Source organism: Prunus dulcis, chromosome 8 (genome assembly GCF_902201215.1).
Source record: "Prunus dulcis chromosome 8, ALMONDv2, whole genome shotgun sequence".
NCBI classification, from domain to species: domain Eukaryota; kingdom Viridiplantae; phylum Streptophyta; class Magnoliopsida; order Rosales; family Rosaceae; genus Prunus; species Prunus dulcis.
The window spans coordinates 18,493,478-18,544,854 of NC_047657.1; the positions used below are offsets into that span (position 1 = coordinate 18,493,478).

General features: G+C 36.9%; 9 protein-coding genes across 10 annotated transcripts; 5 read left to right on the forward strand and 4 right to left on the reverse strand.

The window, feature by feature from the left end:
• Nucleotides 1-2,593: 2,593 nt before the first annotated feature.
• LOC117637520 (F-box/LRR-repeat protein 17) lies at nt 2,594-6,491 on the forward strand. The gene is made up of 11 exons (XM_034372426.1): nt 2,594-3,310; nt 3,696-3,797; nt 4,033-4,177; nt 4,290-4,474; nt 4,590-4,694; nt 4,977-5,074; nt 5,156-5,376; nt 5,459-5,525; nt 5,631-5,716; nt 5,893-5,991; nt 6,084-6,491. Exons 1-11 carry the CDS (start codon nt 2,676-2,678, stop codon nt 6,147-6,149), a joined length of 1,809 nt encoding a protein of 602 aa, XP_034228317.1. The 5' UTR covers nt 2,594-2,675; the 3' UTR covers nt 6,150-6,491.
• A 190-nt stretch (nt 6,492-6,681) lies between these two features.
• Nucleotides 6,682-10,553, forward strand: LOC117637269 (putative uridine kinase C227.14). The gene is made up of 12 exons (XM_034372118.1): nt 6,682-6,978; nt 7,320-7,453; nt 7,546-7,592; nt 7,802-7,879; nt 8,176-8,368; nt 8,984-9,014; nt 9,095-9,153; nt 9,236-9,309; nt 9,631-9,717; nt 9,951-10,012; nt 10,110-10,138; nt 10,233-10,553. Exons 1-12 carry the CDS (start codon nt 6,921-6,923, stop codon nt 10,317-10,319), a joined length of 939 nt encoding a protein of 312 aa, XP_034228009.1. The 5' UTR covers nt 6,682-6,920; the 3' UTR covers nt 10,320-10,553.
• Nucleotides 10,554-11,318: 765 nt separating this feature from the next.
• On the reverse strand, nt 11,319-18,526 carry LOC117636603 (auxin-induced protein AUX28-like). The gene is made up of 5 exons (XM_034371181.1): nt 17,865-18,526; nt 12,295-12,533; nt 12,036-12,171; nt 11,861-11,922; nt 11,319-11,754 (listed from the first exon to the last, which is right to left on the reverse strand). The coding sequence occupies exons 1-5, from the start codon at nt 18,149-18,151 to the stop codon at nt 11,717-11,719; spliced, it is 762 nt and encodes a 253-aa protein (XP_034227072.1). The 5' UTR covers nt 18,152-18,526; the 3' UTR covers nt 11,319-11,716.
• Nucleotides 18,527-25,472: 6,946 nt separating this feature from the next.
• Nucleotides 25,473-26,860, forward strand: LOC117636420 (auxin-induced protein 22D-like). The gene is made up of 3 exons (XM_034370905.1): nt 25,473-25,877; nt 26,027-26,320; nt 26,422-26,860. Exons 1-3 carry the CDS (start codon nt 25,669-25,671, stop codon nt 26,495-26,497), a joined length of 579 nt encoding a protein of 192 aa, XP_034226796.1. The 5' UTR covers nt 25,473-25,668; the 3' UTR covers nt 26,498-26,860.
• Nucleotides 26,861-26,902: 42 nt separating this feature from the next.
• LOC117636418 (protein OSB2, chloroplastic-like) lies at nt 26,903-29,455 on the reverse strand. Its single transcript, XM_034370902.1, has 5 exons — nt 28,538-29,455; nt 28,157-28,295; nt 27,961-28,045; nt 27,767-27,876; nt 26,903-27,254 (listed from the first exon to the last, which is right to left on the reverse strand). The coding sequence occupies exons 1-5, from the start codon at nt 28,918-28,920 to the stop codon at nt 27,066-27,068; spliced, it is 906 nt and encodes a 301-aa protein (XP_034226793.1). The 5' UTR covers nt 28,921-29,455; the 3' UTR covers nt 26,903-27,065.
• Nucleotides 29,456-29,618: 163 nt separating this feature from the next.
• LOC117636419 (transcription factor UNE12) lies at nt 29,619-33,649 on the reverse strand. Its single transcript, XM_034370903.1, has 6 exons — nt 33,109-33,649; nt 31,956-32,075; nt 31,691-31,756; nt 31,010-31,075; nt 30,470-30,547; nt 29,619-30,383 (listed from the first exon to the last, which is right to left on the reverse strand). Exons 1-6 carry the CDS (start codon nt 33,442-33,444, stop codon nt 30,153-30,155), a joined length of 897 nt encoding a protein of 298 aa, XP_034226794.1. The 5' UTR covers nt 33,445-33,649; the 3' UTR covers nt 29,619-30,152.
• Nucleotides 33,650-35,113: 1,464 nt separating this feature from the next.
• Nucleotides 35,114-38,829, forward strand: LOC117612143 (tryptophan synthase alpha chain). The gene is made up of 9 exons (XM_034340889.1): nt 35,114-35,529; nt 36,144-36,290; nt 36,398-36,463; nt 36,736-36,844; nt 37,107-37,183; nt 37,302-37,379; nt 37,779-37,856; nt 38,240-38,299; nt 38,495-38,829. The coding sequence occupies exons 1-9, from the start codon at nt 35,338-35,340 to the stop codon at nt 38,627-38,629; spliced, it is 942 nt and encodes a 313-aa protein (XP_034196780.1). The 5' UTR covers nt 35,114-35,337; the 3' UTR covers nt 38,630-38,829.
• A 716-nt stretch (nt 38,830-39,545) lies between these two features.
• On the forward strand, nt 39,546-42,253 carry LOC117636583 (light-inducible protein CPRF2). 2 transcript variants are annotated; one of them, XM_034371152.1, is made up of 6 exons: nt 39,546-40,057; nt 40,146-40,248; nt 40,444-40,654; nt 41,180-41,255; nt 41,380-41,505; nt 41,627-42,253. In XM_034371152.1, exons 1-6 carry the CDS (start codon nt 39,638-39,640, stop codon nt 42,086-42,088), a joined length of 1,398 nt encoding a protein of 465 aa, XP_034227043.1. In that variant the 5' UTR covers nt 39,546-39,637; the 3' UTR covers nt 42,089-42,253. The 2 variants fall into 2 exon arrangements, with proteins under 2 accessions (XP_034227043.1, XP_034227044.1); XM_034371153.1 differs by having other exon boundaries at nt 39,589-40,057; nt 40,161-40,248.
• Nucleotides 42,254-42,463: 210 nt separating this feature from the next.
• Nucleotides 42,464-47,301, reverse strand: LOC117636582 (histone acetyltransferase GCN5). Its single transcript, XM_034371151.1, has 13 exons — nt 46,476-47,301; nt 46,256-46,320; nt 46,003-46,083; nt 45,764-45,835; nt 45,456-45,624; nt 45,179-45,222; nt 44,744-44,843; nt 44,527-44,595; nt 44,303-44,357; nt 44,043-44,155; nt 43,389-43,482; nt 42,824-42,965; nt 42,464-42,744 (listed from the first exon to the last, which is right to left on the reverse strand). The coding sequence occupies exons 1-13, from the start codon at nt 47,055-47,057 to the stop codon at nt 42,678-42,680; spliced, it is 1,653 nt and encodes a 550-aa protein (XP_034227042.1). The 5' UTR covers nt 47,058-47,301; the 3' UTR covers nt 42,464-42,677.
• Between the last annotated feature and the right edge of the window lie 4,076 nt (nt 47,302-51,377).

The following is a 51,377-nucleotide window of genomic DNA, read 5'->3' on the forward strand; positions in this document are numbered from 1 at the left end:
CCTAATGCCAACTCCTTCTATCTCCTCCCTTCCCCACCCCCATAGACCCCTGCCCTCACCTTTACCCCTCCCCCTTGGGTTTTCTTCATCTACACCTGCAAAGAGAGAGAGAGAGTATTATTTGGATTTTATAGTTTTTACTTTATTTTTTATTTATTTGTAATGTACAAAATGACCATTTTGCCTTCATATTTAACTGCAAATTGGATGAAATGTTGTAAATTTAGGGGGGAAATTGGCGAAAAAAAATAAGTTCATATTCTTTTTTTTTTTTTTTTTTTAAATGAATAGGGAGTCAATTGAAAATTATGTACAAATTCATGAAGCAAATCACTAGTATACCCTATTATTTATTTTGATTTTGTAATTAGAGGGTTGTTGAAGTATGTTTCCAAGAAGTTTAGCAATGGAATTGAAATTCAACTTTTGCTGTCTGTGATCATAGTGCTTGTTGACGTGTGAATTAGTGACGCGCGGCATGTGATGTTCTTAGAGAGGATATTTATGTGATATATTAATGGAAATTGCGCCTATATATCCAGCTAATGGCAATAGTAATTAGAGAAAAATAAGTAACAACAGCTGGCCAATATAATTAAACGTCGTTTTCAAACCAGGACTTGTCTACTTTTTGTTTACGAAATTATTCGTTTTGGGTAAAGATCTTTTAATAAGTTGTCTGCAAATCATAAACGTGGACCATTTCTGTTCATCGAGGCTGGAATATGGTGGATGGGGGTTGATGAGGACCGAATCCAAGTGTGGTTTTTCTTGAGAGTGTACGCACTTCTTTCGCATCGTCTTGAGAATAATGGCTTCCTCTCCTCAAAGTGAAAACGACTTTAGGAGCATAGACATTACTAAGCACCAAAGAAAAACAGTGAACCAAAATATCTTCAATCACATTGCAAGCACCAACCGAGACTGATCATCTCAGTGATTATCAAATTTACCTTTACAACTCAATTATGCATCCAACCACAACCTCGTTTTGATGATAGAAAGTTTATCTATGAAATATCGTTTAGTTTATGATATAAGAGCGAGTTAGTAATAATATGATCATAAATTCAGGACTTGCGGACATACACGTATATAAATATGACTCGTGATATGTGAAAAAATAACTCGTTTTTAAAATATATGATAATAACATAAACAAAGTAGTACAAAATATGGTCCGTACGTAATGAATATAATATGTAATGTTGGTTGGACTATGCTTAGGCTTACACTATATTACTTGCTTACCAGATTATTCCGTATGACCTACCTAACTCATATTTGACATTGCGAATACTTTATATTTTTTTTGTATTATCAATAAAATTACTATCGCCTTTCAATAAAAATAAAAACAAAAAAAACAAAACATGTATTGGATGCCGCTTTCTAATTTTGTTAAATTTAGAATTTAATATGTTGGTGGTGACTTTTTTATATTTCTGGTGACAAGACAAACTATGGCCCAATAGGCCCATGTTGGTTTTGACTCAATTTTTTATGAATTCTTTTTGGGGTATTCATTGGTTTGAATTTAAATACGTCAATATGTAGCCAATATGTCGACCTGATCTGATATGATTGATACTGGATTAGAATGGTGATGAAATTGAATCTTATATATTGAAACCGACTTATCGTCAAAATTAAATAAAAATGTACATGAAAAAAAGTGTTTCAGTTTTATATGTTATTAGCTTCTTCACACGTACTTCTGCATATGTAAGAGATTTTTTTTTTTTAAATTTAAATTTATTTTAGAATTAAAAGTAGTTGTGTTCGGAGTTTGTTCTTGAGATATTCACGTTACCGTTTATCAATTATCTCAGTGTTTTTACGAAATATGAATTTTCATATAATTTTGATTTTTTGTATAATTTCAGCGTATTCAAATATATAGTATCTTGAATTAGAAAAACACATTTTAGGCAGTTTAACATATGAAATTATAGAAAACTTGAATTAGAAAAACACATGTAAAAACAAAAAATGTTTGACTCTGTCCGTGAAAATGATAGTACATCATGCCTCCATCCATTGCATATAAATCTATGTACTTAAATTCCTTGAACATGAATCAACGGTCCACCAAACGGCATCTTCCATTTCTAACATATTTTTCTTTCCAAAATCATTTTCAGTCTCCGATTTCTTATTCATTTGTTCAAATTCATCAAAACGTGTTGGAAAAAGAAAAAGAAAAAGAAATCAAAACGTGACACTATCATTTTGAGTCGTAATCAAATGAGATTGTCCCAAATCATGCATGCTGCCGTAATAAGTAAATAATCTCCCGGTAACAAAAATTAAATTCTCAAATCGAACGCGGGAAAACCTTCCTTTTCGGCGATGAGGTGAATCTGATTCTCAATCAAAATTAATTAATTATCAAGAAAATTCCAAAATTCACAACAAGATTAATCGCGCCCTTCACCCAACCCCAGGGGCAATTTCGTCATAAAATACGTTCATGTCAGAGCAGCCCTCCGCTCTTCCCCATTAGTTTATGTTTCAAAATCAGCGCGCGAAACCCCGCTTTTATCTCCCGCGCCTTTCCGGGCCCACACGCGCCTCGTCCTCTCTCTCCCTATATTTCTTCCCTCACTGTCTCTCACTCATACCCCTTTTTCTCTCTTTCTATCACGCCAATTTGATATCCAAAACTCCAAACAATGCAGCAACAGCGCCACCACCACCAGTCGCATTTCTCCGCCGCAGGCCCCACCACCCCGTTCGGGTCCACCGCCGTGGCACCCACCGCCAGCTCCGAGGCCAAGCGCGGCAAGAGGCGAGGTAGTTACAACTGCGGCCGGTGTGGCCAGCCCAAGAAGGGCCACTCCTGCCACCTACCCGCCGCCGATGAAGCCTTCGTCGCCGATGTTCAATCTCCGTCCGATCTCTCAGTTCCCCCTCTGCCTCCACGTAAGCCCTACTCCCACCTCCGCCGGGCGCTGTCGTTCGACGACGATGTTGATAGCTCTGGATGGGGCGGAGGAGGTGGCGGCGATTTTGACTCACCGGATCCCGACCCCGATGAGATCGATGACCTTGTGGTGGATTCGGAGTCGGGTACGGGTTTATGCGGTCTGCCTGCGAGCTGTCTTTGGGATATTTTGAAGAGGCTGCCGCCGCCGGAGCTGTTGTCGGCGGCAATGGTGTGCAAGGGGTGGAGGGAGACGACGAGGAGGCTGTGGAAGGCTGCAGAAATGCTTAGGATTAGGGTTCCGGCGAGGGCTCAGGTCGGGCTTGTTGGATCGGTGTTGCAAAAGTGCCCGGCCCTCGTTAACCTATCTCTTAGAATGGAAAGGTATTATTGCCTTTTGTCGAGAGGCTACTCTTCTCTCTCTCTCGCTCTCGCTCTCTCTGTTTCAGATCTAGGGGTTTATCGAACAGATCTGGTTACAGCAATGGAGTTTACAGAATAAAATCTAAAATGAAGAAATGGAACACGATCTGAACTCTGAGTTTAATAATATTCAAATGAAATTGAAGAAAGAACAAACAGCTAAAACGAAATGGGGTTAAATGCAATGAATAGAGCATTATACCGTAAGCATTTGATCTATTATGATTTGATCCACGCAGCATTGATTTCAAAACCGGCAAGTTACACTGTGAATGCTAGAATCAAATAATGTTGAAAATGGTGCATTGCATTTGGGATATAATCTTGGAATAATTTGCTGTTGCAGTGATGTGGATGCAACATTGCTGGCCTGGATCACATTTTCGTGCCCAAATCTTGAATTCCTGGAGATCACTACTTCTGAAACGGCTATCAATCGAATCACTGGGTACGATTATCTTCTTCTATAGCTCTAGTGCAATCAATTGTTTCTTTGCTGTATTAAACTTTGCACTGCTGTTTCTGTTGGGCATTTAGATTGGTATTGTTGGCTATTTTCTGTTTCCTACTCATTGTTGTGTAGTGTGGATTAGATAGTAGTGATAGTTAAATGGTGCAAGGTGCCAAACCAATGCTTGTGATGGCTGATTAGTTCAATCCATTCTGTGACTTTAAAAATACAGTGATGAGCTGGGTCGTTTTGTTGGTGATAGAAGATTACTGAAAAGCCTTAAGATGGAAGGTTGTTCTAATTTAGGCGGATTCGCTCTTTCTTCATCAAGTCTTTCTACAATTTGGTTTTCTGGTCTTCACTCCCTTTCTAAGATGGTGATTCTTTTTCTCTTTCCTTTTTGTCTCTCATACATTGTTGTTTTCTTTCTGCCTTTCATTTGTTGTTAAAGTGACTTCTCTCTTACTTATGCACATTCCTTTTTCACAGGTTTTTAATTGCCCCAATCTAAAAGAGATTTCTGTAGACTTTTCTAGCCATGAAAATGATAATACCGATCTTGTCACCATGGTTGATGCTCTGGGAAGGAACTGCCCAAGGTTACAAAACATACACATTGCATCAATCCAGCTTTCCAATGCTGTTGTTCTTGCCCTTACAGCTGCACAATTAAGGTTTGCTGCTGAATTTGTTTTGAGGCCGATGGACTACTGCATTTCTTGGTTACATTTTTTTTAATCACTGCACAATTAGTCTCATGAAGATTTCTCTGTTCATTTCATTATCCAGGGGGTTGAGAATGCTTTCTCTTGTTCTTGGATCTGATATCACTGATGCTTCTGTTGCTGCCATTGCTTCAAGTTACCCAAACTTAGAATTGCTTGACCTGAGTGGGTATGTTTTCAGTCCTATGGTTTAATTGCATTTGATTGTTTTTACTTAAGCTATGATTGCCTGATATGTGCAATATTTAAGTACAGTGTTTCCTTTTAAATAGATTTCTGTTAAGACTTTTGTGAATTAAGTTTAATGCTCTGTAAAAGAAAGCGCCATCTGTAGACTTTTGTGAACTGGACTCGAATAATATAGTGACGCCCCTTATGATCCCAGGCCTTGAAGAGTGGCCATTCATTTAATTCTCAAGATGTAATGTTTGACTCTGCATTTTGATTACAGATCTAGCATCACTGATAGTGGCATTGGAATGATTTGCAATGTATTCCCTGATACTCTTTCAAGACTACTGGTTGCTCTTTGTCCTAACATCAGTGCAAGTAATCACCTAGTCCAGAGACTCAAAGATTTTTTGGTTTCACATAAACTTTTGTTCACTAACTGCTGTCTGTAAATTTCAGGTTTTATTCAATTCGCCACAGCTCAACTGCCTCTTCTTGAACTCCTGGACTGTGGCATGACCATATGTGATCCCAACTCTCTGGATTCAACATCCGAGGAAACCACTGGCCTTGAATTGGCACAAACATCCAATGCTAAAGTACACCTTAGTTACCAGAAGCTGATCATTAAACATGGCCGGCTGAAAAAACTCAGCTTGTGGGGCTGTTCTGGCTTAGATGTGAGGCTCTTAAACTAAAAAAAGTTAGTTGTGTTTTTGTATCGCTTCTCTGATGGATCTTATTTATTCAATCTGAATGCAGGCTCTATATTTAAACTGCCCTGAAGTTAAAGATCTGAATTTGAATTCTTGCAAAAATTTGTACCCAGGTGCATAATTTGATCTCCCGACTTGTCGCCTATGACATGTTTTTCTATCAAGTTTTCTGTCAATTTATTTGCCCAGTTAAGTGATTGTTGTTTGTATTTATCCAGAGAGATTGGTGCTTCAGTGCCCCAATTTAGAAAATGTGCATGCATCAGGTTGTCAAGAATTGTTGGTTGGGGCCATCCAAAGCCAGGTAGTTTTAAATTCCCTACTTCTGTTTGGCATCTGAGAAAACTAACCTAGGAAATGTAGATATTTCTCTAAAATTTGAATACGCTAGATCAGTTTATGTCTCTGTTGACGGTCGAGGCTCAAAGAAAGTGATTTGGAAAGTTGCTAATCTTGCATTTTTGTTGTCTTTGTTTGTAGGTCAATAATAACTTTGCTGGTGTGGATAGCTTATTACCATGTAAACGTCTAGCCGATGGCTCAAAGAGGGTTCGGGTGCCACATTTTCTTAGTGCACAGGTAACAATCTACAGCTTCTCTTTAAACTGGCTGCAAAAGGATCTCATGCTATACATATCTGTAAACATTGTGGTTCATGTTTCTTTTCGCAGTCATCCGAGGACGATAAGAAGCGAAGAAGGGTTGAGAGGCTGAAATGCAATGTGCATGTGTTCTGAATCTGATCACATGTCCTGGGACATTCCCGTTGCTCTTGTTTGTTGCCATATTGGTTTCCCAAAGCTGCTGTATTTTTGTAACCAATAACTTTTATATTTGATCCTAATCATTGTAGGGGGGCTGGTGCCTTGTAGAATTGCCTTTCCTTGAAGGAAACTGGATGTAGCCTCAAACTGATGATAGTCCAAGACTCCAAATTGGAGGGACACATTAAATTAATTAGCCCAACTAGGATTTACAAACCTCATTTCAAATAAATTGTTTATGTTTCAACCATGAACCATTTGTTGGGTTAAGGTTCTATCTTTACTTCTATCTGTCTAAGAAAATATATTCAATCAGTTTTATTTGTACTTTATATTTTTTTATTTTTCTCAAAGTATCCCTTAAAAATTCATAAATTGCAGAAGCATACGTTTATGTGGTAGACAATGTTAATTCTTGAAACTGTTGGGGCGGGGCACAAAAGCATCAAAACGTTAATTCCCGGGAAAACAAGAAAAAACTAAAAAAAAAAAATGCTGTGGTTCGTAACTAAAGACTAATAAAAATGAGAAGGCGTGCGGTGTACGTGGGTTTTCAATAAACCTTCTCCAACACCAAGATGGAGAAGTGAAGTATGTTAATGTCACTGAACATCCTTATTTTGTCCTTATATTGTTTGGGCGACGACAAGTTTCTCCTCTCTACTTCGTATTTTCTCAAAAACTCTCTCCTTTTACCGTTTTAAGTTTTTCTCTATCTCTCTCTGGTTCTTTTGTGATTCGGCCATGGAGGTCTCTCTGTCTTCGGCAACCTCGAGAGGTTACACATATCACCCATCACCAGGTCTCTCTTTCCTATCTTCTGATTTTTCTTCCCATGGTTTTCATACAACTTTATGATTTATCTTTTGTGATGGCATGAATCTAATTATATGGAAATATCAACCTGTTTAATTCCAGACTGATACTCTCTTTTTTTTTCAGATGATTTCTTTTATAAAATCAGGAATTTGTTGTAATTAAACTCAAAATTTTATCATTCTGAATCAGCTATTGTTAATTAATATGACACAGAAGAAACTGCAACATAATTTCATAGAGTATTGTAAAATCAAATTGCTGTAGAAAAAACAAAGGATCTTCAGAAACCCAATTGAGTGGAGTTTGTGATTTGCTTATCTGCAGAGCCGTTTCTGCTTAAAAGAGTGAATCTTCCTATTTGGGATCGTCATTTATTGTACCTCTCTTCAACCAGAGTAAGACCACAAACTTTATTTGTTCAAAAAGGACCCCACTCTGCCAAGGATAACTCGGTGAAGGTTTGCAAATGCTCTTTCTGTTTGGGTGATTTTTAAGTCTAATTTTCTCTCTACGGGTTTCGTTTGGTTGATACTCTGTGTTTCCTCTACAGGTTGTATGTTGTCTAAAGAGGGAAGCTACCGTAGTCGTCGAGGGCAGGTATGCCATCTTCGGTGTTGCAACCTGTAACTCGCATATGTGTTTGCTTTCTGTCTCATGGTTGGTATTTTTGTACAGAAAATGGCCATTGCATTTGATGTTTAAACTAAAACTAAATAAAACTTTTCTGTTTATTTTGTGATGTGTATATGCATATTTGTTGAAGCATTCTACTGCTTTTGATATATGTTGTTTCTGTTACCTTTAAGGTGTATAGATGAAGTATATGATGCTTTGGCCGAACGCCTTGTTCCTACAGCAGCAGCAATGTCAAATCCAAATTTGAAGTAAGTTCTAGCTTCTGATTGGCAAATATAAATGTGAATGCATCTGAATTTACACACTTTCCAGTAATTTTTGCTCAATTTTTATTTGCTCCTTTCTTATTGTATGCTATAATCTTTAGAGAGCAGGGACCATGAACTGTTTGAATATAGCTGGTAACTGTTTATACCTGTTTTTAATTGTCTGACTTTTTTTGGTATGGCTTTTACCTTTTTTAATTGTATTTGATTATCAATTAGTTTTTCCTTGTTACTCGTCAAAGTTATCTATCTGCCTGAACTACTATGCTGCTATGCAGGTATATTGTTGGTTTGGCTGGGTCTCCTGGATCTGGAAAGAGCACTATTGCATCTGAAGTAGCGCGACGTGTAAACAGATTATGGCCCCAGAAAGCTTGTGCATTGGATTCTCAAGTTAGTCCTCCAGACATGGCTGCAGTTATTCCCATGGATGGGTTCCATCTTTATTGTTCCCAGCTGGATGCAATGGAGGTTAGTCTTCTGATATTTTAATTTTGTTTTTCATCGTTCGATGCTCTAGTTGTGGATGGTAGTCTAGTATAGATTCTAAAAACTGTTTAAGCATAAAATTATTGAAAATTTAGTAAGCTTAAGATATAATTGGGGGAATATGATGATTTGTTAGAAACTAGTTTTACTAACATCAAGAACTAACTTGCAGTGATTATCGGAAAAGAATCTTTTCAGATACACGAATCATGATTTGATTACATATATGTGGATCATAAAGTAAGCCAAAGTTATAAAATTTGATTAACCTGTCTTCTTAAAATGCATCTAGCTGTAAATGATACAACTATTGTTGTAGCAGTTATCCAGAATTGAGTAACAACTTACTACTGATTTGCTCAACCATATAATGTTGGTTGATTTATAAACTCTGCAGTGATGCACTATGCTGTATCACTTACCAAGCTATGGGCCAAATTTTTGGTTGAAACAACATTTATTTGGCTTCCAGATTGCATAATTAGATATTTAAAAGTCGATTTGTCCTTGTATGTCAACACATGAATATATTACAAAACATTATAGGTGATAAAAATATTTTCAGTCCTAATTTTCTGTAATGTGCTAACATTTTAGAATCCTGAGGAGGCTCATGCAAGAAGGGGAGGTGAGGTTTCTATATTCCGTGATTGATTGATTAACACCTTGAAAGCATTAAAGCTTTGATCTTACAAATTGGTGATTCAGCTCCATGGACCTTTAACCCTGAGCTACTACTCAAGTCTCTCAAGACTCTGAGAAGTCAGGTAATTAGTTGATACTCTTAACTTATGTGATCGCCTCAAGTTTAGCGATATGTGGTGCATTCTAAAAGGAAGATTGTTTCAGGGATCAGTTTATGCACCGTCATTTGACCATGGTGTTGGAGATCCAGTAGAAGATGATATCTTTGTGAGCCTTCAGTGAGTAATCTGTTCCTTTCACATAAGTTGTCTTCTTAATACCAGCTAAAGAATTAGGTGGGTTGCGAACAATTATAGACGTGGCTGATGTAAAAGCTGAAGAAACCTGGGAGCCTAAACAATTTATAATAACAATATTTGTTTGGAAATAATGGATTGAAAGTAGTAAATCCGATTGGCTTTTCCAGGAGGCTATATTAAAAACCAGTGAGCTGACATGAACAATTTGGGATGCCAAGAACTTTAAGCCTTATAGATGATCTTACAATTATGTTATTTTGATTCTTACATGTTTGATGAATCCTTTGTGTGTCTTTGCAGACATAAAGTGGTCATAGTAGAAGGAAATTATTTATTGGTAGATGATGGGATTTGGAAGGAAATATCAGCCGTGTTCGATGAGAAGTGGTAAGCCGCAGGTTCTCAAAGGCTATTTTTTTTGTGCAAAATTGTATGTTAAAGAGATCAGATGGTATGGTTTGGCCTTACCTCTCAAATTGTGATTTTTGATCATTATGATATTTGACTGGCCTTTGTTTGAGTCTTTGATATGCATACTTTATCCGATCATTTATGTTTTGGAAGACTGAAACTTAAGTGTTGGTCACTTACGGCTATTGTTTGTTGCTTTTCCCTGCAAGGTTTGTTGAGATTGACATTGATAAAGCTATGGAACGAGTTCGAATGAGACACATCTTAACGGGTATGTAATCCTTAGTTTTTAGCCACCTAGTTCTTGGAAATGAATCTGGGGGAGAAATGACGTGATTTGATTGCTTTATTTGTTTTCTGCATTGCAGGAAAGCCCCCAGATGTTGCTAAATGGCGGGTAAGTTCTTCATATTGTTCAGAGCCATGAATTTTCATTATGGGGTTAGTCAATAAGTTTTCAATATGACGTTGCATTTGACCTTTAATTGTAGATTGAGTACAACGACCGGCCAAATGCCGAGAAAGTAAACAAATCAAAGAAGAATGCCGATTTGATAATTAGGTCAATCGACTATTGAAGCCAGAAGGCGATCCGCACTGCTGGTTGTACCAGTAAACGAAGCTTTGGTTTTCTATCTGTTTTTCATCCAATTTATGCAAACTCAAGTCCTAACAAGTATGATAGAGTTCGAAGAACATCAAATAAACCATTTAATAAAGAGAGTTTTGTCTCTACAATCCACCATTTAATAAAGAGAGTTTTGTATGCAATTTATCTCTACTATGTGAAAGGAATGTTGATTGCTTGGTTATTGAATCGGACTCAAAAGATGTTGTTGACGCTATTAAGAAGACTGGTGTCGCCATTCTCCTTGTATTGCGAATCGAGCTGCCCATGCGGCAGCAGCTTTGGCCTCTGAGAGGGTAAGACATTTGAGTTGGGGTGTTCAGCCACCTCCCTCTTTGGTTTTGGTTCTCACAAGTGATGGCGCCTCCCTGCAATGTTTTTCCTTTCTGCCCTTTTCCTGCTTTTAGTTTCTGGAAGTCTCTTCCTCCCTGGGTTGCATGTTTTGCCTTTGTTTTGTTGTCCTGCCTTAGGGCTTTTCTCTAATGAAGTTTCATCTTGACCAAAAAAAAAAAAAAAAAGGTTTAACTCATACCATTTAACCCTTCTCATACAATCCACCATTTTACTTCTTTTGACATAACATGATAAAGTATAGAGTTAAGTTTTTATTTTTTATAATATGAGTGATATTCTAATTTAATTTGATCTAAATTATGGTGAAGGGAATTCGACCACAGAGTAGAGAGCACATCCGCTTTTGTCAATCTTCAATTTAGTTAATACCATGTCTGCTAGAATTAAAATGTTAATTAGCTTAGAAACAGCAAATCCCTTTCCAAAGTCTAAAGCAATAAATCTAGCAAAGAAAAAGAATGGGCATGCATATAAATGCTCCATTAACATCCACATGCTCATGTTCCCCCAAAAAACGACGTCCTGGAGCATCCCAATTAATATTTTTTTAATACACAGAAAAAGACCATACATAAAAATAATTGAAGGATCAAAATTAAGAACAACACACATTACTTAAATACAACAAAATTAATTAACTGGTACGTTACATTATTATGCTTAAGCAAGCCATTATTGCAACACTAAACAAAGCAAACCCCAAGCCCCGTCCTTGGACGTACTTCAAACTTAAGATCCAGTTTTAATGGTTCTGTCTGGCCATGATTAAAAATAAATAAGCTCAAAATATATGTATCTCATATTCAATAATTACACATATATCAAACCATAAACATTAATTAATCAATCTTACAAACAAACATATCCATTTCATCACCCAAACATGCTGCTCAATCCATCTGCGCGTTGCACCGTGTTTGGTGGTTTTGGTTTATTGCAGCCACCGCGACGAGATCAAAGGAGCAGGCTGTGGTGATTCATTGCTAAGTGCTTTTAGCTTCTGTTCTTGCATTTCTCCATGGCCCTTGGTGCTGAAAAAATCATTCCAGAGTTTTAACTTAATCATGAAATATTTATAGGATAATCAAGATTAATGGTGGTTAATTATGTCTATGCCATTGAAGATGAAATACTAACCCAGCCCAACAGCCTCTTTGCCCTTCATTATGCGCAATCTCTTGCATGATTCAACAAACATCCTGCTTGCATGAAAGGAAAACAAATGAGAAGTTTTTTTTGACAAATAATAATTTTATTATTAATTTGCATGAGCTAGCTAGCTCTAGCTAGAGTAGAGAAATAGTGAACTTACTCCCATGGGACATCGCCAACCAGCATCCAATCACCATCCTTGTCTTCATATGTTGGAATGTAATCAGAACCCTTGAGCACATCCATCAGCTTGCTTTCATTCATGAAATCCTTCATTCCTTGGGATCCACAGTTTCCTTCAATCATTGCAATTTTTTTTTCTTCCCAAGTATCAGAATAATTGAAATTTGTTCCATACATATATATATATATATATATATATATATATTTGGCTTAATTAAAAGTTAATTACTAATTACCGATGGTGAAGGAGCTGAACATTTTGGCTAGGGCATCAGAGAGCTCAGGGTAACTCTTGTACATCTTCAAGTCCACTTTGCGAAGGTAGGGTGCGCCATCCATGCTCACCTTCACCAACGTCACTGCATTGCTGCTGCCCTTCCCGTGCTCACTTTCTTTATCACTCGGGCTCTTCTGCAACGCCGTGAACATGTTCTTTCGGAACGATCGCACCGGTGGCCAGCCCACAACTTGTGCCCTATATATTAATAAATATTACTTTTCCATTATAATTAATCTGACCATAATAAACATCATTAACAATATACTACTATCGCTGGTGTGTTTTTTTTGGGTATGAAGATCCAATTATAATTCTATTACAATAACTTTGTGCAAGATCTAATGTCTTAATTTCCTTTTCAGTTCTTTTTTGTTTGAATTCGAAGTGTCTAAAATTACACATATGAAAGCACATCTAAAGCTCAGTTTTATATCCTGGAAAAAATAAATAAATAAATTTTTTAGAAAACATGCATTTCAAACTAGAACAATTTTACACATCGATATCTTTAGCCCCTTAATTAGATTTCTTGTCACACAATAAATAATTTTAGCTATTTGAAATATAAGAGATGGAGCTAAATTAAAATCACTTCCACTGGTAAATATTAATTATTAACTATAGAGATATAGAAGGCTACATAAATGGCATCAATTATACACATAGGGAGTAATTTTTTTTATGTTCCATGTGTATTGAATGATACACCAGTTACGTGGTGTACCGGTAACATACAAAAATTTCTCTCCACAAGTACCATCAATTATTATATGGCAAAAACAACAAGCATTCGCACATGCGTACATACTTACACTAGTAAAAAAAACCCCTTGCGCGACCAAATTTTGCGCGACGAAAAATTATTCGTCGCGCAAAGCCACTTTGCGCGACGAAACTTGAAACTTCGTCGCGCAAAGTCTTGCGCGACCAAATTTTGCGCGACGAAAAATAATTCGTCGCCCAAAGTCACTTAGCGCGACAAACTTTTGCGCGACGACAATACATCGTCGCTCAAAGTCTTGCGCGACCAAATTTTGCGCGACGAAAAATAATTCGTCGCGCAAAGTCACTTTGCGCGACAAACTTTTGCGCGACGACAATATATCGTCGCTCAAAGTCTTGCGCGACCAAATTTTGCGCGACGACAAATAATTCGTCGCTCAAAGTCACTTCGCGCGACAAACTTTTGCGCGACGACAATACATCGTCGCCCAAAGTCTTGCGCGACCAATTTTGCGCGACGAAAAATAATTCGTCGCTCACGCGAAGTGACTTTGGGCGACGAAAAATAATTCGTCGCTCAAAGTGACTTTGCGCGACTAAAAGTAAACTTCGTCTCGCAAAGTCCTTATAAAAATAAATAAAATAAAAAAATATTTTTAAAAATTTTTTCCATGACGTAATCCAAACATTTTGTCACCTAAACCAATTTATTTTTTTTTTTTATTTTGTATGCATAACACTTAAGAAATTAAACGGTATATATATTTATTAAGTAACTTTAAATTTATTATTTTAGATCGGATCGGATTTTTATTAGCAAAATATATTCTTGTTGTTCGGATTGGGTTTTTGTTAGAAAATATATATTTTAAATTGACAATCGAATTATTTCATTGTATTCATATCGGGTCAAGGAGTGTAGCAGTAAAAAATCATCAAAATCGGAGTTAAAATAACCGTTAAATCTTGATTTTTCATTATAACCGCCGAAAAGTTTTATCCCCTTACTTGATCTCTGAATGTTTATTTTTTCCGATTTCTGGCTATATGATCTCGAAGTATAAACAAACAAGTTTGATGGTTGGATCGTTGAAACTAGTTTTTTTGAATGCATATGCCATCAAAACAATATATTCACTAACAATTAAGAGTTTCTTTGTACTTTCGTTAAATATAACATAAGATTTTGTGGTATCCACTAGTGTAAATATTTTAAATTGAAGATCAAATTCAGTCATTGTATTCATATAGGGTCAAGGAGTGTAGCTGTAAAAAATGATCAAAATCGGAGTTAAAATAACCATTAAATCTTGATTTTTCATTTATAACCATCGAAAAGTTTTGTCCCATTACTTGATCAATGAATGTTTATTTTTTCCGATTTTTGGCGTATATGATCTCGAAGTATAAACAAACAAGTTGGACGGTTGGATCGTTGAAACTAGTTTCGTAGAATGTGTATGCCATCAAAACAATATATTCACTAACAATTAAGAGTTTATTTATATTTTCGCTAAATATAACATAAGATTTTGTGGTATCCACTAGTGTAAATATTTTAAATTGAAGATCAAATTCAGTCATTGTATTCATATAGGATCAAGGAGAGTAGCTGTAAAAAATCATCAAAATCGGAGTTAAAATAACCGTTAAATCATGATTTTTCATTTATAACCGTCGAAGAGTTTTGTCCCGTTACTTGATCTATGAATGTTTATTTTTTTCGATTTTTGGCGTATATGATCTCGAAGTATAAAAAAAACAAGTTTGACGGTTGGATCGTTGAAACTAGTTTCGTAGAATGCATATGCCATCAAAACAATATATTCACTAACAATTAAGAGTTTATTTATACTTTTGTTAAATATAACATAACATTTTGTGGTATCCACTAGTGCAAATGTTTTAAATTGAAGATCAAATTCAGTCATTGTATTCATATAGGGTCAAGGAGTGTAGCTGTAAAAAAATCATCAAAATCGGAGTTAAAATAACCGCTAAATCGTGATTTTTCATTTATAACTATCGAAAAGTTTTGTCCCGTTACTAGATCTCTGAATGTTTGTTTTTTGTGATTTTTGTGGTATACGATCTTGAAGTATATACAAACAAGTCTTATGGTTAGATCGTTGAAGTGTGTGTGTGTGTGTGTGTGTGTGTGTGTGTGTATATATTTTTATTTATTAAGTAGCTTTAAATTTATTTATTTTGTACATATAACACTTAAGAAATTGAATAGTATATACATTTATTAAGTAGCTTTCACCTTAATTATATTTTAAATCATAAAATAAAATGTTTTTATTTTTTATTATTCAAAACAATTATTTTTATAAATATTGTGGTACGAACCAATTTTTCGTCTCTCAAAAGTTTGCGCGACCAACAGTTCGTCGTGCAAAACTCAAAAAATTTGGACGAGTACCAAAAATGGGACGTGGGTTTTTAAAATTAAAAAAAAAAAACTTTAGACTTTGCGCGACCAATATTTTTTGTCGCGCAAAAATTTGGGCGGGTACCAAAAATGGGACACGGGAATTTTTTTTATATAATTGTTTTAGACTTTGCGCTACCAATATGTATTTTTCCTCGGGCAAAAATTTTAAGATTTTGGCGAGTCCCAAAAATGGGATGCGGGAATTTTTTTTTAAAAAAAATAATTTTTTAGACTTTGCGCGACCAATACTACTATATTCGTCTCGCAAAACTTTGCGAGACCAATATGTTTCGTCGCGCAAAACGTTGCGCGACCAATATACATTCTTCGTCGCGCAAAAATTTGGGCGGTTACCAAAAATGGGACGCGGGAATTTTTTATATAATTGTTTTAGACTTTGCGCGACCAATAAGTATTTTTCGTCGCACAAGAATTTAAAAATTTTGGCGGGTACCAAAAATGTGATGCGGGAATTTTTTTTTAAAAAAAATAATTTTTTTTAGACTTTGCGCGACCAATATTACTATATTCGTCGCGCAAAACTTTGCGAAACCAATATGTTTCGTCGCGCAAAACTTTGCGCGACCAATATATATTTTTCGTCGCGCAATAATTTGGCCGGGTACCAAAAATGGGACGCGGGAATTTTTTTATATAATTGTTTTAGACTTTGCGAGACCAATATGTATTTTTCGTCGCACCAAAATTTAAAAATTTTGGCGGGTACCAAAAATGGGATGCGGGAATTTTTTTTTTGAAAAAATTATTTTTAGACTTTGAGCGACCAATATTTTTATATTCGTCGCACAAAACTTTGCGAGACCAATATATTTCGTCGCGCAAAACTTTGCGCGACCAACAGTATTGTCGTCGCGCAAAGTGATACGGTTTTTAAAAACCGAAATAACTCCTCCACCATTTTCTCAATTTCTTTCTCTACTCTTACCTCTCTTCTCTCTTTCCCTCTCCCCAAATCCCACCCTTTCTCTCACACTCACTCCTCTCACTTAATCTCTCATCTCTCTCTTCACTATCTCTCACTCTCACTCACTCACTCATCTATCTTTTCACTATCTCTCACTCTCTCATCTCTCTATCACTATCTTATCTAATTCTCTCACTTCTCCATCTCATTCTCACTCACTCTCAATCTTGCCAAAAGGTATATTCTCTCCAAATTTTAAATTTTTTTTCATTAATATGTGTTTTTGGAGTTAGTTTTGAGTTTGTGTGGGGTTTGGGGTTGAGTAAAGGGGAGAGATTGAAGTTTGGGTTGGATTTGTGGTATAACAATTTTAGGGGAGATTATACATTCTTTTTTTTTTTGTTGTTGTTATTTGACCATATTTGTTTTTTTTGTAGGTAATCATTGAGACTTTGATGGCTAAAGTTGAGGATTAGGAAGCTATCAAAACATATTATCCACAACTACCACCACAATATGCTTGTATTAGGATTTTACTTTGTTAATTCATGTGTACATTTTGAATATTATATATATATATATAAATATTTATTGGATAATTTGATCACTATTTTTCATATGTAATTTTATTTTGAATATGTCAATTTAAATTAAAGTAATTAAGAAAAATCTTACAATTAAATTAAATTAAAAAAGTAAAAATTTGAAAAAATTACTATAATTAAATTAATATCAATTTAAATTAAAGTGATTTAAAAAAAATCATACAATTAAATTATATTTAAAAAGTAAAAATTTTGAATAAATTAATATTAAAGAAATAATAAAAAAAAGTAAAAATTAGTTTATTTTAATTAAAAAAATTTAAAACACAAAAAAATATTTCGTCGCGCAAATATTTGCGCGACGTTATTGTTCGTCGCGCAAAACTCTAAAAATGTGGGCGGGTACCAAAAATGGAACGCGGGAATTTTTTATTTTTTTAATTTTTTTGAGACTTTGCACGACCAATGTTTTTTGTCGCTCAAAACTTTGCGAGACGAATATTTTTCGTCGCGCAAAACCTTTCTTGCTGACAAACCAATGTGTTCGTCATAAAGTTTTTGAGGACCAATTTTTTTCGTCAGCAAAGTTACTTTTTTCGATTGAAAGAAGTCACTTTCATACGACCAACTTTTTTTCGGCGCATGAAAAGTTACTTTGTACGACCAACGAACTTTGGTCGGCGCAAAGTCTTTCTTCCACGATCTTTCTTTGACGGTACCTGCAGCAGTTTTGTGGCGGATAAAAAATTCAATGCTACGACTACAATGTATTTTCTTGACGAAATTATCTTCGCCGCCAAGCAGAAGTTAATAAAAATGAATATAGTAGTGTCCAAAAAAAAAAAAAAAAAAAAAAAAAAACAGTGATATTATCATCATCATCATCAACGACTTACTTGGCTGGAGGCTTTGCAGGATCAGCAGCTGGGAGATCAAGTTTGTGGTCCTTGTTGGTCTTGGACTTTTCAGTGACATCTTTCCCAGTAATTATTGCCTGCTCCTTAGAATTAGAAAGGTTAAGCTTCAAATCCACACAGCTTGTCTCACAGCTGATCTCATCCTCACTGCTCTCAGTTTCAGAGAACCCTCTCTTCCTCATCGTCACCGCCGCCGCTTGATCTCCTTCATGGCTTCCACCATTTCCTGGTAACCCTAGCCTCAGCTCCGTCTCTTCAAACCCCATTTGAAGATAATGATCACCTTAATTACACCCTTAACTCTTGATTATTAATCTCTCTCTCTCTCTCTCTCTCTCTCTTGCTGATAAAAAAAAACTCTCTCTCTCTCTCTATATAGCTGGTTTGGCTTAGCTTGTGGTGGTTCTAGTAGTGCAGAAATAATTATAGTGGGGAAGGGAGGGAAGGAAGGAGGGTCTGTTTGGGCTGCGTCGGTATTAATATGCGAATGGGTGCACTGTACACCCGGAAATGGGTCAGTGACACGTGGCAGACTGTGTGAGCTGTCTTCTACAACCTTGCTGGGCTACGTGACGACACCACTGTGTGTGATGTTATCTATCCTATGATTCTTGTGTGGAGGGTGTGGATCGTGGACACTGCACTCTCTGGACAAACCTATATATTTATATATATATTTGCTTCTTTCTTTTGCCAATTGATTTTCACTGCTTGTTTCCAATACAATAGTCATCTTGGGCTCCACTATCTATCAAATTCAATTATATATATGACATCTCTGAATCTGAAATATATGCAAAAATAATTTATTAAAATTATGAAAAGAAAAGTTTATGCGTATTTGTCAAATTGTGATTTGATTGTTGTAAGGAGGAATGACTCCTTTACATGTAAAGAGCCAAATATATATTCTTTGCATTATAATGATCTCGAGTATGAAAAATAAGGGTTACAACTTGCACCCAGGTTAATCATTTGATTAAATTTCTTAATTTTTAATTACTACTTTGAAGATTCATGAGCTAGCTACGTAAAGGGGGCCATCAACCAAGATTTTGGTCATAGATTATTGTGTAGATGTGCAAGTGCAAGCATCGGATCAGTAAGTTTAAGAGCTCAAGAAATTCACTCACTAATTTCATCTTTCTTGGAAGGGGAGATCCAGCTGGGTCTATTACCAACTAGTGCAATTTATTCTAACCTCTTCACTCTTTTTAGGGCTACCTCTCCCCCTCTTAGGGAGGGAGCAACAACAATTCTCTAATCCCAAACGTCCCCTTTAGCTCAATTTTTGATAACTCATTTCTTTATCGGATTCAACATAATCTTAAAATAAGTGGTGTAAATTTTATATTTGTGTTTGTGAAAGTTTCAAACTAATTAATTAGGACGTTTCAGTAGTTTACATATCGTCTTATGCTCATGCTCGCCTAGTTCGCTCCCTCTACTATATTTATAATCTATGGATGAACTGACAAATGAAAAAAATGAAATCTTCTTCTTGATTCCCTCTCCCTGTGATCTCATATCTGACTTCTTACTCTTTCTTTTCCTCTTCCTTTGAATCTGTGATACCCGAGCCATGATATTTCTACAAAATATGTGCCCACCAAAATGCTGGAAGTTGTTCCTTTCTTTAAATTTATATGTAGCAAGATATGGGTGGGTTTAATTTCTTAGACGGAATATATATATGGCTGACAATCATTTAAACATCATGAATTAATCCATAAGAATTGATAAGTGACAACTTGATCTAAATGTTGATGGTCCTCTAACTGGTTTCTAAATAAATTAATATTCCTTCGCGGTCCCTTAAGGAAACAATCAATGAGAGAAGAATTATTCTAAAATTCCTGGCCAGAAGGACTTATCGAATTTAATGTGAATAATTATTTAGAGGTAGACGTCTCACTTATTCACCACCAAATGATGTATCTAAAATCCATGTTTCGAACCACCAAAAGTGGCTTAGTGGTTTGTCCGTCATTTGGGTAAGACTCTAGAGTTCAGCTGGGTTTGCTCCTTAGTTCAAGTCCCAGCAGTTGCAACATCTAGTGGCCAGCGGCAGGCTCAGTTCCGCGAGTGGAGATTAGTCGAGGTGCGCGCAAGCTGGCCCGGACAACTCATGGTACTTACCAAAAATTCATGTTTCGTTTTAGAGCATCTCTAATCGATATGTCAAATTGTCACATGGACATGAAATGTCAAAAATTGAAGGTTAAAGTTGCTATAACCAAGTAGTCAAATCCTACATGAATTTGAAGGCTGAAAGAGATATGTCAAAAATAACATATAAAAAAACTTGATTTCAAATATTATTTTAATGAACCACACTATCGATTACCATTTTTAAAAACTTTATGCATTATGTAGGCCCAATATGTTTTTAAAAATATAATAAAATAATATGATATTTAGCATTTTGAGTGGAGTTAAATTTTTTCCAAAAGTATCAAATTGCACATAACCTATCAAATTCAAATTTAGCATTTTGCATTTGACATCTCCAATATAAGGTAAAATATCCAACAACATTTGGTGAATCAAAAGGGGTTAAAATTAATTGATTTTCATGTCGTATAATTATTATATATACACCATGCCATGCCTTGGTGTTTCCTCTACTCCACCATATTGTTGGCCAAACATGCTAAAAGTAAATGTTGGGTTGTACCCTTTTATGGCATCTATGGCTATGTGCTACATACACATATCGCTTCACCAAAAGAAATTGTTGGAAGAAAAGCACAAAGTTCTGCAATTATTTGACAGGCACTCTTAACTGTTTGTTGTTAGGCCAACATGTGTGGTGTTTGATCTGTCTTGATGTTACTCCAAAATTGTATGTACCGATCACAGTCGTGTTCGTTTATAATTATACTTTGTGAAGATTATTACAGTTAATTATTCATCACGTGTGCGTAATTAGTAATTCTTAATTGTAAATGCATGTAAATTTCACAATGAAAACTGCATGCATCTACAATGCAAGAGTCAGTTACTTAGACGCCCCCACACGCCACTAACCCTACCCCTAACCTTCTTGTTAAGGTATTCAAAAATGTTTGGCAGCTGGTAAACAATGATTTATGGACACTAATTTATAGTTGAGGAAGAAAAATGGTATAATAAATCTTGTTTTTGGTTGGTTGAGTTGGGAAGGGAGTGGGACCCAATAGTGAGTGGGATTCATTGGGTGGGTCGTGCAAAATTGAATTGAAATTGGGTTTGGGCCCACTAGAGTCGCCATGTGAAGTTGTTGGGTCTGTCACCCTTAGCGTCAAACCCGATCCCATGTGCGGCGCTGCAGGGCATCCCACTGAGACTCGCCTTCTCTTAAATTAATTTAATTCTTCTTCTTTTTATTTTATTTTTAAATTTCCCCTCTTAAACTCAATTAATTAATGAATGCCATGAGACCAAAACTGAGCCATTGACCCATTGACCATGCATCCATTTTCAACTTCATAAATTCCTCTCTTATCTCTTCTTGCTCACAAACTGATCCACCCAAGCCCAGCCAGATGCTTAGAGATAGATCTTCTCATCCAGAGAAGATAGATTACATTAATATATAATTTTTTAGATACAATAATACAAGCAATCTGGGGAGAAAGGACTCCAACAAATGATTTCGGATGTAAAAATAATTTCTTTTAAATACTTGAGCTACAAATTTCTTATATATATACACACACAACATATATATTGATGCGCAGAATGACCATATAATTGACAAAAAAAAGGTATAATGAAACACCCATCTGTCCAAATGCTAATGATCAGTAATCATTGTAATTCAATCATCACATTTTTCTCTTCTTTATATATAATTTTAGTTTATTTTCTTGGGTGCAATAATTAATCAATGATTATAAATCATGGGCAGTGCTAGTTTATTCCATCTTTAAAAAAAAAAAAAAAAAAAATTAATTTTTTTCCCGTTCGCCACACAACTAGAACTTGTTTATTCGTTGGACGGTGGTCTGCTATAAGATGCATGTTAAAAAGAGAGAGTCAAATAGTTTTGGGATTAGGGTTTGAAGCAACAAGTGGTCAACAACACAATGTAGACAAGTTCGTTATACATACCTATATATATATATATATATATTTCCTCCATTTAAATTTAGATGAACATGCAGCCAAGCAGCCTCATGCATGCAACACATGCTAATCTGCATATGGATCCACCGTTTACCATTTAATTTGGCTGTTTTTAAAAAATTATATATATAAATAATAAGATTATCAAAGCAACGGTTTAACATGCACCAACAGATTCTCGAATTACTTGTTATATATGCAAGCATACGATAGTCGGTCATAGACCGAGTTTAAGTTCACACCTAGGTTACGAAGTGTGTAACACATTCTGTATAGTAGCATTAACATTATCTAGCTAGTTGTGGGTCTTCTATTTATTACTAGCTGCAGGTAGCCAACGTTACGTAATATCTGTACACACGCGTGAGTACTTTTAAATCATACGTTAATGTAAGTGAGTGTCAGAAGATATCAACGACTGACATCAATCCATGATTAACGGGGGCGATTCTAGATGGCACAGCTCATATCTAATTGAGTGATGATATATATATATATATATATATATTGTACGTATAATAATGTATGAGTATGACAAGTTGCGAGAAGAGACATGACATAAAAGATGGGCATGGCGTCGTGGCATGTCATATGGATGCATGATGGATATAGGACCACCATGCATGTTAATATTTGTACGTAAGAAGGCAGTTGGCAAACGCATAGCAAACAACGACAGAGTGGGCCAGAGAGCAAGGAATTGGAGCCAGGGACATCTCTTCGGGTGGTAGGGAGAATGGGCCTTCTCAGCTTCTCTTTAAAACCCCAAAAAGTCCAAAACTTCAAATATTTGCACCCACGTGTGGCACCTGGCCCACATGGATCATATCAACGTCAGTCTTATCATGTCACACGTGTGAGTACATTGCTGATTGGTACGTACGAACCCATATGCATGCTGGTTTATGATTTACATTAGAGTTGTATTTTTCATGCATTAATTACAATGGCAAAATCAAAATGTAGTAGGGGCTTGCATAAACTTTTATCCAGAGGAGGATCGAACTCGGAAGTAAAGAAGTGGGCACAATATTATTGATCAACTAACTTAATTCACGAGTCATGTCTATGGGGCATAAACTTGATTACCGTGAAATTGACAAAGATTAGAAAGGAGGTAGACCCTGAATTCTTATCATGTCTGTACTGTGGTCCATGCATGCAAATGTTAAGCTTTAGATAGGGTTTTTATTATTACAATAAATTAAATTAATTACGGGGCCTCAAATGTAGCTCAATTGTGACACTTGTCTTTGTCCGTTGCTCCTCCTTTATGCATGGCTATCAATTCTGAGTTGTCTTCTTGGTGTGTGTACAGTGCGTGTTCATATTTCCCTGTCGAAAAACTCAAGACTTTGCTGGCCAATTCCAAAAGTTGCTTCAAACCAGCTAGGTTGTGTCGGTGTCTGTTAGGGTTTTATTTTTTCTTTTCCATTTTCATTTGTTGGAACTTGGAATACAAGACTCAACATAACATATTGGGAAGTAGCTAGCTAGGCCTAGGCCCTATGGCATGGGGCAAAAGAAAAGATCACGTTCAAAGATTAAACAACTTGGCAAAATTAATTGATACCCAGATGATCCATGGAAAAGTTGCTTCACATACAGGACAAGGCTCTACTTTCTATTCCATTTTTGTCATAACTCATGACTTTATTTCTATTGCTTGGAACTGCCCAGATTGTATATATATATATATACATGCACGAATATGTGGTCATTTTCACCGTCAACATATACTTTATGTTTCACCAAATCCACAGAACCGTAGTGCATTGCATCTAACTTAATCCATAAAGGCATAAATTCTTTGAAAAAAACTTCAAACTCGGCTGCGTGAGAGAGACTTATGTGCAATGAGGTGTATACTCTTAGTCCAGCTGTAGAAGATACACACTCTTAGTCCAACTGTAGAAGACACGCTTATATGCAACGAGGTATATACTCTTACTCCAATTGTAGAAGACACGATTATGTACAACGAGATGTATACTCTTAGTCCAGCTGCAAAAGACGCCTAGCATTGCATTTTTCAGAATAGCCATATGTTGTGATAAGTTAATTCATTAATTAGTTTAATCATAACTTTTAGTAGCAACTACAATATTACACAATCGTGAATAAAAAACGAAAGAGAAAGAAGCAAAAGTGTTACCAAAGATAGTTAAGTCATGTGTTGCTAAGGCTTCTATTCAACATATTTATGGAGATTAATTGTAACTCAATTATAATATGCTTTACTTAAAATATGATTTATGTCTCGTTAAAACATTTAATTGTGTGCTTATACTTTTCATAACTACTAATATACTATTTTAAAAATATAATTATATATTTATGTGGGTTTTATAATTATTTTGGTGCAACCACCCAAAGTTCAATTAGGGTTGAGGCAAAGAGAGAGAACGGGAATGGTAAGCTGACCCTACCACATGAAATCCCACATGTCATGTAACCACAGGCCAATAAAATCCGGTCCCACTTATCTCTACCCACATGGCCAATGCCCTTCCAATCAACAACATCCACGTGGGACCGTTTGCAGTCACATGGGCTGTTTTCCGTTTCATCCTCCTGATCCAACGGTCTTTGTATCGACAGTCCCAAAGCCCACTCGAAGAGCCCATCAGAGCCGTCCATGATTGGTCCACGGTCTTCAATACCGTCGGCTTTGTTGGTCCCCCCTTTGTCCCCCTCCCATTGGGCACCAAACTGCACGTTGTTCCTCATGTGAGTGGCATCCATATCTTCACCTGTCTGACCCAGACCAAGAAAATCGATCTACCACCCACAACCAATCAATTAAAAATAAACTTATTACCATATTAAAAAAATGTAATAAAATTAAAGAGAAATGCTAAGGATAATCCTCTACAAGTGAGTGAGTGACTCTCAACCAATGCATTGTGATTCTTACATGCATCTATGACTCTAAGTTGTTCATTCACAGAAAATTCTTAGGTTCAACTATTGGATCACGTCACCTATTCAATCACATTTACAGGCTTTTTGTTTGTTGGTTTAATCCAACTCTTTATTGGTTTCATTTCTCTGAGTGTGTTATTATATATTTTAGACGGATTCTCAAGAACTTCTCTTCATTAACGTGTAGATAAACACAGCTCAAAATTGAACTCACTCTAGTAAGACTATTTTTTATCACACTTATGAATCATATTATGAAACACATTTCTACACAGTAATCTCGCATTTTACTTGTGTTGGAGATGGGATCTATACAATGTGATGCACAAATGTTATTCATGTGGCATTTCTAATCGAATAATCAACAAGGTATAGAGCGTGTAGGCCCCACTTTGAAATTCCAGTATGTCCAATTGTCGACCTGTGGTTGGTCATTCAACTAACGCGTGGGGGACAAGCATGTGATGTTAACATTTATCAGAATAATGAGTGAATCTCATGCTGCCATGCACCATGGAAAAAGAAAATCACCTAAATATTTCTTGTCCCTCTCACAATTCAGACTGCATCCTATAAAAGTTTGAGTGCCATCACCTCTTTTTCATCAACAAAACCAAATCAAACTTCAACTCCACCTGACTGAAACACACAAATCTTAGAGCAACAGAAGCGCATTTTTCTCTCTCATTTTTCCACTGCTAGGTCTGCAATCTGCTAACTAAACAAGGGTTGTAGCAAATCGATTAAGATGGAAGGGTCAGTGAAATATGAGAACAATGAAGAGCAGCTCAATTTCAAGGCAACTGAGCTGAGATTGGGATTGCCTGGAAGCACAGAAGAGCCTGAGAACAAACAAGCAGGAACACCTCCTCCTCCTAGGAACAACAAGAGGTCATCACCCGATCCAACGGCGGAGTGTTGTACAAATTCTGATCACATAGATGCCCCTCCCACCAAGTAAGCAATTCATATATAAACTCTAAACAAAACCAATTACCAAAAAAAAAGAAAAAAAAAGAAAAAGAAAAAGGATTATGACTTCTGTTTTATGTTAATGTTTTGAGAAAGTTTAATTAATTATGTTTTGGTTACTGAAATGTGTGCAGGACACAAATAGTTGGGTGGCCTCCAGTGAGATCTTATAGGAAAAACAGCATGCAAGCAAGAAAGCCAGAGGCATACGTGAAAGTAAGCGTCGATGGAGCTCCTTATCTGAGGAAGATTGATCTCAAGGTATACAAGAGCTACCCAGAACTCCTCAGGGCCTTGGAGAACATGTTCAACCTCTCCAATATTGGAAACTACTCAGAGACACAAGGCTACATTAATGGATCTGACTTTGCTCCTACTTATGAAGATAAGGATGGTGACTGGATGCTTGTTGGAGATGTCCCATGGAAGTAAGTTCTTTTTTCTTTTGATTAGATATCTCTTCAGTTTCCTTTCGCGTTAGAAATCTTAAAAATTCGTAACTCATGAGATTTTTTGTTGTTGTTTGCAGTATGTTTGTGTCTTCCTGCAAAAGGCTGAGAATCATGAAAGGAACTGAAGCTAGAGGATTGACTTCTTGTTTCTGAAAACAACCACACACAAGCTGTTAATGAAAGACAAATATATATGCATTAAGGAGACACATGGAACTCCTTGATTTTGCTTGGGTTCTCCAACAATTGTTGAGAATTTGAGGTTACTACAGAAAAGACAGACAGATATAATATAAGTAGCTCAGGATACATTTTGATTTTCCCCTTTCAAAATCAATATGTAAAGAAAAAGTACTGGAACTTGTTAGTTGAGATCAAATTGTACAGAAGATGAAATGTTCCATTTATCTTAATATTATATATTATATGTAACAATTAGATTACACAAAGCCTGAGCTATAAATTGCTGGTGCTCTTGTAATTAAATTGATAATATGCCCGATTTCGATGTCAAAATTCTAAATTGTAATGGCAATGGGCAAGTTCCAGATGAATGGATAGCAAATTAATTAGCAGCACGTCATATAAATTGAAAAATATAGGATACAAAACTATAGAATCAAAGCTGAATTCTTCAGTATCTCCACCAAAAATTGATAATCTATACATAAATTACCCCTTCGACACTGGTTTCCTACAACACAAGTAGTACCGCAAGCACTTAGAAAGGCGAAAAATCATCCCCAGCAAATATATTTGAGTGCATCTTAAGATCTTGGTCATTAAGGTTCCCCATTCTTGAATCCAGTATAGCAAGTTGGGACTTCACCCATGGCGGATTGTACCGGCCTTCAATCCACAAGGCTTCTCCAGTATCTTTATGCTTAAAATCCGGATATTTTGGGTTCCTCTGAAAATCACAAAACAAAATTAAGAATAAACAAGTCTGACTTCACATATTTTTATCAAAATCTGAACAAACAGCAGATGATATGAGTGCATAGAGCGTTTAAAACTCGGGTATCACAGTAGCTCTAACTCAGATAAGCTAAATTTTATCATCAACCATGAACTACATATGGCATACACCTAGCATGAAAAGCTGTAATTTGTAACATTTCATTCCCAATCATTTTGTAGTACCACAGCTCATCCATTATAGTTTTCTCTCAGTTATGTAGTATAATACTAGTTTTCAGGCACTGGAAATTCCAAATTTGGTTTGATAAATACGGTGGGTGAAGATGTTCATGCATTGAGCTAAGACCAAATCAGAAAACAGAGTTTCTTGTTGCCATTTCCCAACAGTGTTTTTGCACGTGTACACACACAGAAGCACCTCTGCTCAAACATTTTTATGCCATACAAAAACAACAAGAAAAGATATTAGATGCAACTTTTTATACTGATTGCATGAAGTACCTTGGTCTTCCTATTATCCCACCAGTCCACTGGATTAGCAAAAAAGGCTTGCCACAATTCTTGTGTGGTTTCTGTACTGTTCTTTGCGGCACCGTTGCCAGTATTTCTAACTGCAAGAAAAAAGAACGACAATGAGAAAGAGCGCCACCCCTGATCTTATCAAGACCTAAAACATTACTGAAGATATGACTTGCCTGCTGTAATTGAATCAGAGTCATGATCATTCAAGACCAATGATGAAAAGCCCTTCTCAACAAAATTCAGTTGCTGAACAACTACCTGCAGAATAACAATTAAGAAAAAACAAATCATTATCTAAAATAAAACACAAACAAACTAGAAGAACAAAACTAAAAATAACAAATGGAAAAGACCACAAAGCCAAAGAACCTTATAGTAAGTCTGCTGCTTCCCTTCATTGGTTTCAACAGAATCTGTAATCAGACGACCAATGACATATATTTGATTGCCTTTCTCTACATGCTGGAAAGCAACATGCGCCATCTCATCCCAAAATGTCAAATTGATCCTGGAAAAAAAAAAAAAAAAAAACCCACCTCTCATAATTAACAGAAAAACATTGTGATGCGATACAGACATCAAAAATTTGCATTTCCCATTTGATTTTAATAAGCACAACCACACCACACTAATTGAAAGCATTTGAACAAAATTCTTACACAGTAGTCATCAAATTCAAAACCCAATAATTAAATGAGCATCATCAACTGCAAATCATGACTAAACCCAAAAGATTGAAGAAAATAATACCATGAGGTGTCGGAAGATGATTTCTTGACGGCGAGGCGGGTCCAAGCGACGACCTTTCCAGAGGGAAGGTGCTTAATTTCAATGGGAAGACCGACGACGCCGATGAGGTGCACCGTATTGCACAGCTCCTTCTTCCACTGAACCTCAGCCGGTCTAGGATACGCTATGGGCACTTGAATGCTGCTGCTGCCATTGTTGTTGTACTGGTCTCTACTGTAATCCATCGAGCATTTGATATTGAAACGGCGCCGTGCGAAGGCTAAGTGGCTGTGGTTGTGGTTGTGGTTGGAGGTTGTGGTTGGGAAAAAGGAGGGAACTTTGGGGTTTGTGAGGAAGGTTGTGCTTGTTGCTGCTGGCAGTGCTCTCTCTAACGCCATTGCCATCGGGTTTTCAGGTGAAGGTACCAAACTCCGCCGTTGTCGGATAATGCTACTATAACACTACGCTTATCTTAATTCTCCAAGAAGGAGGGTTCAAAGAAAAGGAAAATAACAAAAACAAAAATTCTCACGGGGTTTGGGCCACATTATCTCAAGCAGATCACCCGTGGCGGAACCCATATATCATCTTGGGGTCAACACGTCCCGAAAGGCCCATGCATCCCCACTTTAATTTTCCAAAAGTCCTCCGAAGGCCCATCAGATTTAATGAGCAGATCAAACCCAATTAAGAAAGCCACTACGCTACGTACAAGGCCCAGTATACACAACAAACGGGTCACTCATACAATCAACGCTAATGTGTCGGCATATAGTTCTGCTATGATCAACTGGCCTATCTCACATGTGAGTCGATATGAAGTTGTTAAAATATGAGTATCCAACTTAAAATCAATTGAATTTGCAGAGAGCCTCAAGATAATTTAAAGGTAGAATTGGAATTGGAAAGCAGGAAATGCGCTAGAAATATAGGAATTTTCACGCATTCAACATTTGGTTGTTGATGTTTTCCATCCGGACCATCTTGCTTCCTTATAGGTCTTGTAGTTGGAAGTCGGAACAAATGAAAAAGTCCAGTGGCGTTCATAATGATTCGGGAGAATTGAAACCCTAAACCCAAAAAAGTAGGATTGTCAAATTACTGCAGGAGTTGGAACACCCAGCATTTTTCAAACGAGCAACAATTATGCATCCATATTATCCCACCTCTATATTACACTCCTCTAACATACATTGATAAAAATAATAATATTTATACATACTCATCTAATCCTTTAAGAAAGTAGGCCCCACAGCCCACTGAGAAACAATGAGAGCCCCACTCGAAAAGGGCTTCCATCATTTTCCACTACCCCCACCATTGATACAAAAAAAGGAAGAGCATATCAAGTGAGCTTTGACAACTCTTCTCCTTTACTTGAACCTGGCACGACAAGATGGGCCCTGCTAGTATTTTTTTAGGGCATTGACATCGATCCCTGTTTTGACAAAAGTTGAAAGAAAAGGCAAAAAGCAACAACTATGGCATCTGACTTTGAATGCAATTTGAAGCTGAGGAAACAACTAAAGCTATGGGGGGTTTGGAAAACGACAAATAAGACATGGGACCCACGAGCATCTAGTGAGTTTTTCGGTGGGACCGTGGGAATGCATACCTACCCTTTTTCTGAGGTCTCTTATGAAGGAGGGTTCATTTCAGGCTTCACAACACTAGATGCGTCTGGTGGTTGTGTGTGGTAAATTGCTGAGGCCAGTGAGATAGGCATGATGCAAAGAGCCTTTGATTGAAGGAACTGCATTGCAGCCCCAACATTTTCTTCCATAAGCTTAGCTACTTGCCGTTCTGTGCCATCGTTCGACCACTTATCCCATGCCGGTTGGTTTCTACCACCTTCGCCACCTTCTTCCTGTCATTAGAACAGAAGCCTGGTTGTTTAAGGAAACGGAAATAAACAAAATAACCGAGCAAATATAAAATACTTTCATTTATCACCTCAACTGAAGATAGTGGAATGTCCGTTACAAGTGGTGCTACAGCACCAGCTCCTCCCAATCTACTCATGCTCAAAACCTGTAAAGTAGATGACTTACGCATATTAAGAAAAGAACAAAAACCTCCACTTTCTTCATCATTATAAGAAGACCAACTCCACTCTCTCCCCGCACGCCTAACAAATCAGAATAGCGATATGTTTGGGTCCTAAGTAATTGGTCAAACAGTAAAAAGTAAACAGAAAGCAAAATTTACCCTATTGCTATGTTGTTAAATGAACGAGAATAATTTGATTTGACACAAAATCTTACCAAAACCACACCCAAATTATAGGAACACTAGGGCATCCAAACCCACTCTCGAAAAGAGAAACTTCCCCTATGGAATAAGCATTGGTCTAAAATTAATGACCTTTTAAGTATAGCATAGTTTCAGTATATATTGAATGTAAAGCAACTGAAAAAGATGGGAGAAATGAGTAATAGGAATCCTATTATTTATGCGATAAGATAATGTGCATTGAACCTTAAATAACTCTACCTTCACTTGGAGCCTTAGGAACTTCACGTAATCCATGATTTCATCAAGCATGGCAGCTCTATCCGTCTGCACAAAACAGAAGTACATAGAATACAGTTGATGGCGTCTCAAGAAAATTTAACACTATGCAAATCATCCATAAAGCACCAGCATTGCAATTATTTTTCTAGAACATTCTGTCACCTTACCAGCTATGGAATGCCATGGTACCATGCATTGTACGTTATCACTTAAAAAGTCACGAGAAATCCCTTGTATGGAAATAGAATCGAGCTCTGTTCAACTCCTAAACTTTATCTTACGAATACAGCACCGTCCAATCCCAAACCCAAATTTTAGGCAATTAAGCAAGATTTATTATGACCTTTCTAAACAAGACCACCAGTATTTCACCAAATCTAAGGTAGATTTATTATGAAATGATCACAATGCTCCAGCCAACCAAGTCCCTTGTTTGAAACCCAAACATAATAGGGTCCCAAAGAAGTTGTTCCCCCAAATGATTTCTAATATGTTCTTAAATTGGTTTCAAATTAAATTTTTTTACTTGCTGATCTTCTAAACAACTTATATCAATTTGAAGAACTAGGGAAGCTATCCTCCGCCTCATACACACACATAAAACAACATGTTTCTAGTGAACGAAAATACAAAACATGACATGAAAGGAGCGCTGCTGACCTTGTTGACACTAGGAACTAGTTCCTGCAATGCCCTGATTCTTTCTGCTATTCTTTCTCGGCGCAACTGTACAGAAAAGTTGTACATTAAGCATACAATAGCCATAAAGGAGAAGGAAAGAAAATCTTTAAAAAGGTAAAATTTTAAAAAGAAATATGGCTCCAAGTGCAGCCCTGAGAAAAGGTTTTATCATGATCACAATCAAGTTTATGTTTTCATAAGAATTCCATGGGATGTTCTTTTGTGTAAATGATAGCAAACTTACCCGCTCAGCGATGCTGTGTGGATCTGTGGCTTGTCCTCTTCTAGCCCGCACCCTTGGTCGCATAGAAGGTGGATGTGGTGCTGCAGCAACTGAATTGGAAATTGGTTGACCATGGAAAACCTGCAAAATGAGACAATTTCTATTACTAGGGGCGGTAGTTGAGCTAGTTTCTCAACAATGCACCTCAGCGGAAAACCCAAAAGGTACAAGTACATCAACCATTTTGGTGGATCAATAGATGTCCAACTCTTTAAAATTCAGATATTACATGAAAATAAGACAACCTGCCGAAGTTCTGAATTCCCATAGCTACACATATATACCTACATATATTTAAATACATACATACACACATACATATATATACCCACATACAGAAATATATACTTACACTGATACACACACATACACATGCATACTTCCATATATGTATATGTATATGTGCTATCAATATAAAATTATCAACACCAGTTGTTAACATGTTGAAGTGTAGTTACAAATTATTGTTTATATGGTCCTATATATTACAAGAAAACCATAAATTTTATTCTTCGTTTGTAACAATTAAAATTAAAAATAATAGATTTCATGTTTTCTGATACTTTTTCTCTAAAATCACATGCCCACCCATCACTTTTCACATGCTTCCGTTTACCCTGACTTCAGAATGCTTACAAATATTTGGCCTTTCATGACTCAAATTTGTAAGTTTTTTGTTCGAATCTGGCCAGCCATTTAATTCCCATTTCTCAAGTAACCGAGAAGTGTCCTCCTGTATTTGACAAAAAAAACACTGAAGTGTCCTCTTGTATTTTACTTCTTGTCAGATAGGAGTACTTGAATCTCACCCAAGTAATGAAAAACCAACTTATTATAAGTTTCCGATTCTCCTTGTTTCCTTTCGTTTGTCTAGTTGCTTATTAAGCAAACAAATAAAACCAAATTCACAAACTTATCCCCAGTAGGTCCTTTACTCAACTTAAGACCACGCAATCATCCAGCTAATATTCAATTACACACTCCAAACTCATATCACCAAAACATCTGAAAATCCATTTTGTTATAATTCAATCACTAAAAAAGTGTCAAAATTTCGAACAAACCAAATAAAACCACCTAATTAAAAAGATTTTTTATAGGCCGAAAATCTTACATTTTTCACAGATGAACCTCTACTATCAACCATGTCGTCTCGAAACCGCTTCCCACTCCCTGAAGCCTCCTCGGGCTTCAAAAATCCAGCCTTTCCCTGCTCCAGGCTCAACCCTAACGGGAAAACCGGTCCACGGTACCCACCGCCGACGGCGGCGATATGGCCGGAGCCATCGCCGGAATTTAACTGAAGCATCATCGGAGACGGAGACACCTGAGCCCCGGTCAAGCCTCCGTCGTTTCCAGCCAAATTAGCATCTGCCGAAGCAAAGTTGGGCAGGCCAAGAATTTGCTCGAGGAAATCGTCGGCCGGGGCTTCAGAAGGGTTGTTGGCCATGGGGAGGGAGAATAACAGACCGAGTCGAGCTGAGTCGGGTAGGAGAGCGAGTTAGGGTTTTCAAAGAGCATCTACATGAAGAAAAAGAGGGATAGGGAAAGCTTTGAGCTTTGAAGTTTGCTTTGCTCTTTGCTATACGCTTTCTTCTTTCTTCAACCTCAGCAGTACTCTCTGAGAGCGAAGAGACAAAGAGGGACGAAAAGTGAAGGTGGCTTTATCTGGTTAAAAATGTTATCTTTTTTGTAAAAGGGGCTGCATTTCCTCCAATTTACATGTCTATGCCACTGTAATAATTTATGTTTAATTCACTGTTGAGGGTTTTGTCGTTGGCGTTTGGCGGGCGACAACTTTGCCGCCCAACAGTTAAGGCCCATTATCATGACATGAAGGCCCATATCTTATAAACTTTTGGACTATTGTTTGGATTGGACCAAATATCAAAAGAATTCTCGTAAAAAACTACCTCGGCACTAGAGGTGTCAAACGGGCCGGTCCATTTAGAGTCAATCCATTTAATAAACGGGTTATCTCAGACTCGTTCATTTCTGAAAATCATCAATCCTAGCCCAAGCCCATATCGGGTCACTAAACAGGCCGAAATGGGCCCATGCCAAATTTGACTTATGTTTTGCTCTTTTTATTTTTGGCAATTTTTTTTACAACTTCATTTATTATATTTTACAATTATACATATACTAACAAGATTTATTATTTGTTGAAAAAAGTGAGCAATAACTCTCTTTAAAGTACATTTAAATAAAAAATGACTACATTATTGTTTGAATTTTAAAATTTGAAACTTGAAAAATAAAATCATTATTTTATATATATAGAAAACGTTAAATTTTAATACATATTATTAGAGAAAAGAAATAAACTTGAATTTGAGATATAAATGTAATAATATGGTGTATTATTTTTCTATAAAAGAAATATAATTTAATAAATGGGTTTTAAACGGTAGGCCCACGATTGGCTATGGACCGGCCGTGCCCATTGGTCCTAATTACCTTGTCTCGATACGACTCAAAGATATGGACCATGTCGTGCGGAGCCTTACTAAAGTGGGCCGTGCTCATGCCGTGTCTAGCTGGCTTGGTCCGTCTAACACCTATACTTTGCATTGAAGTCTTGTGTTCCATTCCCCTTTCCTCTAATATTGTTTGTCCGAAAAAATAATTGCCTTAAATTAATATGGGAAATTACTAATTAGCCTCAAAATACTAACTATTTTGTTGAGGGAAATTTTAGTGCAAATCATTTTTGAAGTGAGTAATTTTATCAACTATCTGCTTTCAACTGAAGAAGATATTCTAAGTTGCATTTCTCTTCCCAACGTAGGAAAATATTCTAACTGAAAATCTCATTCTTAATTAACATTGATGTGTGAGAGTTACGAAAGGGATTATTACCTCTACTAGAATGAAAAAGTTCATGAATCCCCAAAGAAAAAAATGTAACGTTCTAAAAATAAATTGTTGTATAGGCAGAATTTACAAGTTATTAAATTTATCAAAATTATATAATGCTAACCTATGAAATTGGAAAGTTAAGAATTTAGAAGGAAAAGTATTAGGTATACCTACCAACTTGACCCACTTCCCTCTTCAAGAGATTTACTAGCACAAAATGTGTCATTTCCAAAAAGAAAACTTCAAATTAACTTGTGCCAAAAATTTGGCCGAGAATACATAAAAGAAGAAGATTAAAAAAAAAGATAAAAAAGGAAAAACTGCGCGGAATTCAACGGCCGAGACAATATAAAAGATAAGGAGGAGAGAATGATGGTGAGTTGAGAAGTGAGAGTCCAAGTGTACAAACACAGAAGAAGGCCAACTGGAAGAAAAAACCCTACAAAAGCCTCACTGGGCCTACTGAAATATACTCAACCCAATGGCTGCTTCTTCTCTTAAATCTGCAGCTGGTTTTCTGCAACTGAAGAAGCCTCAAAATCCATTGCTTCTGCGCTCTCCATCTCAAGCATCCACACTCTCACTCAAGAAATTTACTCCAATGGCTGCTCTCACCGCCACCCCAGCCGTCGGTCTCTCCCAAACCTTCACAAAGTTGAAGGAGCAAGGCAAGGTAAGCAATTTCGATGTCTGCTTTAGGAACTTTCGAATTACAGTGTAGAAAGTTTTAAACTTTGGTGCGCCTGTTCTGCATGTTTGTTCTTTCATTTGAAGCCCTGTAGAAAAATTTGCAGACTCACCAAATTTTATGGCTTTCTGTGCTCCGTGAATACCAGGATGGTCCGTCAAGGAATTGTATAGTCTAAAGTCTGCTACTTTTTTGCTCACTACCAGTTGGGTTTCAATCACCCGCCAAAATGCACATTTTTCATTTCCAAATAGGGCCCGGGAAGAGATGCTGGTTGATGAGACCTTTTGTTTAGTTATTGTTCTTGAGATTGCTTTCGTTTTGACCAAAAAGCTCTGCATGTTTATTAGATCTGACTAAGTTTGGTTGAAACTGAAGTAGCACAATCCACCCTCCACATGACTGCGACTGAGATTCAAATAGTAGGAGAAAAATGATCAGATAGAAATGATAAATCATTGCCAATAGTGAAGTTGTTATTGTGGTAGTCCTTTAGATGAACTATATTTCATTTTAGGATTTGGATTTGTGGTTGATTCTAGACTAGATGGCTTATTTATCTGATTTTGTTGTTTTAATGAGTATGTCTTTCTGTTAAGGTTGCATTGATCCCTTACATCACTGCTGGTGATCCCGATCTTTCAATCACGGCAGAAGCATTGAAGGTACTTGATTCTTGTGGTTCGGACATAATCGAATTAGGTGTGCCATATTCTGATCCATTAGCAGATGGTCCAGTTATACAGGTATGATAGTGATTTTCATTTGCATTTTTATTCTTCTGCATATTCTTTTTGGCAATCTATATGCCATAGGTTCCTGTGTTCTTATCCTCTTGTGTGCTATTGATTAGGCTGCAACCACCCGTTCCTTGTCAAAGGGGACCAATCTGAATTCAATTGTTTCAATGTTGAAGGAGGTATGTTTATATATGCAATGTTATGTTAACTTGATTGATATTTGTTGGTGTTGTATTCCCAAGTGAAAATTATGTTAGATATATTACTATCACCGTGTCTAATATCCACTTTGATTGCTGTAACATATGAACTATGCCGATTATAAGCATCTAAAGTATTCTCATATGGTAATATGAGATGCAGGAATAAGAAATCATATCAATACAGTAGCATATTCACATAAAGAGTTCATTGAAATAATCTAATTATGTCAGTCTTGTTGAATGGACAGGTGATTCCACAATTGTCTTGCCCAATTGCTCTCTTTACATACTATAACCCAATATTGAAGCGTGGAATTGGAGAATTCATGTCCACCATTAGAGACGTTGGTGTACATGGTAATGTATAAGTACTTGTTACTGAATCTTTTAAAATTTTCAATATGATAGTATTTTCACTGACTGAACTGCACCTTTGCCTTCTATTGAGATGTGGATTCAGTTAATGGTCATATAAATCTTTTTACACAGACCTTTTTATACCTATTTTTGGGTACTTGATTGAAGCATTGGTATTTTAGTTCTCTTTCTCATTTGTGAACCCCTTTGTTTATATATATAAGAGATTTGACTAGATTCCTAATTCCACATTTGTTTGTAGGGCTTGTGGTTCCAGATGTTCCATTGGAAGAGACGGAAATTTTGAGAAAGGAAGCTGTGAAACATAATATTGAATTGGTTTGTTTCTTAATTTTCTTTCCCTTTATTCTTTTTGTATGGTGAGAGTATTTCAAATTATTTTATGTTACTTTTAGATGTGACTGTAATACATCTCATCTGCTGGTGTGATTTCCAGGTATTACTAACTACGCCCACTACACCAATTGATCGGATGAGGGCCATTGCTGAAGCTTCAGAAGGATTTTTGTACCTGGTAAGATTCCTTTGGTATCCTTTATTTGGTTTAAAGTTATAAGGTTTTGTCTCGTAATAATATATATCCTTAGTATTTTATGTTTAATTAGATTCAAAATCTGTTGTGGGTTGTCCAATTTCTGGAATCATCATTTAGCTTATAATTAGAAAATGAAGTTATTGGATACATACTTGCTATTATTAGTGTCAGGAAAGTGGATGCTAATGTGGTTCTCTCTCTCTCTCTCTCTCTCTCTCTCTCTCTCTCTCTCTCTCTCTCTTGTTGCTTTTTTGGTCTTGTTGCGTAAAGCTAAAACGCCTATCAATAAAATATTGACAAGTTGTGTTTGCTACACGAACATTTTATTATTTTTTGGAAAAATTTATCTGTATCTTGACGTCTTAAGATGAATTATAGGTGAGCTCGATCGGAGTTACCGGTGCCCGTGCATCTGTGAATGAACGAGTTCCTGCTCTTTTGAAGGAAATTAAAGAGGTTTGTCTTTCTAATCAGTTCTAACAGTGGAAATTTTCAGAATTCTATTACCGCTTCTGATTTATAGTGCAAGCCTTATGTGCAATATGACATCATGACCAACATGTCGATTGATGGATTTGCATTTGCTTACGAGCATTCATGCTGGATCAGGACCTTATATTATCTTGATGCTAAATTTGATCCAAATGCCTTTTATGTTTAAGGCTTTGATACAAAATGGAGAGATATGATCCCTTACTAGACTAATCAACCACTCATCTTGAACATTTGAGCTGCCTTACTAGAGTAGCTAAAAAGTAAAAGAACATTGTACATTTGATATGATCCCTTTAACTTAATATTTTTGTCTCTCGTAATCATGCATACCTTATATGTGACAGGCAACGTCAAAGCCTGTAGCAGTTGGTTTTGGCATCTCAAAGCCCGAACAGGCGAAACAGGTTAGTATGTTAAACTCAGAATGTCCAACGCCACACCCACACCCACGGTAGACTACTTTACCCTCACTGCGAAAGTTCAATTCTGTCCTCTACCTTTATAGACTTTGGACTCCTTTTAACCAAAAGAAAACACGAATGCCTATTATTGTTAATCTTCTACCTCAGTCAAGATACTGAGTCTTGAGTGTTGTACAGGTAGCAGGATGGGGAGCTGATGGTGTCATTGTTGGCAGTGCAATCGTGAGGCTGTTGGGTGAAGCCAAAACTCCTGAGGAAGGGTTGAAGGAACTAGCAATTTTCACCAAGTCTCTAAAATCTGCACTCCTGTGATCGCATTCTCTGAGATTTTGATTTTGATTTTTTTTTTTTCCTGGCCTTTTGGACCACAAATTAGTCATCTTTACTGCAAAAGCTGACTTCTACACGGCATTATATGCCCGAATGATGTATAAAGCTGCAGTTGTAATGTGCAAAAAACTTTGTCGAAAATAAAAGAAGATGCAAGGGTTAGATCAACTTTTATATTTCAATGAGTACATCAGACAAATTATACATGATAAATTGCCATGCATTGGTTCTTGTAGAATCAGGAGCTGCTCCTGATCAGTTTGTTAATATCCAACAATTGTATCCTAATATCAAAATAAAAGAAGTTGAAAATCTAAATCCAAAAGCAACTGCCGCGTAAAAAGGTTTACCTCTTTAGCTCTGTATTTAATGATACTTCTATTGTGAAGTCTAAACTACAAAGGAAGGGAGTTTCTTACAAACACAACTAAGGTGTCATCGGTTCGAATTTGAAACTACTAGTCTGCAAATTAAAGTTATTTTTTAATAGGTTATACCCCATTGGCATCGAGATTATCATACTTAAATCAAATCTAAATTAGATATAAATAAAGACACAGTTATCCCACATTTAAATCCCCTACACTAAAAAAAAAAAAAAAAACGTATACTATACAATAATTGAGTTGTATTTACAAAATCTTTTCAACTTTTTAGGGGTCCCACCTCACTCGCATACCCTTTCATATTTGTCCTTCATTGCTTCTCTGAACCCGTAGGTTTCTCTCCTTCCTCCACAACCAAAAGCGGCCGCACTTATATTCCCCTACTACACGGACCACAAAACCTTTCACCTGTCACACGACGCGTGTCAAATGTATCCTTATCAGCGCATCCCGCCAAAATAGAAGGCCCATGTATAAATATTACCATGTTACGTAGAGCACCAGAGTATAGCTCCAGTTGTCCGAACTCCGCTTCCGATATATAAAAACGAAATCCAAAGAGAGAGAAACAAAAATTGGATATTTCGGACACGCACTTGAGAGTATGCATTCAGTGTTCTCCGTGGACGACGTCTCCGATACGGCTTGGGCGTTGTCGTCTCCGGCGATGAATAGGAGCGCGTCGGAGTGGGCCTTCGAGCAGTTTCTCGACGAGTTCTCGACCCCAGCGGCCACTCCTCGGCGATCAGTTGCCGTCGCCGATCAATTGACCGCTTCGTCGGTCGCTTCTTGTTCTGTTGCGTCTCAGTCGTCAACGTCGAAGCGCGAAGATGGAGATGAAGAGGTAGTTGAGATCAAGAAGCCCGATCATCATAATCATCATCATCAACCTCAGCAGCAGCTGAATCACCCTCCTCCTCCGCCGTTGGATCCGACGTCAACGGTTCAGGTTCATTCGGATCAGTACCGTGAATTTCTTAAGAACCAGCTCGATCTGGCTTGCGCTGCCGTCGCTCTCTCTCGCGTACATCTCTCTCTCATTAATTTTGCATTTTGTATTTAAATTTCTGTAATTTTTTTTCAAATTCTTTTATTGATGAATGTGATGGCAGGCGTCGTCTTTGAAGCCTGTGGATTTGGGTAACATGGCCGCCGAGAGTCAATCGCAGCTGTCGAAGCCTTCACAATTAGCCCACAGTCAATCGCTAGATAAAGGTTTGTGCTTGACTTGTCTGCTTATTTTACATAATACATTTTTCTCAATTTTAATGATATTAGGTGTTGCACTTGTCGTCATTTCTTTGTGTAGAAATTAAAGTTGGGAAATTTTATCATAGCATCTTCTGATTAGATATGTTAGTGATGATTATGTTTAACATACGAAAACCCATTTGATTTGAGCTATGCTAGATGCTGGTCATGGTTTCCCAGTGCAACAAAATGAAGCTGACACTAGCCCACTTGGCATTCCGGCTTTACCTGCTGTTCAGAAAATAACGGGGTTGCAGAGTAAGCAGACAACAAGCGGATCATCGAAAGAGGACTCGGATGATGATGATCTCGAAGGAGACATTGAAATTAATGAGAATATGGATCCTTCTGATGTGAAACGTGCTAGGAGGTAACCCATTTCATGCCTACTTTTCCAACTATTAGGCAGTTTTGTTTCATCTCTTGGTATGATGTTGGTTCTTTTGGGTTGGTCTCTAAGTAATAGTTGGCATTTAGGCTTAATCGGCTTGAGTTATATTTTCCGTACAGTAATCGATGTATGAAGGTTTCAACACATTGAATGCCTTGATGATGGTTAATATGTGCCCTGTATACTATGGATGAAAGACGAGAAGAAACTTTTGGTTGTCCAAACAAAACTTAGTTTTTTCTTCCAGTAGAGAATTTAGAGCAAGGACCTGTCTGCTTCGGAATCAGTGATTTTTGAAAGCAATGATCTGATTTGGAAGGAGGGAAATGTTGCATTTTGCATGATTTTTCACCTGATGAATTTGTTTGACAACAGGTTTGTTGTAAAGCATTGTCATCTCTCATATCAGGAATTCAACAGATACTGTCCATATGCAACTTAATACCATATTCGTAAAATCTAAAAACTTAGCCCTTTATGGATTAACATGTTGATGGTACTCAGGATGCTGTCAAATCGAGAGTCAGCTAGACGCTCTAGAAGGAGAAAACAAGCACAAATGAGTGAACTTGAGACACAGGTGGTGCTCCTTGTTTTAAAATTTTAATTAGCAAAAACAATCTTCATCTCTTCTTGATATTTCCAATGATCATTTTTTTTTTCAGTAGAAAACATTATGGAGTTATATGTTTGGTTTCATTTAGGTTGGTCAACTGAGGGTTGAACACTCTACATTGTTAAAACGTCTCACAGACGTGAATCAGAAATATGATAATGCGGCTGTTGACAACAGAATATTAAGAGCTGATATTGAGACTTTAAGAGCAAAGGTTAGCCAGTAAGACATTGTGAATTTTCAAATTTTATAGTTTGCATATTTTTACCTGGTCAGAGTACCCTGTATACTTTCAATTCAATATTCTTATGGATATTTTTTGTAATAAAATTCAGGTGAAAATGGCAGAGGACTCCGTTAAGAGAGTGACAGGGATCAACCCGCTACTTCTGGCCATGTCAAATTTACCGAGTGTAAGCATACCATCAGTGAACCCCATGGATGGATCTACAAATGCTGCTGTGCCAATGCAACCGAACTCCAACCAGCTCTTTCATCCGGTAGTTCCTAATTTGGCCACTTCCACTCTACCTCACCAGAGATTGGACACTGGCTTTCCACGAGACCCCCCAATTTCTCTAGTCAGGAACCCACAGAGTAATGTTGGCCAGCCTACCGTCAGCGGAAGCAACATGGCTGAAATCTCTTCAATTCAACACACAGCTAGTGTAGATCATATGCAGCAGCAACCCCAGCAGCAGCAGCAGCTTCGGCCAGGAGTGGGTCCACGTGAACCATTGCCGGGTTGGGATCCTCAGCTTTCCCATGCTGTCCCAAAGAACAAGAAACAGAGCTGAGTGTAGTGACTTGTTTATCCCTTCCTATTTTACAGATAGGGATAGAAGGTTGGTTGAATTTATGTTCACCTTTACTAGTGTATTTTAACTCCAACTTTTTGTATTTCGTCTTTGTTTCTGTTTTAGATTTCGCTAAATGATTGATTTCTTTCTTAATTCTTTTTATAATTTCTTCTCCACGTGCGGGAACATATACGAGTCTTCCGCCCCATCCACCTTAATAAAGAAAAGTACAGAGAGTTGAGTTATGGGGCGTGGGGAGTGGTTTCCTTCTTCATAATCTTTTGTCACCAAACTGAGCATTGACAGAAGTCAAAATAATGAAGAAATGTAATGCATCAGGTTCCTAGTTTCTTTTCCATTTGGGGTCGGGCGTAAAGTCTGATATAAAACCATTTGGATTTCAATAAAAGTCTGAATTGTAACAAGAAGGCAGAAAGAGGAAAAGCCAGCAGGGAACATGAATCCATGATGGCAAGTGCATACAAATTTTGAAAAAATTAAATAAAAACTAAAAATATAACATTAAACATTGCCATGGGGCCATGGCAGCTGAACGTAATGAAACCGGTATGCGCATTCATCTAATTCACTGTTGGATTTTGGCACCAGGTTGGAGTCCTGATTGAACTTTGCTTTGAAAATGGGCTTCCAGCCTGCAAGGAAACGATTGCATCTTCAGAACCAATGTAGAAAACAATGAAAATAGCGACAAAGGGATGCCAACAGCATTACCTGGTTGCACATTTATAGTAAATGGTATCGGGGGAGTTGTAAGTGCGTGCATTTAAAAACATCCTCTTGGCATCCGCAACAAACATCTCAAACGTTACGTAATACTGTTCCGACTCTACCCTCTTCGACATAGTCTTCAGATCTGCATCATATTAAATATCTGTTAAAGCGTCGTAAATTTGATGCAATATGCACAAATACAAACACCTATGCCAAAACCCAAGGCTGATAAGAGGTAAGCATACTTATTAGTAATTTCCACAGTTAGGAAGAAACAAAAGCAAGAAAACAATGGCAAGAAATCAGAGATGCCACATGACATGCCGACCTCTGACCAGATATCTAAAGAGCATGCAGGCTTTTCAAATAAATTTAAGAAGTCGTGACAATTTTACAACTCAAGATGCTAACGGCAAAGCACATATTATGATCAAGATAGAATCCAAACTACATTATCAGAAAGCAATATTCAAAATACGGCTTCTGTGAAAACACTTGGAAGAATTCCAGACACTAAATGCAGAAGATATTTAAACTACGTAGCTCGCGGAGAAATAGTCCTTACCCATGGGATCTTTGATGATGTCATAATAATCAGGAACATCACGTGCATCAACTGGTTCCTTGAATGGCCAGGCATCAACATGGTCATGCATAGACTGCTTAAATGAAAATGTATTTGGTAAGAATCCATTTTACACTGACAGCAAGAGAAAAGTCACAAAACTCAACCATGTAACTAAGATTTCTGTGTCTTCTGCTCATACTGGTGAAAATGATCAATAAACCACAAATGGCAGCTTGTCATGTGTTATATTCCGCATATCGCATACAAACTCTTATTGCTTCCTACCCCTGTAAAGGTACTTTGCTTTGGGAGACTAAGATGGTACTCTATTGCACACTTGTCTCTCTGTAGTCGCTCATATACTTAATTCGAAGACAAGGAAAGATCCGATTCATTTCTTAGATTAAAACACATGCAAGTGCAAACATCACTGCAACAACTCTGATGGGCATTGGCATGCAACCACCGGGAACATTTAAGAAACTGACTTTTCTGTAGCCCTTAGGTTCCAGCAACATGTTAATAACTTAATACAAAGTTGCAACACAAGATTGAGTCAATACAAATTAATGCAAAAAGATAAAGCAAGCTAACTTTCTCCACGATGAAAAACAAAAGACAACTTGACAAAGATATGCTTAAGCAACTCACCTTTAGAAGTGCTCGCATGAATGCAGTCAAATGCTTTCTGGCACTGTCTGTGGAAGCAGACAAAGCTCCAAACCGCGAATGGCCCCATTGATCAGGGGTCCACCCAGCCTCCCCTGTTACCAAAATGTTCATTAAACTTCTGATTACCAATTCAACTTCCCCAACACAACTTAGCATAAAGGAAAAATTGACATTAAATTTAGCATAGCATAAATGACTGATTAAGAGAATAAAATAACCAGAGAAGTTAAAGAACTTACTCAAGCCAGGGATGTCCTCGACCTTAATGATTTTTTTAGGAACACCAGCTTCTTTCTGGATAAATAAATCCATACAAGAATTTAATAAATGTGCCATGACACCAGATTGTCACAGGCTTATGTCTAGTAAGTACTCTACTCCTTAGTGGTTAACAGAAGTTTAAAGAAAACACTAGAAAAATTGTAGAGATTTGGGAATTTATATCAGGACAATATTATGTTACCTTTTGAAAATCAATGCCGGGATAAACAATGTGACAATTTGAGAGCTCTCTTATCTTCTCATCGATCGCCTACCACAAAACCAAAACAACCAGATAGTCTTGATTGTAGTGAATCCACCTTGGTTCAATATTCTATACATGATTTGGCATCTATCATGATCCATTGTTAGATTTAACTTAATTATGAAAATCTACAAGCTATTGAGTTCACCCTTACCTGCCTCTGACGACGAATCATAGTTGATAAGTCGGTGTATGGTAGCTTTGGGTCAATTCTGCATTCCATTAGGATTCCTCCATCGTAATCTTTTATATAGCTGCACACAATAATAAAATGCTGACATGAAAAAGGTTTTCACAAGAAGTAAGATACCTAAATCAGGCAACACATCCTATTTCTGGTGAAGGACCACCAGCTCATAAGTTCATTTGTATGTCTTATCTTTCCCCTACTTTGGGTGGTAAGTCTGGTCACAGTTGTACTTGATTATGTAATTAAAAGTATAGAAACGAAAGTAGCAATTGTTTCAAAGCTTCACTCATTTCTTTTCAAGGCTAACCACTTGAAGCTTACGAAGCACAATAAGAAACCTAGATCTTCTGAAATCAAAATTTAACAGTCTTTGTATAACTAGAGTTGTGCATAACATACCCATGCCATCGGTCTTTCTCCAAGTGAATCTCTTTTGTAAAACCCTACAAACAAATAAAGATTTAGTGCAGTTTCTTCATCAGATCAACTCCATAACTCAGGAGCAAGAAAAAGAAATGACATTCAAGGGAGAGTTGTGAAAACTATGCCAAAAGCTGACACTGAGATGTCGAAGCAAGATTTCTAAAGCAACAGAATTATGGCACCATTAGTTTATGCAGAAAAAAAATCAATAGAAAACCTAAAAGGTGATTACACGAATGATAGATAACAAGACCTGTTTAATAAAATAGCCAACAGCATTGTTGTCAGCGTATGTCAGGAAATGGGTTAGCCCATCAACATCCCGTGCATACTGTTTTAAGTGATTCATCAGTCTTGTGCCATAACCTTTTACTTGTTCATCTGCTGTGATTGCACAAAAAGCTATCTCTCCAAACCTTTGGCTGTTATTTCCAGGAAAAGAATGTTGGTAACAGGGCAAATGAGGTACCTCACAGATGAAAAGCCCAACTCTGTATTAAAGTATGTGGAAAATGGCAATACAGAAGATAAAACAAAAGGATAATAAAATAAAAACTTCACCTGACATATGGTCGATACGTTATGCCACCAACAACATGATTACGTCTGATAACCATAACCGATTTATGACTTCTGTCATTCCAAAAACATAAACCAATACTTAGACGGGATATTAAAACAAAATATTAGATTACTAGAGATGCTGAAATGCGTTCATGTATTACATGCCAAATAATATAAACACATATACACACTGATCACTCATTCTTTATGCTTTGAAAATGAGCTAGTAGTGTTACCTATCCATAACAAGTCGGACAATGTACTCCTTGGGCATGTTAGGTAGCTGCCTGGCAAATATGTTCTTCAATCCTACCAACCTGAGAAACCCAAAAACAGAGGCATCAATTAAACTCCGAACCCCAACACAGAATTCTTAACACTAGTCATTTTGATAACTGAAACAATTAAGATGAATTAGTTTTACTTTTTTAGTTCAACATCACTAAACCATCAAAGATTATAAAATGGAAGTTCATCAGAGACAAATACCAAACCATATGCTCATCAATACCATCATTCGAAAGGCACACAAACTTGAGCCTCCCCGCTTCCTCCTAGACAAATGAAATTAAAAAAAGCATACAACTTTGATACTGTGATACATAACCAGCCAAATATCCAATTGAAAATTACTTCATACTAATTAACATTACTGAATTCCGTAAGGAAATGAGAATAATAAAGAAAGTAGAAGCACAGAGAAGCTTACCTCTCTCTTCAAACTCTCTTCTCTGGCACTGTAAGCCCCACTGGTCTGTATATTCTCCGTGAAGATCTTAGTGGCGTCTTCCTTCACCATGATCCCCGGCACCGAGCCTCCGGCAACGGTGGGCCCCACTGCACCGGTCCCGGCTGTTCCACCTCCATCTTTAGCGCCGTCTGAACTCTCATTCTTGACCGTTGCATTCTCCGTTTTGAGCTTCGAGTTGCGCGCAACGGCAGAAGCGCCGCTGTTATCGAGACGCGCCGCCGTGAAGTTGCGCATGGACGAGTCGTTGTCGAAGTCCTCCTCGTCGTCGTCGACCAGCGCGTCGGACTCATCGTCCGAGTCGGAATCGGCGCCGCCTCCTCGGGCAGAAATGCTCTCGAGGTCATCGTTGGAGGTCAAAGCGCCGTCGCGCGTGTCCGCGGAGAATGAAGAGGGAGGGAACGGCGGCGCGTGGTCCTCGGACGCGAGCTTGCGTTTGTGGATGGACGAGGTGGCCGAGGCAGAGGCTGAGTGCGATGGCGACGGGGACTGAGAGCTCCGCGAACGGTTCGATGCAGCGAGATGCGAGGAGTGCGTGTCCATTTGTGATTAACTCGGTGAGTCGACTCGGACCGAGTCAAGGGTTTTGGGGCGGGATCGGTGAGTTAGGGTATTTGTAAACGATCGTTGGCTTCGCACCCAAAAAAGATGAGGATGAGGAAAGACCAATCACGTGCCCGATCGCCTGCTTATGCAGAGTTGGACCAAAACGGGGTCGTCTGTGCCCCCAAAAATCCAGTTGGACCAAGTTCAGCCCAGCCAATCGGCCTAGTTGAGCCCGAACGCGTTTGGGTGATTCAGTCCTTCTCCGTTTTTTCACTGAAATAGTGCTTGAATTTATGCTCGAGTTCTATTTTGATATTTCAATTATATTTTTTTCATTTCAATGGTCCTCTAACTTTCTTTCATGTCAAATTGGTTTACTGTAACAATTTTCTTAAGTTTTTAACAGAAAATTAGTGTCCAAATTGATAGTTTTACTCCTCAATTTGATGGAAAAGAGAGAAATTGAACCCATTTAAAAACCTCAATTAAACCGAGATAAGGTTTTGATTCTTTTTTTCATTTAAGTCGGTTGTATTTTTTTTGTCCGAAAATACTTAGGGCTCATTTGGTTCAAAGTTTAGAAGTTTGGAACATATTTGGTAACTACGTACACTCTAAAAAATAGAATACAAGATACATAAGTAAGAACTCCTCATACCCTTGATTTCCCATGATAAGTTTTTTCCTCACTCACGAAAATAGTTAATGCCTTTTTTTAAAACTAACTAACTCATGTTCTAAATTTGAAATACCAGTTATGATCCTTAAAAAATTTATAATAAACAACTCAACAGTAAATTAGATGGAATATTGCACCATCAAGTCCCCAAATTAACTGAGTTCTGATCAAACCAAAGACAAATTACTAAATAAGATTTAACTGATGAAAAAAAGGGTTCATCAGATTATCACTGAGCACGAAGAGCAATCAGAAAAAGGGCCTGCGCAATGTAAAAGAAATTATATATGAAAATGAACCAAGAATATATTCTTGAATAAAAGAAAGGTATTTCCGAATTTTTTATATAAAAAAAGTGATAATGAATTGAAACCTACGCATACTCATAGAAGTAGTACTCTTGACACTTCTTCTCTCGGAAGGCAAGAGGAACGTAAGTTTTAGGGTCTTCCCTGCGCTTTCTCTTCCGCCGGGTTGCCGGAGCAGCGGCCTGGGCTTTCACCTTGGGTGCTGCCTTCTCCTCCGATGTCCCTCTGCATGGAGCATATGTAATATAATTAATGAGTACTAACTAAACTAATTGAGGTAATAACAATTTATTTGCTTAATTCAATTCAATGCATGGACTAAAACCTCAGGCTGTTTGCATTTTTATATTATAAAACTAAAAAAACTAAAACAAAAAAGAAACTATAGCATGGTAGGTTAAGGTTAGGGTTAGCCTAACCTCAATTAATAAACTTCACTTACCCAGATGCATCTTCAACTCTGATCATGTTCAGGGGGATGAGAAAGTTATCATCCTCAACACTTTCCGACTCCAAATTCTGATTGTCGCCCTGCCCCTCCTGCATGCCAAAAAGGTACAATTTCATGATGTATATATGCTCATGGAATTAATAACGTCATATGTATGCTAATCTACATTTGTTAAGAATTCTTGTGTTTCGTGTGTGTATATATATATATATATATATATACTATTTCATGCTAAAATATGGTAGAATAATTTTATGTGTATTCTTCTCTTGATGCCAATACTTCACACATTGAAAATAAAATCATTATAATATAGTGTAAGCAAAGTTCTGTATACGTGTATGCAAGGAATTATTTGAATTAATTTTTTTGTTCTATTTCTTGCATTTTTATCGAAATATTAGCATGTATGTATTGTAATAGTGTAAACAAATAAATCGACCTTAATGTCACCTAAATCCCTAAATTTGAAAGCACTTAATCCAAATAGGCCCTAAAAGATATGTACATTGCATATATAAGAAGTGATATATATATATATATATATATTAAAGTTTGTTCAACTTACTTCTTGAGCACCCTGCACTTGAGTTGAAGTCTTGCTTGAAGAATTTGCTCCTTGGCCTCCTAGAGGAGCAGGAATGTCTTGATCATCACGACTCTGTATACAAATCATTTGAATTAATTCATTTAATAGTGGCATGCTTGAAATATAATAGTGTAAAACAAACAATTTAATTTTAAAATATCGTCTAAATCCTTAAATTTAAAATCACTTCATCCGAACGGATCATAACATATGCATACATCACATGAGAACATAAGAAACTGATCAAGAATAAGTTGTTCAATTTCACCTCTTGAGGGCCATGCAGTTCAATGGCTCTCTTGCCTGAAGAAGTTGCTTTGCCGCCAGGGCCCGGCATTACCAGATGTGCAGAAGTCTGTTCATCATGACGATCAGAAATGGTTCTTTCAGGCTTAGGTGGTGATCTGTCGAATACTTCAGGCGTTGCATCGCAGAGCTCAGCTTCAATTGCATTAATGAAATTACAGATGAGAGATCAAGATCGATTAATTCCCATATGCATATATTTCAGCAAAGAACACATTCACAACTAAAGAGAATTGGTTGCCACTACATCATTCAGAAGTTTTTTTTTTGTTTGGTGATTAATAAACATGCATCTAATTGATCTGGAAAATTAAAATAAATTATTATGAGGATATGAGTTGCGACAAGAAATGAATAATTCTCATACTAATTTTAAGCAATAGAATGTTTATTTGTTGTAGGTTAATGAGAGGATGATGGGAATTCCATGCACGTAGCAATACAAAGTAAGTACGATACAACTATATTCAGTTAACCGTTTTTCGTCAAAGAATCTCATAACGATATATCCACGTGTTGCGTATGATATCTTTGTTAGGAAAAAAAGAGTTCTTAAATTATTAGGGATCAAAATGTTACAAGATAACTACGATCACAACTAGTAGTGGTAAATCTATGTCCTCCAGATCTGATTCCGATAAATCATGATTTAATTATTTAATGTTGAGGGATGAAATCACTATTTCATATCATGATTTATAAAGAACTGAAAAATATAGTTCAATCAACTGTACCCAAAACTGTAGCAATTCACTTATTGGATCTCTCTCTATTTTTTTTTTCTTTGAAAAAAAAAGGTGCATTCAGAAAATATAATTTTGATTTTTTTCGGAGAAACTGGTTTAAATTTCAATAAAATTTCCCTCCACCTCAGGCTACAAAAATTTTGCCTTAATTTGTAAATTATTTCCTTTTTATATCGCCTTACTTCTATGAAATCATCATCTGGATCACAACATTTTTCTTCAGTTATCAAGAAGAAATTAAATAAAAGGGTTACAGGAACCTTGAAAAAAAAATCAAAACATATAACCATGGCATAAATCATTTTATTATTTTTTATAATTAAACAGTGACATGCATATGGATAAGATTGGTCGCAGTGTGTCTCAAGATTTCACCTTCAAAGCTGAAATGCAAATGTCCTTCTGGATCCGCACTCATTTTCAGAAGGTCAATTCAGATCTTTCAAACCCTAAACAAACAAGAAAAACACCACAAACACAGGAAATATATATAGAAAAATGAGGACATAGCTGAGAGCTAGGGATAAGAAGGCAAACCCAAACAGAAAAGTTTTGGACGCATCAAACACATACCAGAGAATTGAAGGAAGATGAGAGAAGAGAGAGAAGCTCAGACTCTCACTCTCTCAGACAAGCAGCTTGTGATCTGTTTGGAAAATAATTAAGGGTTCTATATATATATAGGCTTCTCCTTGCAAGGGTTTTTGCAGTGAGACTCGGCACTGGGGGCCTAGAGCTTTTCTTACCCCAATAAGTCATTGCCATATCACCACACTTCACTGACGTGTAAAAATCTCGAATATGCAGATGTTGAAGTGTAATTTATCAACTTATTATATTTCCTTCAGTTAATTACTAGTGAATTAATTTCTCATTTGTTGTAGTACATGTGTATGAAAACTTATCATCATCACTAGTGGTAGTAGGAAACTAAAATAAAAAATGAATTTGAATTTGAATTTGAGCTTCTAGGATTTATAACTCCAACGGTCAAGTATTTTCCCGCGTGCTCATTGTGCGTCTGTGTATTGACTTTCTCTACATAAACTGTAATCCCAAATGAATACGTAAAAATGTATTAGCTAAGGTTTTATTTGATGGAAACACTTATTATTATTTATATTTAACAATTAACATATTTTCATATTGAAAATCCAAGATTAAATTTGCCACCTCTAATTCATTAAAAAAATGCAAAGAAAAAGGAAGCTTGCTTGGGTAATTAAGATAATTATATA

Bases quoted from the DNA above. Each gene is read 5' to 3' on its own strand.
- LOC117637520 (XM_034372426.1), top strand. From the start codon at position 2,676: ATGCAGCAACAGCGCCACCACCACCAGTCGCATTTCTCCGCCGCAGGC. The intron at 4,475-4,589 runs GTTTGCTGCTGA...TTCATTATCCAG, and splicing joins CTTACAGCTGCACAATTAAG to GGGGTTGAGAATGCTTTCTC. The intron at 5,526-5,630 runs GTGCATAATTTG...GTATTTATCCAG, and splicing joins TTGCAAAAATTTGTACCCAG to AGAGATTGGTGCTTCAGTGC.
- LOC117637269 (XM_034372118.1), top strand. From the start codon at position 6,921: ATGGAGGTCTCTCTGTCTTCGGCAACCTCGAGAGGTTACACATATCAC. The intron at 7,880-8,175 runs GTAAGTTCTAGC...GCTGCTATGCAG, and splicing joins ATGTCAAATCCAAATTTGAA to GTATATTGTTGGTTTGGCTG. The intron at 10,013-10,109 runs GTATGTAATCCT...TCTGCATTGCAG, and splicing joins AATGAGACACATCTTAACGG to GAAAGCCCCCAGATGTTGCT.
- LOC117636603 (XM_034371181.1), bottom strand. From the start codon at position 18,151: ATGGGGTTTGAAGAGACGGAGCTGAGGCTAGGGTTACCAGGAAATGGT. The intron at 12,534-17,864 runs GTAAGTCGTTGA...ATTAATATATAG, and splicing joins CCTGCAAAGCCTCCAGCCAA to GGCACAAGTTGTGGGCTGGC. The intron at 11,755-11,860 runs GTTAGTATTTCA...TGATTTTTTCAG, and splicing joins CAAAGAGGCTGTTGGGCTGG to CACCAAGGGCCATGGAGAAA.
- LOC117636420 (XM_034370905.1), top strand. From the start codon at position 25,669: ATGGAAGGGTCAGTGAAATATGAGAACAATGAAGAGCAGCTCAATTTC. The intron at 25,878-26,026 runs GTAAGCAATTCA...AAATGTGTGCAG, and splicing joins ATAGATGCCCCTCCCACCAA to GACACAAATAGTTGGGTGGC. The intron at 26,321-26,421 runs GTAAGTTCTTTT...TGTTGTTTGCAG, and splicing joins GTTGGAGATGTCCCATGGAA to TATGTTTGTGTCTTCCTGCA.
- LOC117636418 (XM_034370902.1), bottom strand. From the start codon at position 28,920: ATGGCAATGGCGTTAGAGAGAGCACTGCCAGCAGCAACAAGCACAACC. The intron at 28,296-28,537 runs GTATTATTTTCT...TTTTTTTTCCAG, and splicing joins TCATCTTCCGACACCTCATG to GATCAATTTGACATTTTGGG. The intron at 27,877-27,960 runs GCAAGTCATATC...TTTTTCTTGCAG, and splicing joins CTCTGATTCAATTACAGCAG to TTAGAAATACTGGCAACGGT.
- LOC117636419 (XM_034370903.1), bottom strand. From the start codon at position 33,444: ATGGCCAACAACCCTTCTGAAGCCCCGGCCGACGATTTCCTCGAGCAA. The intron at 32,076-33,108 runs GTAAGATTTTCG...CTCATTTTGCAG, and splicing joins GAGGTTCATCTGTGAAAAAT to GTTTTCCATGGTCAACCAAT. The intron at 30,384-30,469 runs GTGATAAATGAA...TTCTAATGACAG, and splicing joins TTCCACTATCTTCAGTTGAG to GAAGAAGGTGGCGAAGGTGG.
- LOC117612143 (XM_034340889.1), top strand. From the start codon at position 35,338: ATGGCTGCTTCTTCTCTTAAATCTGCAGCTGGTTTTCTGCAACTGAAG. The intron at 36,291-36,397 runs GTATGATAGTGA...GCTATTGATTAG, and splicing joins CAGATGGTCCAGTTATACAG to GCTGCAACCACCCGTTCCTT. The intron at 37,380-37,778 runs GTAAGATTCCTT...GATGAATTATAG, and splicing joins CAGAAGGATTTTTGTACCTG to GTGAGCTCGATCGGAGTTAC.
- LOC117636583 (XM_034371152.1), top strand. From the start codon at position 39,638: ATGCATTCAGTGTTCTCCGTGGACGACGTCTCCGATACGGCTTGGGCG. The intron at 40,249-40,443 runs GTTTGTGCTTGA...GAGCTATGCTAG, and splicing joins CAGTCAATCGCTAGATAAAG to ATGCTGGTCATGGTTTCCCA. The intron at 41,506-41,626 runs GTTAGCCAGTAA...AATAAAATTCAG, and splicing joins TTGAGACTTTAAGAGCAAAG to GTGAAAATGGCAGAGGACTC.
- LOC117636582 (XM_034371151.1), bottom strand. From the start codon at position 47,057: ATGGACACGCACTCCTCGCATCTCGCTGCATCGAACCGTTCGCGGAGC. The intron at 45,836-46,002 runs GTAACACTACTA...TTGGAATGACAG, and splicing joins GTCCGACTTGTTATGGATAG to AAGTCATAAATCGGTTATGG. The intron at 43,483-44,042 runs GTGAGTTGCTTA...TCATTTAAGCAG, and splicing joins TCATGCGAGCACTTCTAAAG to TCTATGCATGACCATGTTGA.